Raw genomic sequence first — 71,607 nt, forward strand, 5'->3', positions numbered from 1 at the left:
TACTTGAAGCAATAAAATAACTTTTTTTTACTTACAAATAAGGTATTATTTGATTTTTTTAATAGATTCTTGATATTTATCCAAGCAGATGTCTTCTTTTAATTTTTTATTCAAGAAAGCTATGTTTACATCTATTTAATGCATTTCCAAACTCATCATTTTTTTAATCATCATAATAGTTCTAATAGTGGTGAATTTGGCTATAGAAGCTTATTTCTTATTGAAATCGATACCAAAAACTTTTGAATAGCCTTTATCAATTATTTTTGCCTTATATTTGATAATATTTTTTATTGCATCTTTTTTATTTTAAATACCTATTTACAATCAATTAAAGATTCTATAAAATAGAAGTTGATTCAATTTTTATGTTCTATTATCAATAAATAATTTGTATATTTTTTTATAGCTTTTCTATTTATAGAATATATGGACTTTACTCCATCAGATAAATTAAATGGAACTATAAGAAGTGTAATACTGATATATTCTTTATTCACTTGAAAAAAGATGTAGTTCTGCTATTATTCATAAAATGGTTTTTGTTCTTTCAAAAGATATCTCCTTTATTTAAAAGAAGATTTATCTTTATACACTTTATTGTCTCTTCTAAGCTTCTTCACTCTTGAAGATTGTATTTCTTATTCATAGATTGGTATTCTTCAATATCATCATCTTTAACATCTTAATTGTTAGTCCTAAGAAATATATAGGTATTTTTCTTTATTTTTTAATTCTTCATTCGAATTTACACTTCTATCATCTTTATTATCCTTGTCTTCTTATTCTTTTTGAAAAATTTAAAGATATATTTATAAACAAACTATTACTGTGACTTAAACATATTTTTAAGTACTCACAAACATTCTTATTTCCAAAAATTTCAATATTACAACTTTTCATTATCTTCTTGGTATTCAAGCACATTAGCCTATATACCTTCATATCTTCACAATATCTAAGAAATCTATAATTTGTATCTTTTATAATAAATTTGGATCTCATATACTTTGATATCTCTGTATAAACAATGCATCCAAAAATCTTCATGTGTAAAATACAAGTTATTTTCTTATATAGTGCACATTCTTTGTATAAATTATATTTACCATTGTTTTTGTCCAAAATTTATATTCAAAGTGTTGAACATGAAGTATACTTCTTACCATGTCTACAAAAAAATATATATATTCTTTTAGAAATCCTATTTTGTTAAGAAATATAAAGAATTTAGGTTTCTCTTGCAATACCTTGAATCATCAAAAAATCACCAAAATACTTGGACAAGTACTCGCTTCTATTTTATGTACACAAAACTTTCATTTTAGACTCACATTGCTTCTCTATAAGTACTTTAAATACCTTAAACCTTCAAAAATATTCATTTATAGCTTTAAGGATAAAAATCCACATATTATTTAAAAAATTATCAATAAATATGGTAAAATATCTTAATCTTTCCATTGATGGCCTCCTCATAGATTAAAAAATATCCAAATACATAATCTCCAATAACTTGCTTTTATATCTTATAACTTTAATTAAAAATTAAGTTTTTTTTATTTTAAATATAATTTTTAATAGCAAGATCTATAGCATTGTTATATGATTCAGTAAGATTCAAGCCACTTACTATAGATTAGAAATTCTTTTTAATTTTGGCATTAAAATGATCAAGGTGTTGATATCAAATGCTAAATTTGTCTTGATCTTATAGAAATCCAATAAATGCCATTACTTTAGCTCCATTCATTTATATCAAATTATACCTTACAACCATATGAAATAATTTTGCTCATTAAAAGAAATTTTTTCTTCATCTTAGATACATGTAGGACCTCTTTGAATTTGATTTTCTTGGTTTTGTTTTTCATAATAATTTCTACTATAATAGATCCAATTCTAATAGCTTATACCATGCCATTATTTTCTATAAAAATTCTTCTTAATAGAATCTCTTCATAAATGTCAAATAACCACTTGTATAGTGCCATCAAAAATCCACTTAGACATGGCAATTATAGATATGTCTTCACTTGCAATGAATGCAAAATAATCACTCTCTTATTTGTCTCATATAATATTAGTATTTTTTCCATCTCCTTCCTTAACTTTGTAGCAATTTTAGATAAAGTGTCTTGATTTTCTATAAATGAAGTAAGTTCTTATATTTCTTATTACAAATGGTTTTTATTTAGCATATTATAAATTTCAAAAAGATAAAAAAAAAATAAGAACAAAGATTCATAAAACTTCCAAATTCACACTCAAATGTAAGTGATCTCATAATCTATTGAAGAAATAGAAATTAGAAGATCCAACACTTATGATCAATAAGATTATACTCAAAGAAAGTGTGGTATAAAGTAACTCTCACTTATACCCTTTTTTTACTTATAAGTGGTAGTTGATGCCCTAATAGATAAATTTCATCTTTTCACTTTTATATTTATCAAATGATATACCTAAAATATCCTTCAATATCTCATCTACTATAAAGATATTTTATTGAGTACATTTTATGATCTTATCTACCTAATATTTCCTTTACTATCTCACCTACTCCAATGATATGCCATGACACACATTTCATACTCTTATCTACCATTTGGATATTTCTTAATAAATCCATTATTCTTTTGACACTGTCTCTTAGCCCTTGACCTTGTAGCTAATCCTTTAACTACTAGCAACTTATTTAAGATAATATCCTTTAGATGATAAGTTATTCTAAATTTAATTTAATTTTTTATTTAAAAAATAATAATAGATATATTAAAAAAATTATATTTTTTATTGAAAATAAAATTCTTTTCTTTTTCTATGCTTAAGTTTTGATGTAATTTATATATTTTTTAATTTTAAATGTGCAATACAAGCTTTTGTATGGAATCAAGTATCTATTGATATGAATTTATTAAATATAAAAATATAAAATTATTATATATATAATTATTATTAAATTATTTTTTGATTTAAAATTATATAATAAGTATAAATATATGAAAATAAATATAATAATAGATCTTCTTTATATTTTAAAAAATAAAAACATAATAAAACTGTTTGGGTAGCATATCTAATAATTCTAATATGAAAATAGATTTGCAAAGAAAATTGCATGTCTTTTAAGAAGAATATTGAAATAAAATAATACATAAATTAAATTAGAACTATAAAAATTGAGTGTTAAGTAGGCACCTGGTATCTCAATGTTTTCATATCTCCTTGTAAACAAAGTATGATTTTTGTTTGTACGAATTGTGATGTAAACAAAGTTGTACAGGGTTTATTAGCAGTGATGCCTTTTGGTTGGTTATTTTTTTGCTTGTTTTACTATTCTATTCAGCACCTCATGTTGTTCACGACAAATTATATTTCTATATGATGGAATCACATATGCAATTTCTGTGACCATTTAATACAGTGCCATGAGAGGCAACTTCTATAGATTCTTAAGCTTCGTCATTGTGCATGAATAAAAACGATGAAACCAATCAATTAGCAAAGAAACACAAGCAAATTCCACAGTGGATCACCCACACCCTCAAGTACTCATATAGACAAACAAGTTCACCCCACTTTCAGATCACAAAGAAATCCATCAAAACAATGTATTCACAAGGGCAAATGGGATTGCAGAGTGAGGCTACAACACTACGGAAAACCTGTACATGTTTGCAAATGGCACCATCCCTCAGAAATTTTCTTCAGGAAAGCTGTCTGTGAAGATGAATACCAGGGGGAGATAACCAGCTTCAACTCCTTATTAGGACGTTGGATACTGTAACCGCTACGCTGTAGACATGAAAACTGCTTCCAGTGCATAGCAGCAGAAACTATCCCGTTGAGAATATAGTGTATACAATTATATAAGCCCGAAACAATTTCGAGTTAATTTAACAAGTATTTAGAAATTAAGATGTGTGGATTTAGCTGTGTCCATTTTCGACTAAAGTCTTAGAAAAACCCTGGCTGCGAGTGGAGGCCATTTCACTTTTTCTGATAAGTGAATTCAGGACGGCTGACATACAACATTCAATTTTTATGTGCTCAAGTATACAAGACCTAAAAACTCCGATGGAATGTCTGTGGCAAGGTCAGAAAGAAGATACATTGTCTATGAGTGTATCCGGCAAGATCTCGCAGTAAACAGCAAGACAATGTCCTTCAGCGTCCTGTTTCAGCTTGCTAAAGATGTGCAACGCAATGCACACCAATAAGAACATCGTTCCAGTAAATTCCAAGCACCATGCCAATCTGTGGCATTCAAAAAGTCTTAAACGCTGCACCACAGCGACTCTCTACTAGCTCCAAGTGGGTGCCATTTGTCCAGTTTACCTTAGACGTACTTAAAACTAAACGATCAGGCCATAGTGTACACCAGCCACAGAGAAAGGAATTACTGTCAGGATCAAAGATCTGTTTCTAGATCTAATGCTACCATGCAGGTGAAGTACCAAAATAGGACTCCGCTGACATTTTCGGGACCTAAGATGTCAGGAATCAAGATTGAGTGCCTTTTTTGGATATTGGTACCGTCATAAACCGTTCTTGTAGAAATCACTGACGTGACGCCATAAGAATACAAAAGAGTGACTGTTATATGCGATGGTCTAGTTGCATAACAGTTGGTAGTAAGAATTCACAATCGTTCACATTAAACAAGGAGATCACTCAAATGTCAGTGAAACATCCTCAGATGTAGAGAAACTTCCTACATTATCCAAATTTGAAGATAGCTGGAAAAAAAATTCCGCTAACCACTCATAATCTAAACACTATTTAGATCCTCAACCGCCCGACTTACAGCTATGCGATGTATGATATATCCTAAGAGTAGAATCCGACTACCAACAGGCAGAACCCTTGATGAAATCATGAGCAGAGGTGAACAAAACATGCTCTTTCGGTTGAACATTTTGCCTTCGCCATCGCCCCACTGCAGCTTCTTCAAGCATCCTCACCTATAATTCGTGACAAATAGGAGAAAAGAATTGCTGTTAGGTGACTGCAAGACCGTAGCTATTGTCCACTAGCAACGATAACCAGTCTGAAAAAAGAAAAAAAGGCAGATATATGTATAAATATATATATATAGATAGATAGATAGATAGATAGATAGAGAGAGAGAGAGAGAGAGAGAGAGTTGCACAACGTGACGTAAGTGCCAATTTGAGATGGCAGCCAACTCAAATGAAATGCGTGTTATTAATACTAAGAAATTGAAGTAAATGTACTGTCAGCGGTACCATAAATGTGCAAGTTTTATGCATGCTGGATGAACATCATTTCACATACATAGGATGATGCTATACCTTCTGCACAACAAAAGGCTCTCCAATAGAAGTGAGTGGAGCGGGTCTGATGGTGAGCAAGCCATTATTATTCCCAAACACAACATCTGTGAAGTAGCGATCTCCGACCTGCCCATTTTCAACAAAAGAGGGTAATCAGAACAAGGATTGCTAGAGTCACTCTTGGTCCATGACACATAAAGCAAACAGTGGGTCAATCTTTGCGGATCCTATCGTATGATTTTAAAGCAGCAAGTCTTCTTCCTGCAAGTACGGGCTGAAAGGCCATACACTTAGACGTAGCCATTTAATCATATCACAGTGTCTGCTTTGATAGGTAGCTGTGATGCATGGAAAAAAAAAAAAAAAAAAAAAAAAAAAGACAAATACCATAATAATCCTTGACGGGTCACATCCGAAGTGCTTTACAAGATCTTCAGCTGTTCCTGCTGGTTTTTTCGTCCCTGCGACATGCCACACACTCAAACACTACCTATACTCCATTTGAACCAAATTACGAGTAATCTACTCATGTGGAGTAGGTGCCAAAATAAGGTATAACCACTTGGCACAATCACGCTTTAGAAAAGTGAATATTTTCATACTGACAAACTTCAAACTCCCCCCATCTTGAACTGCACTTGTGACCAAAAATAATACCTGACACCTAGGCCATTGTAAACACATGCACAAAGCACCAGATATTACATGAAAAACACTGCGAGTAATCTAAGTAATAGGACAATCCAAAAGCAGGAAAACATACCATGGCGAATAACAGGAATTCCTAGTCTCTCCTCTAAAGCTTTAGCCTCCACTCCATCAGGATCGAATTGATATAATCCTGTTTTGGACGCAACTCTCATTCTCTTAGGATAGACACTAATCAAGATCCAATGACAATTAACTTGTAGGATTCTATATTCTTTTTACACCCATTATAATTGAGCCAGTTTATGCATTATCAAACTGTTGGCAATAGGATTCAAATATGTTTCTTATACTAAAATCTGCATCACGGCAGTATCCACAGTGACGAGCAGCGAAGCGACCAACGTACCAGCTGAGTTACTTAACAAGGCAATTCGACCCTCAAAAACTGATTGGCATTCTTGCAGGGATGTCGAAAGGGCTGGCCATAGAGCAAACGCATAAGGTGCGGTGAGAGTGTTATCCTTATCGAACACCACACCTTCAAAACCATGATCATGTAAAGCCTTCCAGTCTATCCACCTGCCAAAATCAACTGCGTACTTTTCATTGTTGGCGTCATCTCCAAAAACGGGTTTCTATGTAACAACAATGCCTTAATGGTCACACGTTGATTAAGTTCGAAAACAAATAAAAACTACAACTTGACTACTTGTTAATCCAGACGCTGTTGATAAACTCCATCAGAGTAATTTAATCCACACTGTTCAGGGACTTCGTTTATAAGAGACTTAGACATCAAAAAAGTTGCACTTCTGATAAGTTATGAGCGTCAACAAAGAACATGGTTTGTTCCATGACATTCAACATACCACATCTCTCGTTCAATCGTTGCATTGCACATGAGCGACTGGTTCCAAACGTGAATTTAGAAATTACCGTATGTCTGGGACACTAATATGTGGGATAGCGAGATGTTGATCGTGTAACATTACTCTAGATGCGAATTGAATCCCCGCAATGTTGACCCTCTGCCCCAATTTCGACCAAATCGACTTCTTCACGTTCACGCCATCTTTTACATCGCGGTCTGGACCCTGTGGCTCGAGCTGCCCCATGTCCTCTGAAACCCTGATTGTGGCTGGCACTTCTAGGGACTCCAAGGAATTAGCTTCTTCAGCTACTCCTGAGTCTGGACTCTGCTTGTCTGCACCAAATCTCGCATTTACACGAAACAAATTCAAAATCGGCCGCCAAAACATTTTCCCACTTAATTTGGACTACTTTTCATCAACCCCATACCCCAAACTTCAAACAAGAAAACAGAAATAACGCAGCCTGCGAATCCAAAGCTGCATAAAACTCTCAAGCATGAAATTTTAGAAAGCATCACTAACCCATCCCACTTGCATCCACGACGGCGTCCACAGCTCCCCTAGCCTCAACTCGAAACCCAGACAGATGTCCAACCCTCAATTGCACTAATTGTGGTCTACAAACCCAGTTGTGCTTATTGAACCAACATCTCAGACCAACAGGAGCATTGTCGCGAACCGGTATGCGAGCACTGTAGCTCAGAATCCGTAGGGAATCCGCGGAGGATGGAAGGGAAGAGCGCAGCAAGTGGGTGCCAAAAGAAGATCGCATGGCTGAACTGGGTGCATCACAGATTCACCGTCAGAAACTGTAATCCTAGAAATGCGACCAAGAAATGAAAAAGCTGATCACCGTCCAGCTGCAGCGGTAAGAGAACCAAACATCACAACTGATCCTGGCGACCGAATTGAATGATCCTCAAGACAACCCGAGCCCAAACAATGAAAGCATGAGATCAGGGAAAATGAGGACTAATACTTGCGTTCTGCTAAATCAGTTCACCTGCCTGAATCACAAAACACTACACAATTGCTCAAGACAAAACCCAACCCAACACATTTGCCACCACCATCGTCACAGGCTTCAAAGTAAACATACCAGGAAGTCACGAGGGAGGGCGCAAACGCGGTGGAATTGGCAGAGCTCCAGAAAGCCCGTTGGTATGTGAGAGTTCTCTGGGTTACAAGAGGCAGAAGACTCAAAATGTTTCAAGCACAAGACGAATGTGGGGGTACTTTGCCTTTGAAAGCTTCATGCATGGCTGAAGAGGCCTTGTAAACCCTTCTTTTTGTAAGTGCCATGGAGACCGTTCCTATGGGAAAAATCCTCTACTCTAGTGGTCTCTTCTTAATAACCCATTCAAAAGTTTCACAAACCTCCATTTTTTCACAAACAAAGCCATTCCTTGTCCTGATTCTTGCTTCAAGGATTCCATTTTGTTTGCTCACAAATCTGAATCTAAATCTTTTTTTGCTATCACATGTATATGTTCAACACATCTCTATATAACCCTTTTTATGGTTTTCTGAACCTTAGTCCCCCAATTCAATATTGGATATCTTTCTTCTTACATGCAACATTTCACCTAATAAAATTTTCTTTCACAATCCACATAAATTTTTACATCCTTAGTTTAGCAAATGAGAGTACTAACAAATATTTGCTAAGATTGGAGTTAGCCTTGCAAGAATGTCCAAAGTCATGTATACAAATGGCTTTTATTGCTAAGTTATAACCATAGGCTTCAATTGGCAACATTTGGTTTTACTCTACCAAAAGCTTAGTTTTTTAATATATTTTTATAACAAAATTGATCCAATGAAGAAGGAACAAACAAACCAACCATTTGTATTTGTATTTTTTTGGATAATTCTTTTATTTAAAATTGATAATTTTTCTCTTTGTTCGTAGGACATATATTTGTTAAGCGTACAAGTAAACACAAATCTGATCAAATTTGGAGCTTGTAGTTATACAAAAGTGTTTCAAGTAGCATCAGGAACTTGAAGAATGCAGTTTCATAAAAACATTAACCTCCATTATTGTGTGCAATATCTTTTTGTAGAATAGTCTTATTTTTTAATTTTTTAATTTTTTTTTAATTGGATATCCTCCATAATTTTTTTAAAAAGTGGTTGTTCAAGAAAATTTTACTCATGCATCATCATCTTCTTTGCAATTTATTTTTAATTAACTATAAAAAGTTTATATCCATCTTTTATCACATACTTTTGTACACACAACAATTTTTCTTTTCTCGAGTAAGATTTAAAATTTTAAAATTGCTTCAGCAGCAAAAGCGTATCTGTTTCGTTTTTAGTTCTTATTGTTTCTGGTGAAAATTAATCTATTGTAATCAACCCAACTAGAGAGAGGATATGAATGGTATAAAATACACTTTTCTGGTTTTCACCAAGAGACGCGGTTCGGATGAATGACGCTCATGGATGAAGTATATGGACGTATAGGACGGATGGATGACGAAGCTGAAGGCTTCTCGCGGGCTGGGCTTGGGAATTCACGGTGGCAATGGAGAATTCTCAACCAAGCTGACCTGGCTGATCCCCAAACCCTAATTCTGCACAATCCCCGCCAATTACGTATTGCACAGAGCGTCCCTGGCTATGGCGGACATGGCAACTGCAGGTTCTTTCTCGCGCTTGGGCTCGCTCTCGACCCTCCGCCTCTGGACGCTTCGCCGCTCGCTCAAGGTCGCTGCGTCGACGACTCCTCGCGTGAGGAGGGAATTCGCCCGGGATCAGGGGGCGTGTGCGCTCGATTTGCCCCTGCGTAAGGGATTTTCGTTGCGGGAGCCTTGGCAGGGGTTAGTTGGAAGAGGACAACGAGTGGTAGGATTCGACGCAGGAAGAGAAACCTGGGAGGGAGGGCGATTGCGGAGAGCGCTGTGTGTGGTGATGGAGAATATAATGGGGTTGGAGGAGGAGGAGGAGGTAGAGGGGTTGGACACCGTTAGGCTGACGGAACTGGAGGAGAAGATTTTCGATGTTCTTATTGCAACATTGAAACACTTTGGGCTGAGCACGGAGCTGCGGGTGGCCGGAGGATGGGTTCGTGATAAGGTGAATTCGTAGTTGCATTCTTGTTCGTGAGACCAGATGATTTCGCCAAATTGTGCGCGTGAATGTTGGGGGTCGGGAGATGTAATTGGGATTGCTTGGCGCTCTTCGCGCTTTTTATGAAATACGTGAATTTGGAAAAGGATTCATGTGCAACCTGGTGCCATGGAGAGTCCGACATTGAGTCGGTCGAGGTCATTTTCTCTGCATTTTTTATTTATTTTCGTATCGCTGTTGGAGATCAGCCTGAGTAGAGTCGGGGGTTTTGGGTTGAAGAGAGTAAATTATGGTTATTCCAGTAGGTATATAGTAATATAGTTGATGATAGCAGTAGAGATTCCAGTACACCGAAAAATCAAGGGTACCAGAAATTCGGAGGCCTTCCGATCGCAGTGGACTTATTGCATCAATTTTAGTTTCTAGCACGTTGATGTTTTCTTTCGTGTTCAATTTGGCAGCTCCTTGGGAAAGATTCAGCTGATATTGACATCGCGCTAGACAACATGTTAGGCAAGGACTTTTGTGAGAAAGTTAACGACTATCTGAAAAGCATTGGAGAGTCTACCACAGGGGTTGGGGTCATTCAGAGGTACATACTTTCCTGTCCGGTTTCTCTGTCGTTGTCGCTGGATGTTTGCTTTCAGTAATGAACCAACCCTTGCAAATCATGTACAAGCCGGTTAAACTTATACGCATTATGAAACTTGTCACTTAATTTTCAATAATTCTGTCCCTGCAGCAATCCTGAGCAGTCAAAGCATTTGGAGACGGCCACCATGAAAGTGAAGGGTGTTTTCGTGGATTTCGTAAACTTACGAGCAGAGACGTACGCGAATAACAGCCGTATTCCAACTATGGTGCGTGTGTATTGGGCCAGAATACCAATGCATTGAAGATTTCCGTAATTCTGTCGTCTTCCATCTACCATCGTGTCAACATTGCCTGGGGATTTGTTTTGACTTGCAAATGAAACTTCCACTTCGGAGTATTTTAGTGGTCTGAAGGATATTTACGCTAGTGACCCGTGTTATAGATTCTGACTTCGATGGGTTCCCCAGGAATTCGGAACTGCCGAACAAGATGCTTTTCGGCGGGACCTGACTATAAACAGGTTTCGACGCCATTCCTGGATATATGCTGGATATTTAAAACTGCTCCTGGAATCATATTGACGACGTATTTTGTAAATTAGATACTCAGTTGTACTTCGATTGTGTTGGGCAGTTTGTTTTACAACATCAACAAACGTTCCGTGGAGGACCTGACGTCACAAGGTATGCAACTCTTAATCTGTTCAAGCTACCATACATGTGTGCAGCTCAATCTGAACGCAAGTAGTTTTTGGGTGTCGTTTCGTTGCTTGTAATTGTTCCACTGGGCACATTTTTCACGTAGTTACGAATTCTGTTTATACAGTAAAATAATAGTTCTGTTTAAAAAAGGAATGCCTGGTAGTTCACCGTTGGTTCATTGCTGCATCAACTTTATATTCCAGTTTATGGCGGTCTCGACAATGACGGCATCCTCTCTTTTCTAACAGGAATCAAAGACTTGAAAGCGGGAATTATCCGCACTCCCCTTCCTCCGAAAGAAACGTTTCTAGATGATCCATTACGCGTGATGCGGGCTGTGCGCTTTGGTGGGTCTTTGATGGCACATCTTTCGAACTTTTTCATCATTCCGCATACAATTATTTCAATTGTTCCATAATTTACAACATTATCTTGGCTTTCATTTCACCAGGTGCACGGTTTGGATTTAAGCTGGATGACGAGCTTAAAAAGGCGGCTTCATGTGATGAAGTTAAGTCAGCGCTCGGCCACAAAGTGAGCCGTGAACGTATTGGCAAAGAGGTAAACGACCATTCTCGCAGAAATGAGCTTCATGCGTTCCTGCTTTTCGGAAGGGGTCGCTACAACTTGGCTTCTCGCTGCCTTCATTAATAGGACTTCTACTCTGCTCCAGATTGCTCTGATGTTGAATGGAAAGAAGCCAAATACAGCTATGCGGTGTCTGGAACAGCTACAACTTTTTCCAGTTATTTTCACGAGTATACTTTGCAACATTAAGCCGCCACTTGAGGAAAATACTGGGAGGTAACCATTGTGTTTTTGCTGTTGCTCTGAATTAACATAGAACGGAGTCAACTTCAGCTGTACATTGTGGTTTGCCTGAGCAATTTCTGGATGTGTAGGTTGTGTGTTGATTATATGGAAGCAGCTGGAGATGTCTTTGAGGCCTTCGAGGCTGAACTCGAGGTTGTTCCAAGTACAGTAGGGGCACCAAGAAAATTTACGGTATGGGCGCATGTTGGATATCTCTTCAAAAATATTTGTAAACGATTTCAAGTCGTCCTGAATTGCTGACATTGGAAGTTGTATATATTGATTACATGTCAAACAATTTCTCGCAATGTATAGGGTGAGGAAAGGAGATTGTTTTATCTATCTAGCTTACTTCTTCCACTACGAAATGTTACAGCTTCAAATTTAGGGAAGAAAGGCGTGGTGAGTTCCACTCTAATGCTTTGTTTTCTTGCCATTGGTGTCATTCTCTGCAGCTCAAGTCCCGTGAGTTTCAAATATTGTAATATCTTCAAGTAGGCAACTGTCTTTTGACTTTGCTCGTCCTTTAAGACTTTTACCCATACCATGGATATCCTTACTCACTCTTACCTGAGTTTTGATGGCTTGTTTACGTACATTGTGAGCTACCAGGAAGTGTCTATATCGGAGCTCATTATCAAGGAATCCTTGAAGCTGAAATCGGACGACGCCAAAAAGGTTTGTATAGGGTGCTCACTGCTGGTGTATGTATAGTGCACCTTTTGAAGCTGCTTTTGTAGATGAACAACATAGAATTATTTTCTCATGCTGGAGACTTTTATTGTTTTAGCTTCGTGAAAGCGATCATTGATTTGCTTTCATGTGATTCTTCAGATATTTATGTTAGACAAGAATGTTTCTTGGCAGGTATTACAGCTTCATAGTGCTGCTGAGCAATTTGTGGAACTTACGGAAATGTTACTCGTTGATGCACCTGAAAGGACTGACGAAGGTTTTCAATCAGAGAAGAGAGTACGAGCAGGTTTGCGTTTCACTCTTAATTATGCACTCGCTGGTTTGATAACGTAACCAATCTTTGGGTCGTCCAGCCTCCTGGTTTTGATGAACATTTAGCTGCTAAATCATATTATGATTCGATTCATGTATAGGTTTGCTGCTGGGAGAAATCAAGGGCATGTGGCGCCTGGCTTTGGTTCTTTCGTCAGTTCTTTCTATTCCACTTGATGAAACCAGTTCAAGCCACTTGACGGAGAGGACAAATAGCTGCCTAATCGTTGAAGCTACTCTACTGAGATTAGGTGAGAAGCTCTAAGACGGGAATTAATAAATTAAGAAATCGTGTGGAATTGGTGCTGCAGTGTTCGTTGTGGGTTTGAATCACCGAGTCCGCGATCTAACTTGTAATTATGAGAATTATCCTGCAGGACTTGAAAAAGTGTGGGACAAAAAACCATTATTTGATGGGAAGAAAGTAATGAGCCTTCTGGGACTAACTAAAGGTGGCCCTCAAGTGAAAGAATGGGTACCCTTCCTCAGCCATTTTTATATTCATTTATTTCTTTGTTTCTCTTTTAGTATTCTCTCGCATACATTAATCAGTATGGTGTATGTTTATTTCTCTTCATCTTTGTAACGTTTGTCGTAATTATATAACATTGTAGGTGGGCTTAACCTGTTTCATTTAAGATCCTGGATTCGCAGATGACCAGGTTTCACAAGTGGGAGCTTGCTCATCCAGAAGGTACTGAGGAGCAGTGCTTAGAATGGTTTCAAGGGGAGCATGTAAAGCGCCTGAAGTCAAGCTAACGTTCTGACGATGCCTCAACTGGATGACACTTCTTATTTCGGCGGCTAATTCTTTCTTGAGTCATGTAAATCTGCGCATTCGTAATCACCGCATTTGCAATCGCGAATTGTTTTGGGAGCTATGTAAAGGTGGAATACCAATTTGAATCGTATGGAGAGACTAAAAAAATGTCACCAAGTGTGCGCTGGTTGTACCACAATGCCCATTTCAAAAAGATTTTGGCTAGTGCATTAATTACCGTGAAATCCAAGTAGCAGTACTATTTGTAACTAAGCTCATAATATGAATCAAGCACTTACTTATTTTTGTTTTGTGGCATCATTTTGATGTCTGAAATTGAACTTACTGGCATCATGTGTTAGCATTTTCGCCTCAGTTGCCCACAGAATTTATAATTGTGTTCATTGTCAATTATTAATATTTTCTTAATTTAATACAATAATAATCTAAGACATACTTAGTTATTTGTGTTTTAAAAATTCAGATTTTAATTGAATCCTCAATTTTTCCACAAAGAACACACTGCAAAAGAAAAACATGATATTTCTATACAAGCAATAACATAAAATGATTGTATCATATTAGTATTCATCTAAAAAGGAAGTATAGATTACATCATTTTTAAATTCCAAGTTTTGAAGGGAGAATTAATTGGACAAAAGTAATGATATTTTGTGACTTTGCAATAATAGATAACCCTCTTAGTGTTGGTAGTGTAATTGATGTTGAGCCATAAAATAGAGAAGTTTAGACTATTGGTTGTTGTGTTAGTGATATTAAAAAAATACACTAAGTGTAAGAGATTGAAAAATATTTTGACTAGTATTTTGTTATGTTTTATTTTTTTATTTTTTATTTAAATTAAATAGTCACAAACAAAATAGAAGATATTATACTTAGATTAGGATAAGAATGTCATTGTACTTAGGAAGTATATGAAGTGATAAATCTAGAAGAGACAAGAGTAATCTCCCATTTGGAGGCATATACACCTAATTGAACATACATGAAGAACATGATTTTTACTAGCAATTAGAATCTATAAATAATTAAGTTGCCTATGTCCAGAATGAAGTATACCTACTAAGATTCTTATTTCTAATTTTTTTAAAGTATTACTTTGATTTCTTAATGCAAAAAAATTCTAAAAAGTTCAAATGAAGATAAATATAAATAAATAAATGTATGAAATAACCTTCACAAGAAAATAAAAAATTGTAGTACTTTTATTTATATTTGGCATGTTTGTGCATGTTTTAGACTATGATCTAAAAAGGGATTTTATAACTATATAAGAACTTAACAATCTTAATTACTTAAATATTATAAAAGTCTCAACTTTGGTAACATGAAGGAACTACCAAACAGATTTTTAAAAATTGCACAATATGTGGTTGGCATCATAGGACTTGTTTTTAAAATAAGCTCAAACTATCATATTTTAGATGAGCTTTATTTTTGAAAAAGCTTAAATTGAGGTGTAAATTGAAGTATAAAAGTTTCAATTTTTTAATTCTATAATATTTAAGAGTGAAATAATAACCTATAAACTCTTTCTTTTATTTAGTAACATCTTATAGTAACAAAGAATGTAAGGCCCTTGTATTAGCAAAATCAAAATCAATTTCAACTTTAAGCATGAAAATAAATTTATATAATATTACATTAAAACTTGAAGACATTTAAGTAAGATTATTATGGAGGAATTTTAGAGGATCTAGTAGAAGACATACAATGTAAAGATTTAAAAAATTAATATAGAAGGCTTTATGCAAGTTCAAAATTAAAGAAGACCCAAAACCAAGCACCAAGAAAATAATATTAAGATCTGAATTGATAATTGTATTTCATATTTATAAGAGTAAATCTTTAAAAAAACTCTTTAAGGAAATCATGGTGTCTTAAATATATAAATGAAGACATTCCAATGTCTATCAAACTTAACTCGAAGTACCTTATTTTAAATCTAAAAGAGATTTTTGACAAGAGAATTAGCATGTTTGTAAGTTACACTCACCATAGACAAGGCCTCAAAGAATACTAGAAAATCTTTTAAATATCTAAATAATTAACCTTAAAGTAATCTCTTGCAGGTCATTGAAGTTATAAAGAACATTCAAAAAGTGAATTTGACAATTTCAAAAAATAATAATATGTTGTTTACATAAGTAAAAGAGATATAAAAAGAGATTGGAGAAAAGATATATATAAAAAAAAAAAAAAAAAAAAAAAAAAAAAAAACTTTGATAAAGATAAAGAGATCTATTTTTAGTTATTGAAATAGATGCATCTAATAGACAAATCATTAGAATTGGATATACATTTGAACATAAAGTTAAGTAATACACGAATTCAGCTAAAACATTTAATAATATAGTTGTTATACTACAACCAACTACTTTTAGAAATATCAAAAGTTTGGAGTAAATATGCAATACATTTAAATAAGAAAAAACATAATGCTTTGGCTATAATTTAAAGATAACCAATTAAATATAATATAAGTATTATTTAAAAGCATATTTGTTTTTGCACACTAAAAGAAAAACTTATATTCTATATTTTTAACTATGTCTTTCATATTATTTGAATCTTTGGAAAAAAATTATATTAGTGAAATAAGCATAAGAAATATTATTCTTCAATCTTGTCACTTTCTTTATTCTAAAAATTAATTGTTTTTTATAATCAAAAAATTACTTCCAATAGATTTAGTAAATCATACGAAATAATTAATTTCTGGAATATAAAAAGAAACCTAAAAAAACACACATATACAAAATTTAAGGTTTTTATTTTAAAACTTCTACATTCAAAGTTAATCTAAAATAATAATTAAATATTGTGAATATATATGCATCTAATAAATACCATAAAATAATTAAATTATGCATTAATTTGACAAAAATATTATCTGAGGAAAATCCAAAATAAATTATAATACAAAGAAGAATCTAATAAATAAATATTCTACTTATAGAAGAATATTATTACTTGATGAGACTAATACTTAGCATCTATCTAAATCAAATTTAAATTTAGAGGATTCTCTATGTAATTTAAAGACATTTTTCATGTAAAATGATTTTTTTTTTATTATTTTATGATCTAAAGACTCTAACTTAAGTTAATAAAATTTGAACTATAAAAAAATGCAAGAATTATTTTTACAATAGACTTAGAAATTTATCAACTTTTACAAGGTTAATTCAAGCTCAATTCATTCTTTAAAACACTCTATAAATTCAATTTTTCTACAAAGTCTTTAATAAATAGAAAAAAAATGTTAATTTAATTTAAAGAATAGAAGTAAGAAGATATTAATTAAAAAGAAAAAAAAGAAAGTTCTATTGCATTTTTAAAATTTATCAAAAAAATAACATTAAGCATTATTTATTTCAAAGCTTTGTAATAATCAAAGAAATAAGATCAATGGCAAACAATATACAGATGACATATGCTTAATCTTCTTTGCTGATTAATAAAAATATCTTCCAAACTTCCTACATATGATTACTACTTTAGAATCTTTGATGGATAAGTTCTTTTTTTAATAGTTATTATTAGAATAGTAATATATGAATTCATATTAGATTAAACCTTTATCAATAATAATATTAAATATCTTTGAAAAAGACATGGAAAGTTATAAGACCTTATAATTAGATAGCATAAGAATAGAACTCTTGAAAAGGTTATAAGACAATGTAAACAATGATAATTAAGAAGTATTAGCTCAATATTAAAATTTTCTTGGTTGATAAATCCTCAAAATTTGGATATGGTACTATCAACTTTTTCCTAAAGAACAATTGTTGGTTGCCTATATAGTGTAATTTTTTTTATTTGAATCTCTTAAATTTATAAAAATGTTAAAGAAACTCTTGTTATCTATGTGTCTTATTGATTTGTCAATTCTAATATTGGTTAAGGTGGTAAATAAAATTGATGCATAAAAATGATAAAATTTCTAAATTTTACTTACATTTATGCTATAAAATTCTTTATTTGTATTAAATTTTTTTATAATTATAATAAAATCATAATTGCTATGTAAAAAAAAACACAAAGAAAGTAGTGTTACAAAAATAATATTAATTTGGAAGATAGTTATTTATAAGCTCCAATTTTTTTTTTCTCTATCTTTTTGTCTCTTTATTTATATATACGTATATATAACTTATTCTTCACAAAAAAAAAAAAAAAAAAAAAAAAAAACATTAAATTTTGATGTTTTATATATTAATCTTATTGAATTATCAAGAACATGAAATTAAATATAACTTTGAAAAGATAATATATTTGTATATTGCTACATAGAGACAAAAATAAATAAATAAATAAATAAAAATAAATAAAAATAACTACAATAAATTTTGCCTAATACAAAGAAATTAAATAATCTTGAATTAAAATTAGAACATAAGAAAAGCATTGACAAGATTAAATATGTCTACAATCTTGCCTCTATATATAATAGTTGTCAAGAAGGCTTTGTGGAAGCTTTCTACAATCCACAAGGCTTGTGGCCAAAACATCCAAATTGTAGATTGCTTTCATAGTAGCTTCCTAAAAGTACAGAACTTATATCACAAATTTTAACAACCATATAATATATCAAGAAGAATCTTAAGATATGATCCATATATAAAAAGATTCTTTGAAGTTTCCTAAAGAAGATGTTATCTACCTAACATATTTCTACCTACATTCATTTACTTCTATCTGCTCATGTGAATAAACATTCATTATGATGAATTATTTAGATTTAAAGAAATATATTTTTATTTAATGAAGAAAAATGGAACAATGTACAAACTAAGCAAATGATCTATTTTGATTTCCTTAAGTATAGTTGTATGCTGTCAAAAATCACACATGGCAAAAATGAAAAAAAAAAAAAAAACAAAACAAAACAAAACAAAAACAAAAAATAATATATATATATTGATGAAATAGAATGTACATGCTGATAACTATGACATGAATTCACGGAGATATAAAAATCGGATACAATTCAGTAATTGCAAATAATTACTTGATATCTCATAACAAATAAATAAAACTTAACTTTCCATTCTAGAATTTAAAAAATTGTGTGTGTATATGTCATAAAACTCCCAAGTATGTCCTATCGTTGAGGTTTAAGACTAAGAACACCTTGAATCTCCTTTGTCTCCCCATGCATTACATATGTCTCATCACGTCACACAAAGAGATAAAATAAACTAAAAACAAAACGGACATTAATTCTCAAAAGTGAGAAATCGATTCTTAACTTCTCACTAATCAAATCACCTCCTTTCGAGACCAGTCCACCAGAACCTCGACTCCTCCTCGTTTTTCCTGCTTCGAAGCTCAAGTGTCGGTGGCGATGGCGACGATCTAAGATGAAGCGTCCGAAACAATCGTGGATAGTGTGGACAGGAATGATGGAGTAGCTTCAGTATCTCGACAATGGTGAACAATTTCTGTGGGTGTGGTGAGGAATAGCGGATTAGGGTTTAGGGTTCAAGTGAGGATGGAGTCGGAGGAGTTGGGCTGGGAAAGTGGGCCATGGGTGTTTGGCGTCCAAATGCTCGCTTGTGCTGGCATGTTGGGTTACAGAAGCCTGGTGGTCCCCAAATCGCTAGCGATTGATAAGGCTGTTATTGTTCGATTCTCGGGTTCCTTCGTTACCTTCCAGCGCACTTTCCTTGCAGTGTTCATTCTTGCGTCAGGTTTGGGCTCTTTACACTCTGCCTGACACCATGGCTGTTCAATGCTGTAATGAAGTGCAATTCAGAACTTGGGCTTGTTTGTTCTTGCTCTTGTTGCATCTTTACTATGCAAAAGAGGATTTTTGTAGTTTTATGTCTTGTGATACTTAGCTCAATACAAGTTGTTTCTACCAATGCACTCTCGAGGATGTGTTTGGTTCTGTTTCGGTTTTGCAGCTGCTTTCCAACTTTTATGAAGTGTTTCTTGAGGAGAATTGTGAAGTATTTTGATTGGGTAGGAGGCACCTGTGGGGAATGCAGTGGCTGATGCATTGCAGGTTGTTTACACCGAAGCCTTATACGAGAGCTATGGTTTTAAAAGAAAAGAGATAGCTATATTGCTCGCTGTTGGATACGGAAGCTCGCTTTCCCTTGGCACGATTATTGCAGCTTCTGCTGACTACATGTGAGTTTATCGTGCGCGCCATACTCTACATTGTCAGTGTATTCGATTTAAAGAATTTATTCGTGTTGTATTGTTTAGCATTGTTTAGAATTGTTTAGCTAGGACAGTCCCTAGCTGCTGTCTTTCTCTCAAGAATTCAGACTCCATGAGGATCCTGCAGTACATGGATACAAAACACGTGTTCGATATTTGCTTTTACAGTTTCGATTGAAGGTTACCTGGACCAGAGGACTGACGTGATGCTTGAATTTTAAATTACTCCTGTTTTTCCTTGACGTTCAGAGGTCGCAAACGAGCTTGCATGTTATTCGGATTCTTCCAAGCTCTAGGATGTTTTGCCAAACAGTACCCTGAATTCCGCATACTGTGCTTTGCTCATGTCTCTCTGGGCATCGCAACGTCTCTTCTATATTCTTCTTTTGAGTCTTGGATGGTCGTGGAGCACGAAAAGGTACGTCTTTCCTCTAGCACGTTGGTCCCTGGGCATTCTCTTATCTTCTGCATATGTTTGAGGAAGTGGCTCTCTGTCTGTTGAGCCTGACATATCTTATTCATGAATCTTATTCATGGATCTGACCTAGAGTTGCGCAACCTAGGTTTCATGACAACCAATATTTACGGGCTGTACGATGCTCACAGACGATGACGTAATTCAGTAGATTTTCGCGCCTGTGCAGATGGGCTTCAGACAAGAATGGCTGAATGAAACTTTTTGGTTAATGGTATTTAGTAATGGGGTTGTTGCAACAGGTATTTGATACGAGTATCTCATTTAGATCACCCTTGCATATTATATGACTATTTTATATTTCTGCACCCTCTAAGCGCAACTGTACAGCATGGTCGATCCATGTCTAAGCTCAATATTACGACACACAGTCCTTCGATTGGTTTATGGTTGTCCCGCATTCAAATCCACCTCCTGTGATTTTGAACTCTGAAGTTATTTTCAACTTAACAGGTTGTGGAGCTCTAGCTAACGTGGTTGCAAACTGGCGGGGCTTCATCGGGTCTGCTCCATTAATTTCAGCAATAGTGACCGCTCTTCTCAGTATTCTAGCTGTCAAAAGAACATTTACTGAAAATGTGGGAACGTCTCCCAGCTTATGGCGTTCTATCGGCCATGCAGTGCAGTGTCTTAGCGGTATGTTGATTTTCCCATTTTCCACTTTCAGAATGTCCTGTGAATTTCCAACAGATTCGCTCTCGAAGGATGTCTTGTTCAGTAATTCCAGTAAATGCAGATATTTTGTTCATCAGCTGCGGCGTGGATATGGTCCAGTGCAGATAGGAAGGTGCTTCTTTTAGGATGGACTCAAGCGTGCTTTGACTTCTCAGTCGTTGTTTTTTGGTACCTGTGGACGCCTACTTTGGTGGTAAGTTAATTCTTCACAGCCATTTGTTTGGGTAGTGAGAATGGACTTTGTTAGTAGCTCCCGAGTTGGTTGGACATGCACTGTTATTGGAATTTGATCTCTGTGGATTCCTGGAGGTTTGTTCTTTATTGAATCTTTACTGCCAGAGGCTTGAACTTCAGGACTTTCATGAACTCTGTAGTATTTAATTAAAGCTTAGTTTGTTCAGTATTTATTAATGTTTTAGTTCATTTCTTTTCGACATGTTCTGTTTCCTGTCCTGGGTTTTCATTGCAGTCTTGAATTAAATCTGGTGGCATTGGTATTTCACAGGCAGATGGTCGAGAAGTCCACAGTGCTGTGATCTTTACAAGATTAATAGCATCCATGGTGCTTGGCAGTATAATTACTGCATGTTTGCTTCAGGGCCCTTACTTCTTCCGCCCCGAAAGCTTTCTTCCGATAGTTCTCTTTGTGGGAGGTATCTCTTTGTTCTTTCCAGCTTATAACCATCAGGTAAAGAACCATTTCATCTGCTTGAAGCTTTTTCGTCTCTTTTTTCTTCTTTTTTAGTTTTCTTTTACGTTTTTTAAATGCTAATTGGTAATTTTTTTCCCTTGCTTAGAAGAATGTACGGGTTAATGGTATAAACAAGTGAAGCTTTTATAATCTTTGGAGTCATTGTGGAATTATAATCATGCGCAGGAGGTGAAGGTGCTCTTGTGGTGCTTTTGTGTATTTCATACATGTGTTGGGATTGCATTGCCCTCTCTAGCTCGCCTTCGAAGCTTGTAGGTGCTCTCCTTGCATTTAGTGTACTTTTTATCAGTACACGGAATGCTTAACCTGTGCACTTTTTATGTACAGAATGTGATGATAATATAGCAATACTACCCACCTGTTATTTTCTGTTTTTGTGATTTTGAATGTGTATTTTAGTTTTGATCACATTGCAACCTCACTTTGTTCAACTGGGTTCTCGCTTCCCTTCAATCTTGCAGGTACATCCCAAACGACCGGCGAGCTGCAGTCATGAGCATATTTCGTATTCCTGTTTATTTTGCGGTTCTCGTTGTTTTAATACAGGTACCTGTTTTTAAATTACTGCGATTTAAATGCTTGCAGAAATGTAATTTATAATGTTCAATTCTGTAACCTTTTTTTGTATTTTTGTATGGTTTTCAAAATAACATGTGTTAGGTTTTGGAGTCAGGCAGCTGATGTGCTTTTAAAATTCATTTTATCGGTTATACAGGGAGGTTTGCATGAGAAACTGGACAATAGCACTATCTTCGGTACTGCTATTGCTGGGCTACTATCAGGAGCAGGATGTATACATTACATAGAACGTACGCGTGGATTGCCTCAAGGTAAGTGTTCGCAGCTCTGAAATATGCGTTCTTCCTGACCAGATATTGAATATCATATAATAAATTTGTTCAATATGTTCTTTTTCCTACTGATACCTGGTTTGACGATTTTGAACTTTTATTCTCGTGTTTTGCAGAACTTCCCCTTTCTGAAAGACCTTGAAAGCGTATCATTAGATACAATATCGGTATCAGTGGGAGATTAGAATCCCACACTTAATTTAGTAAACCAGAAACAGTTTGTCTTTGAAGCGGACTGGTTTAGCCTTCGCAACTGTGCATGATCGCAGCTGACGGTCGCTGGAGGTATGCACTGGGATTTGCAGAATATTGTAGAGAATGTGTGGCTAGCAGGGTGGTGCTTGTTACAACCAATCAGTGAGGCCAGGATTTAACATGATGCTGACATAGCATCAGTTGTCAAATTCATCACTGGCAATGTTTGTGTCTTCATTAGCATATCCATGTCTCAAATATGCAGTGATTTGACGGCACTTATTTACTCCCCACTTCAGGATTGATTTCAAGTTTAGAATACTGTCCTGAAGTCCAAAAGTCGAAGAGATGACTTCATGTTTAGCATTTCATGTTTTAAAGCACGGATGCTGTAAACAATGATACAAAATAATGTTCGTGTTCTCCACAAGATGTTGTGTTATGACATAACTGCTGGGTTCATTACAATATCGTCCTGTTGTTAGGTGAGTGTTTTTGCACACAACCAGGGTACAACGTGTGCATGCGGACACCTGGATCATCTTTAGTGCCTCCAGCCATGCCATTGCTCTATTCGCAATAAACAGCTGCGACTTTTTATGACGTTTCTGAACAAAACCTGGTGACTTTCCAGCTGAGGAGAAAGACCACCCTCCCTCATGTCAAGGTGAAGAATGCAGGTGGGCTCGTTGTCATATTTTAGTCTAAAGTAGTCCTCTGTAGATTAATGGCTTTTATGGCAATCATAACTTCCTCCTCTTCAGGGAAATCCTAGCAACAGCAGTAGCATAGAGCCCAAACTCACTTGTTATGATATGTTTAATGCAATTGGACACTTAAAACTGAAGGTAGCATACACTCATCCTTGAAGTGATCAATTTTGAGTAAATTTTATTTAGCTTACTCTTCTTTCATGTATGTGTATACTGTGTTGAGATTATATTATTTTCCGTTATTTTAGAATTAGAAACTTCTAGTTTAAGTGAAAATTAACATTTCACAATTTGTACATCTGAAAAGTTTCTAACATATGGTGATAAATAAATCATATTAAACTTACTGTATGTTGAAGTTAATTCAAACTAGTTAATAAAAATTATTGGATTGATTACTTATTATTTTTGTGTACATATGTACATGTTAGACTTTTGTAAATCTTTGCATAGAATCCTTTACGCTCAAATTAACAACATAAGATCCTAACATTGTTTAAAGCATGAGAATTTGTTCCATATAATTCTCAAAGATATTAGATTTAATGGTTGCCTTTGGAAACTAAGTAGATGTTGAGCTTAGTTATTGCCAACAACCCACCAAACGAGTAGGAACCACACTAGGAACCACACTGGGGCTGAGGCGGCCATTTGTGTTGGTACCAACAAATGGCGATGCTCTTGTATTTTATATGGTTGTATGTAGAGTATTTGTAAAATATCTAAATATATTAAAATATATTTGTTTAACAAAGTATATAAAAATATCAATCTTTTACCATAATATTCTATAATATTAAAATTTGCTCAATGTAATTTATTTGTATAAGTGCCAATATTGGTCTATGGGATTGGAAAAACTATGCCAACATAATTCTTGTAAGTGATTTATTGTGATTTTTAATATTTATTAATTTAAATAAGTTGCTAATAAAAAGAATTTCTTTTGTCATTTAGATTTTCTACATAAAAAAAAAAAGAAATGGTGTTTTTTTTTTTTTTTTTTTTTTTTTTTTCTAATTTATAGTTTATATGATATGATTGATTTATAAGCAAGATGAAAGACTTATTTTTCTTGTATATTTTATTATTTACATTCTCTACTAAGTCAGCACCAAAATTATTTATAAATTGTTGTAAAATATTGAAATGAAAAATAAATTGATGATTGAAGATGTTTTTATTTATGACCATGATTTTATAAATTAATATACACATCTATAATATTATTAACTCTATATTGTTTCTTATTAAATATTATTTAGTAATGGTCAAATGTTTCAAATGATTTTGCTTTTATGTAAAAGTTTAAATTTAAATACAAAAACATTCAATAATAATTATCATGCAACTCTTCATAATCAATCATAATATATATTTATTAATTAATATTTAAATAATTATTATATAATTTTTAATTAATATATTCAAGTAAAAATTATGAGAGAAAAAATAATATATATCATTTGAATATTTCGTTGTTTGCTTTATAAAAGATACTAAAGTAATTTTAAATGTCTACTTATCTTAGTGTTGTATTATCATCATTGATACATTAGTTTAGTAATGTGCAAATTCTAAAAACAATGTTGAAGTTCAAGAAACAATATGAAGTCAAGTTTGGCATGACAATTTAATTAAGTGTAAAGTGGTATTATTTGCTTGTTGAATTTGCATTATTTTTTATTAGAATGAGAGAGTTGGTGCAAAGCAAAAAAATAACTAAGTATTGCAAGTAAAATTGGTTTGTAAAAGATTATTACCTATAATACCTTATGTAAAAATATTTTTTCACATGGAAAAAATATGAAAAATTAAAGACAACTAAAGAAAAAGAATTATCTTTTAAAGAAATTAATATATTGTTTGTCAATTATATTTGGAGTTATTTTGAAAGCAATGGTAGAGCTTTGAGATTTAGTCTCAACAAATTAATTATTAATGACATTATTGGTAGATTATTGTTTCACCTTGATAAATTTAAAGGTGTTATAATATCTTGGGTATTGAGTTTGTTTAAGAAAAATGAACCTTTGCTTAAAGCTTTTGCTAATGAATTTGATCTCACAACTTTTAACAAATATGTTACTAAAATCAACATTTCAAAAAGGTCCTATCTTGTTATTGGTTGTGTTGCTTTGAAAACAATACTTTGTATGGCATCTCAACTAGTTTAGTTGACTTGCAATGAAAGTGATTTTAAGCAATACAAATTACGCAAAAAATTAATTGCTGCAAATTATAATTGTATTGCATCTTTCACTAATTTTCAACTCATTGTTGAGATTCTTCATAATATTTGTGGTTTTTTGATTGCATTCAATTCATCTATCATATATAATATTTTGTATTTAAATATTGTCATGTTGTGATTTGGTTACCATGTAAAAATAATGCACAAATATATTAAATATATAATTTATTATAAAATGTAGTGAAAGCTATATTATTAGATTTTAGTTGGTTATAAAATATGGTTAGATTGCTACTTTAAAGTAGTTAGTTGATAAGGGCTATTCTTGAGGTTGATTTTATGTTGATAATATATATATATATATATATAGAGCCACCTTTATTAGACATTGTCAAGAACAAGAACTCAATGAAAAAACAATCCAGACAAGTGAGCCTTTACTCAATGAAAGGTAACAAAATATAAATAAATAAGTATGTATATTGAAAGAGAAACTAGAATGGCTATTGCCAAAAGACAAGAAAACTAAAGACCCTTGAAACTAGACTAGAAGCAAGAAAGGAGTTGACAAGATTGAAAAAGGCTTCACTCTTGTCTCTATACATACTATCTAACTAGGGGCTATGTGGCGACGTTCTATAGGACCTCCAATATGTGTTGACTTTGTAGGACACATGCCTTGACTTACAAGGCAAGTTTTTCTATGTGTGGGCCACATAGTTAGCTTGATCTTCAAGCTAACAACATGTGTGGCACATGGCCAACTTGTTGACCACATTTCTAATCCAAAAAGTCAATTAAAGACATCTATGAAGTCAAAGCAGTGTCTATGAAGCTTCTAGGAAGCTTTCATATTAAATACTATAGAATTAACTTATTTTTACTTACTTTTACTTACTTCTACCTATTTGTATATATAATTACTAGCTTACATGAGTATGTGTGACATTACCCCCCCTTTTAGGGACGAGTTCCACAAGGAGTGGTCATCATATGTTGAAGAAATCTATGATGTGACAAATTATATTCGCCACATACTCTGATCTTTGTTCTCTTCGAAGATGATTGCTAGGGCCTCTCAATCATCGGTAGTGTCTCATACCAGGGCGGGAAGACCACCAGTTATTTGATCATTGTTGAGGCCTTCATAACTTCCTTCGAATAGAACATTTGGAACACCATCAGGAGTTGTTCCTACCTCTAGCAAAATCACCAAACATCGAGAGTCCCTTCCCAAATCGTGATACCAAACGCGTTGTATCTCGCCATGTATTCGAGGAAGAACATGTCATTCTTGAACATCTTCATCTCGATTGCGTCATCTTGAAGGTTGTAACAATCGTAATGTCTCGTTTGGTAGGTCGGCAAATGAAGGCTCTTGAGTCGAATCCACTGGTTGTTGGTTCTCCATCTCCTGAACGTCACAACTACAAAGAAGCTACGAACAAGGATTGAAAGTAGAATGTTATCTTGCCTAGATGTTGTTTCTTTTATAAAGAAGGTTTTCATCTTGATTTTGATGGATGTCGTCAATGAAAAGTCTCCACCGCCTTTGTTGCATTTGCAAGATTTTTTATTGGCTCCCATGTGCGTTCACTAACACCATATCTGCGGCAATGGACAAGATATTCCAATTTATTTTAGCGCCGCCTTGAATCTAAGATTTCTTCTACTTCAAACTCTTCATTATTTTCCACTTCTATAGGAGGAGGTGGAGCTTGTCGTCTTCCTGGTATGTCCACTGTCTTGTATGGTTCAAGAAGAGACACGTGGAATTCTGGATGGATTTTCATTGACTCTGGTAGATGTAAACGATATGCAACTAGATTGATTTGTGCAAAAATAGAAAATGGTTCCAACCTTTGATAGTCCAACTTGTTACAAAGACGTGTGGCCTTGATATTGCGACGAAGTAGCCATACCTTATCATCCAAGAGGAATGGTGGTTGTTCTTTTTGATAGACATCTGCATTGACCTTTTGCTGTTCTTGAGCCTCTTTTAACTACGCTTTCATCGTTGCATGTAGCTCTGATAAATGAATCGCCAAATCTTTCGCAGCAGGATTATCAACTTTTGAAAAGTCAAAAGTATCAAGTCGTGGATGATAACCATAATTAGCAAAGAAAGGTGTTTATTTTGTAGAAAAATGTATCGTATTATTGTAAGCGAACTTTGCCAATGGCAAAAGAGTTGTCCAATCATCTTGTTGGTAGTTAATGGTACATCTTAAATATTGCTCCAAAACTTGATTAACACGCTCCGTTTGTCCATTAGTTTGAGGATGGAATGCCAAAGATAGTTTTATATCCACTTTTAGAATCTTGAAAAGAGTCCGCTAAAATCTTGATACAAATTGAGTTCCTTTATCTGATATAATATCCTTCGGTAATCCATGATAGCGATAGATATTGTCAAGAAAGAGCTTAGCTATTTCTTCACCTGTGATAGATTTTGTACATGGTACAAAATGTACCATCTTGGTAAAATGATCTACTATCACGAATATAGAATCATAAGAACCTGAGATTAGAAGATCCGTGATGAAGTCCATAGAAATAGAAGACCATGGTTGTTCTGGAATGGATAATGGTTGAAGAAGTCCAAAAGGTCGATGACGAGGAGTTTTTGATCTTGAGCAAACATCACATGATTGTACAAAATCTTTGACTGCCTTCCACATTTGAGGCCACCAAAAATCCCTACATATCAGCTCCAAAGTCTTATTATATCCAAAATATTCTACTGCTGGGAAGTCGTGATGAGCTTGAAGAACACGTAAACGCGCTTCTCTTTCTGGAACATATAGGCATCCTTCGAAATAGAGTAGGTTGTTCTTGAATTCAAATTTAGAAGAATCATGAGATTTAGAAGAATTATTCTTGATATCATGAACAAGAGGGTCTGAAGACATACTTAACTGGACTTGCTTAAGAAAAATTAAATCAACAATCAATGTTGATTTTATTGCTCGAAGATGAAATTGCTTTGGCTTCAAGAAAACCATCCTTTGTTGCTCAAAAGCTGCATCTCCTTCTTTTGGTACAAGATAAGAACGTCTAGATAAGGCATCAGACAAACCTTGTTGTTTTTGTAGCCGATAAGTGATGATGAACTCGAATCTTGATAAAGACATGCTCCAACAAGCTTAATGCCAATTTAATATATGTGCTGATATAAAATATTTGAGGTTCTTGTGATCCATGTATACGGTGACTGGATTGGAAGCGCCTTCTAGATAATGACGCCATTCTTGAAAAGAATCCACAATTACAAAAAGTTCTTTGTCGTGGATTTCATAATTGATTTCTGCTGCTGAGAATTTTTTTGAATGAAAGGCTACTGGATGAAGTTTGTCATCTGTTCTCATTTGTGATAAAACCACACCGAGAGCAAAGTCTGATGCATCTATTTCCATAAAGAATGCTTTGGAAAAATCAACACGATACAAGATTGGTACAGAAACAAACGCTGTCTTCAAAGATTCAAAAGCAACTTCCGCTTCTTGATTCCATTGGAGTTTGTCTTTACAAGTCAAACATGTAAGTGGAGCTGCAGCTCGAGAGAAGTCTTTGATGAAGATCCGATAGTAGTTGGCAAATCCCAAAAAACATTGGACATCTTTTACCGTTTTTGAGATCTTCCAATTTATAATAGTTTGAACTTTCTTAGGATCCATCATAAGTCCATCATTTGAAATGATGTAACCTAAGAAATTGACTTGAGTAGTATGGAATACCAACTTTTCTATCTTGGCATAGAGTACTGCATCTCTTAATTTTTGTAACACACGACGAACATGAAGTTCATATTCTTCTGGATTCTTAGAATAAATCAAGATGTCATCTAGATAACAGATGACAAAATCGTCTAAAAACTCTCGAAAAACATCATTCATTAGATGTTGAAAAGCTGCTGGTGCATTTGTAAGTCCAAAAGGCATGACGTTGTATTCAAAATGTCCATACTTAATTCGAAACGCAGTCTTCCATTCATCTCCTTCTTTGATGCGTACTGGATTGTATGCTCCCTAGAGATCTATTTTTGTATAGATCTTAGTTTGATTCAGCTGATCAAAAAGTCCAAATATTAAAGGTAGTGGATACCTGTTCTTGATGGTAATCTTGTTGAATCCTCGATAATCAACTTACATCTGTAATGATCCATCTTTTTTCTTCACAAATAGAATTAGAGCTCCTGCCGAAGATTTATAATGGCATATGAAATTCTTGGCTAGATTTTCTTCAATATACTCCTTGAGTTCAGTTAACTTATTTTGTGATAAACTGTAGATTGGTCCGAATGGTGGTTGTGCTCCTTCTTGAAGGTCAATTGAACAATCATAGGGACGATGTTCCGGGAGTGTATCCGCATTCTTTTTTTCGAATACATCTTGAAATTCTTGATATTGACTTGGAATGTCACTTGAAGTCTTTTCACCAATAAGAACAGGTGTGGCATAAATAATATATGGTGATTCTTTCATAGCAGCATGTAAGAAAGCTTTTGCACCTATAAATACGGGTTTAATTGAACTGGACTTATGACTCTCTACTCGATTAACTACACTGTTAGTTATACTTTTAGACAAAGTAAGAGTTCGGGAAATCCAATCTATTTGAGGGTTGTATTTTTCTAACCACGATAAACCTAAAATAACTGGATTAGAAGGAGATCTAATGATATTAAATACTACAAAACTATTATGACCATTGATTATTACTTCTATAGGAAGGATTTTGTGAGTAATATCTCCAGAAGATAATGGACGACTATCTATGACTTCTATATGAACAGGTTTAGTTTTCTTTACTAAAGATATGCTATGTCTTTTAGTAAATTCTTCATCTAAAAAACACGCTGAGGCTCCTGAATCTAACAAGGCAGAGACTTTGTAATGTTCAGGTCCTAAAATAATATTTAATTTAAAACAAGGAGAGGACTCTGAGGAGAGAATAGGACCTTTACTAGATGTTGTGCAAGGTTCCAGCCGCACGGTCCCTATTGTAGTTGAACAAACTCATTTTCTGATATGTTATCTTCTTTCACAACCATACTCCTCATTTTGTGATTGCGTCATTTCTTTGGACAATATTGAGCAGTGTGCTTTAGTTCTCTACAATATAAACATAATCCTTCTTAACAACGACGAGTCTTTTCTTGCTTAATAAGAGGTTTGAAACGTATTGCATCAATTTGCATATCTTCTACTTCCGAATGTATGTGTTGAAGAGGTGTTGGTATTGCCATTGAATTATAGTAACGTTGAAGTCTACTTGTACGGTTCTCAGATCGAAATTCAAAAAGGCGATTGTCGCACTTTACAGCAAAGTCAATTGCTTGACTCAATGTTTGAGGATCAGATAAGTTGAGCATTAATTTTTTTACCTCATATTGTAATCCATAGAAAAATTGGCTAATAAGTGCAGCATCATCCTACTTGATATTAGTTACAAGTTGTCAAAATTGTAAAGCATACAACGTTACTGATCGATTGCTTTGTCGTAAAATACGAATCTTATTGGTTGCAACACGAATTATATCATGTTCACCATACATGGATCGAAACTCCGCCAAAAAAGCCTCTAGATTATCCAATATTGGATCTTGTCATTCAAGAAAAGATGAAAACCATGATAGTGCTGAACCTAAAAGAAGCATACCAATGAATCTAACTTGCGATCTTGGAGTTGGATAGCTTTGGAGTTGAAGTTCAATCACAAGTTGCACTTGATTGATAAATCCTCAAAACTTGGATTTGGTGCCATCAAACTTCTCGGGTAGGACAATTCTTGGTTCTCTAACACTGGAAGGGCGTTCCACCATAGGAAAAAGGACATGATTTGGTGCAAATGTTGAAGCAGCTCCAACCATTTCTATATCTTCACTTCTTGCCAATCTTATTGCTCCTTGTGGTGGTAAATTGAGTTGATGCATCGCAAGCATTAACTCCCTCAATTGCTCTTGCATTTGTGCCATTGCATTCTTCATTTCAACAAGTTCTGCTATGATAACACTTAGAAAAGAAAAGATGTCTAATATCGCTCAAGACAAATAGAAGAGAGGATTTGAGAACAAAGAAAATATTAAGGACAATATCAGTTTAAAAGAGGGTAATCTGTAACTTCTAATATGCTTATATCTTATCAAGAAAAAGGGGTAATCCACTCTTAATCAAAATTAGACAAAGCTCTCATATTGTAGGTGTACTCTTGTCAATCTGTCAAGAACAAGAACTCGATGAAAAAACAATCCAGACAAGTGAGCCTTTACTCAATGAAAGGTAACAAAATATAAATAAATAAGTATGTATATTGAAAGAGAAACTAGAATGGCTATTGCCAAAAGACAAGAAAACTAGAGACCCTTGAAACTAGACTAGAAGCAACAAAGGAGTTGACAAGATTGAAGAAGGCTTCACTCTTGTCTCTATACATACTATCTAACTAGGGGCTATGTGGCGACGTTCTATAGGACCTCCAATATGTGTTGACTTTGTAGGACACATGCCTTGACTTACAAGGCAAGTTTTTCTATGTGTGGGCCACATAGTTAGCTTGATCTTCAAGCTAACAACATGTGTGGCACATGGCCAACTTGTCGACCACGTTTCTAATCCAAAAAGTCAATTAAAGACATCTATGAAGTCAAAGCAGTGTCTATGAAGCTTCTAGGAAGCTTTCATATTAAATACTATAGAATTAACTTATTTTTACTTACTTTTACTTACTTCTACCTATTTATATATATAATTACTAGCTTACATGAGTATGTCTGTGACAGACATTGGTAATTCTTAGAATCTTGTTTTTTTCTTTTTTCTTTTTTCTTTTTTCTTTTCTTTTATTTGGTTTTTAGGACACATACTATATAAAAATTATTAGAAAAAGAATTAGAGAAGGATATTTGTGTATAAAAGGGTAGTTAAGCCAACCATATGGACAAATAGAGATGGATGATGAAAATCTCCATTCCTATTGACCATGATTTTGTACCTATTGTCAATCTTTGGGACATAACGTATGTATATTAAAGTCTTTTCAAGATCCTATTGTGTGGTTGAAAAATTGGTTTAAAGGGCTATATTTTGCATATAAAAAAAAAAGGTTTACAGTGGATTTAGAAGAGCAAAAATAACTTGAAGATAGTGCTTTTAAATTGAGGTTTTTGAATGAATCAATTTTATGAGGGATTTAGATCTAAATATGGGTATTTGGATGAATCTTTGGCTAAAATTTTCTACCAATGTGTACTACTATGTTGTAAAGCTATATTACAAATTTTATGACATTTAAGTTTTTGATTTTTGAGATATAAAGAAAATAGTACTAGAATTCTTATAAATTAGGATTTATAGTATTTGACAGGATTTTTAAGATGTTAGATGATCTGTAGTAAATTTGTAGTTTTTTTTTTTTATAATAAAGCGAAAAGATAAATATTAAATTATTTAGAAATTTGAGAAAAATTGAATAGTTAGATCAAGAGATATGATATTGTAAAGTTTGGAGAGAGAAAAAAAACCTTTTGTGGAAAAAAAAAGTTTTTTGAAAGGATTTTGCTACAATTTGAGCATTTTAGGCAAAATAAAGGGATTTTTGGAAGCCAAGACTCTATATATATGATAAATATAGAGATATAGAGCTATGATAAAATTATTATATAAAGATGGATTTTTAAAAGGAGATTATGGATTTTCTTTGGAATTATTGAAAATCTAACTTATCGGCAAATGATTAGTTATAATTTGGTATAACAAAGGATATTAAGAAATTTATAGATGCTCTAAAAAATATTATATACAAACTTCATTAAATATAATTTTTTTTATTAATAGGATATCTTTTGATATTGTTACATTTATTTGTCCTCTATTATAAGAATATATCACTTATTGGAGCTTGGCTACTAAATTAAATCTAAATTCTCTACAACTATGTATCTTATATACTCTTAGATTAGAAATCATGCCATACGACACTGTACATGCTCACTTTTTAATCAAAGATTCTATTTATAATTTCTATTTATTGATAATCTTTCTTTTTAAATACTATATTAATGAAATTATATTTAAATCACTACTCAAGATTCTTAATGTACTTCATTATTCTATACAAAATATCTTGATTATATGTTCTACAAATGGTGCTTATTTTATTACTAAAAATATTTGTGAGTTAGCTACTCAATTTTAGGAGTGTACATTGACTAGATTCATTTATAGTTGGTGTAGACTACATTAGATCTATTAAGTGATGTAGAGCATTTTCAAGAATGTACTTGATAATGATTTTACTGAAAATTGATGGCAATAATTGAACAAATACAGCACTCACAAAATCTAATCTTAAGTATGTATTTGACTTGCTCCAAAGTTTTTGATGTTTGTTATGTTTTGATAGATTTTTATTTTACTTAATTCTCCAAAAATATTAGGCTTATTCAATATTACTTCAATGTAAAGAGATCTTCTTGCATTGCAAAGCATACTTGGTAGATAATTCTATTTGCAATATATATCTTAGCTTATGAATCAAACATTGTATTTGACTCGCTTTAAAGATCAACTACATTTCCATCATAATAGTGTGTAAAATAATTTGATCTAATTAATATATATATATATATATATATATATATATATATATATTATAAAATAATCAAGATAAGTGGACCATTGTTGAATACAAATGTTGCCAAGATTGACATATAGAACACCATATTTTGTGGTTTGTTTATTCTATCGCACACTAATGGTTGCTAATTCATAGGTGCCCTTGACATATGTTCAAACAACATTATATTTAGAGGAAGATATTAAGTCTTTGATTGTTGTTATTAATGTTAAGATATTTCTATAGGCAACATATATCATTCATGAGGTTATTGTAGAATAAGACTTAGATATCAATCTTAGTGATGAATTAGTACTAATAATGTCGTTGTAGCTTGTTAAGATGGATTTATTCAATTTTATTAGTATCCTAACTATTCATGTATCTTTGCTACAAAAAAACTTGTCAATGACATAGATTTATCAAAGCAATAAATATTTTTTCAATCTTTGTTATGTATCTTGAAAAGAATTCAAATTCAAGTTAAGACTTAATATATGCAATGATGCTTAAATTATTTTTTATAGAAGTTTGCAAGTAGCTCTTACTTGCTTTAGTGATCTTTGTTGATTTTGTAGTAATATGCTATTACTATTTTTAAAAGATATTATAATTCAATCTTATTTCTCTATGAACATATAGAAAAAATAAAAATATTGTATAAACCTTACAAATTTTGTTTAAAAAACATTCTTCATTGAAAATAATTTGCTACCATGCATACTCCTAAGATAAGTATTTGTTACAATTCAAAATGACATCTTTCATGTTTTTTGGATAAATCTCAACTTTGACCACTAAATTGGCTATTAAAAGCATTTGAGAAAAAAATTCTATTTACAAAGACCTATTAATGACCAATTTTGACATGTTATTGATGTTAAGAGCAACAATAGCTCTAATTATTTTTATTTATGTAATTTTTAAAGTTTTAACAATTGAGCTAAACTATCCTTTATTACGATGACTCAAATTTAATAAAAGAATCTAAATATTTTTAAATTATAAAAATTATAATCATATATATATATATATATATGTACTTAGGCATACCTTGTAATTATGATCATAAAATAAAATTATTAAAGAATAAAAAAATACAAGTCTTCAACTGTTTATGTTGGAGCTCTATTTGAACAATCAAACTAATTTCCAATAATAGAACCATAAGAACTCAATATCTCTTTATTAAACGAAGAACCATTTAAAACTCTATGTATGGAAATCCAGGTCACATATCCACATCGATAGCAACATTGAATATTATTGCCAACGGAAAACCAGACAAGCAAAAACATGAGAAAAGGCAACATGTGAGGAACTTGAAATTTGAAATTGATGGGTTGCACACATTTGCACACATCGGTGAAGCCCTGCAGCGCAGAAGCTGCTACGAATTAACGTCAACGTTGACCAATACCAAACTTGTCGGTATAAGCTCTGGTTCTCCATGCATGGGAACGGAGGTGCGCAACGCTGAATCGACGAGATAACTCCGATGGATGATATCTGCCCATCAGAAATTTTGAAGCAGACTCACGGCCCTGTGTAGACTTTTTGGTTGCCTTTTCTTCAGCTTTCGTCGCTTCGCATCGCATCGCGGTGAGTTTGACGAACACGTTGGAGCACTGAATCTTTCGCCTCACGTTTCAATCACCAGCGCGCGTGCCGAGACTCATCGATCCTCTTGCACGGGCGCCATATCGGCCAGGTAAGCATTTGTTTTGATTTTTAATTTTTGGTTTTTTTTTGGTTTTTTTTGCGAAATGCAACATTTTACGTGTGAGTACATGCGGGGTGGGGTCGCGGTGGCGGAGTGGAGGGGGAGGTTTTGAGCGGAGAAGGAGAAGCGAAGTTGCGAGGGCGTTGGTTCTGGACAAGGCGGGCCTGTGCGGCGTGCATGGCGTGGGAAAGAGGGGTCTAGGGTTGGGCTGCTATGCTTCTGGTGTGAGCAGATTAGGTTTCCTTGCGTGGTTTCGAGTGGTGGCTATCGTGACGTGGTTGGAGAGAGTGCGTTTGGGATGGATGTGGCAGATAGAGGTTGAGCGTTCTTACGGAAGAGGAATCGCAGGGGAGTCCGAGACCGAGAAGTCGTTGCCTCGTGCGCAGGACGGTTGGTGAGTTGAAGGATACATTGGTTGTGTGTGTAGAAGCAGTTTGTTGAAAACAGCGCAGGTTCGACGCAGGCAGTCAGGTAGGAGAGGGTAGAAGAGAAGAGGAGAGGGTGCGTGGGGACCTACTCCAACGCCGCGCCTGCTGCTGCTACTGCTCGACGGGAGGTATGGAAGCTAGGGGCGATGAGGAGAGGATGCAAGAAGTGGCGCCCGATTTGAATGGGACCCTGGAGAATAATGATGTTGACGACGAGGAGCAGCAGCAGCAGCAGGACGTGGTCGAGGACGATGAGCCCCAGCACGGTGACGAAGAGGAACATATCAACGGCTTCCAGAACGGAGGGTCTGCTAATGATGCCTTGGTAGAGAGTGATTCCAAGGATTCTCCCCACGGCTCGCAAGGAAAAGCGTCCGGTACAGGGTTAGTTGCCAGTGGCCCTAGCTCTAGTTCTAGTCGTAGTCCTGCCGTTAGTCTGACCTCCAGATGTAGGTTTCCTCGCGATGAGTGTGTTGTGGTTGAGATTCCGGAGGGTTTGCATGTAGGAGGTTAGTTTGGTCACTGGCCATGGCATGTATGATAGCTAACGCAGTACCCGTTCGCTTGATAGAGGGAAGATTTTCATCGGCGGCCTGTCATGGGACACTTCCACAGGTATGCGTCGCTGCCTTCCTTCCACATCATTGTATGCGTTGTAGTGTACAAGTCTCTGTCAATCTCTGCTTCTTCTCGGACTTGGCTTTGACGCGAAGGCCATGGTGAATGTGACGTGCGCAATCGAGGAATACAGGGGAGCTTTGATATGTGGTAGTGTGCGGCATGTCTGATGGACACTGAGAGATATGCTTGATTTGGAGGGCAGGCATTCTGACTTGATTTGTATTGTCCTGCTCTTGCATGTATGTTTATATTCTGTTTTCTTAGTCTATGGTAAGATATTATGGCATAGTGATTTGAGTTGGTACCCATGTGAGGTTGAGACGAATGGGAATGAAGATGGATATGACCTGCACGTGCTGGGATGCCGAGTCTCAAGTTTGGTGTGGATCTTGGGGTGTCGGTCAGCAAGTAGGGGTAATAGTAGTCCATATTTGTTGTCTCTCTTATTTTGTTGGTTTCTACAGACAATTTGCAGAGCCACTTCAAGAAGTATGGCGAGATCATCGATGCGGTGATCATGAAGGATCGATCCACCGGACATCCGCGCGGGTTTGGCTTCGTGACATTCGCCGATCCAGCTGTGTGCGATAACGTCGTGCTGGACAAGCATGTGATAGACGGTAGAACGGTAAGCTCCGAGTCGGGTGTTACGCGTCCGTGTAGGTTGTCGACCACTCTTAGCCTGTTCTTTTAGCGCAGAGACTGCGGCCATAAGTTCTGACAGGTGGCACTGACGTAGGGTGAATTAGGGTGATTGGGAGCACTAGTGGTGTATGGGGATCTCACTAGATGTAGCTGCAGGTGGAGGCCAAAAAGTCAGTTCCTCGTGAAAACATGGCAGCAAGTAAAGGACCGAAGACTAAGAAGATCTTTGTCGGAGGCATTCCTCCTTCTATTACAGATGGTATGCAGAAGTGCTTGCGAGCATTAGCCTTCCCTACCCTTTGACAATGCAGATTAGAGTTGAGTAGGTGTGAGCCCGACTGTTAGGTCATGGTCGCTTGTTAGGTGCAGAAGGTGGAGGTCACGTGGGGATATGTTGAGTGAGTGGAATGTGGTGGATCCTGTACAGAGGAGTTCAAGAGCTACTTCGGCGGCTTCGGGAGCGTAGTGGAGCACCAGATCATGCAAGACCACAGCACCGGACGGTCGCGTGGATTCGGGTTTGTGACGTTTGACAATGAGCAGGTGGTGGAGGACATCCTGGCTCACGGAAAGATGCACGAGCTTGGAGGAAAGCAGGTGAGTCAGTGCGACTGGCATTCGTCGTCTGGTTATCATCGAAGACATGGGTAGTGCTCGGAGGCTTGGGAGTGGTTTGAGGAGGTGCATTCCAACAACAGTTGCGTACGTGACATTATGTTGGGTGGCGCGAGGTACTGTGGGTGGTGGGTGGAGTCTTAGAAGGTGTTGTGCTGAAGGGGGTTGACGTGAGTTGTGCAGGTGGAGATCAAGAAAGCGGAACCAAAACGGGCGATTCAAGACAGTCCTGGCGGGGGGTACATGGGCGGCAGGGGTGGCGGGTATGGCGCAGGTGCAGGGGGGGGGTATGGGGGATACGAGGGAGGTTATGGTGCATCGGGGAGCGGTGGATATGGCGGGTCATACAGGACAGGGTATGGGGGAAGAAGCGGTACGTACGGTGGCGGGTATGGAGGATACGGCGGAGGATACGCGTACGGAGGAGGGTACGGAGGAGGTTTGGGTGTGGGAGGCTACGGGTCGGGTGTGAGTGGTGGATACGGGAGCAGTTTGGGGTATGGATCAAGTGGTGGGTACGGTGCAGGGATGATGGGTGGGTATGGCGATGGGTCCGATGGATATGGGTCGATGGGATACGGCGGATACAGCGGCACGGGGGGATACGGGGCCGGGTACAGCTCAAGCGGTGGCTATGGAGGAAGTTATGGTAGCAGTCGTGGTTACAGCGGCAGCGGTGGCAGCAGTCATGGACGGTACCACCCGTATGGGAGGAGCTAGGGTTGTGTAGATGGCGTGGTAGAGGGGCAGTGTTGTAAAGCAGTGGAGAACACAGGAAGGCTGTTAAATTATTAGTCACCGAGGCAGGTTGTGTCGAATGACGAGGTCTAGCGAAGGGGTTCTTTACTCTAGATGGGATTTCTTTTTCTTTTAAAATTTTGGGAACATAACGCGGCACGCTCACGCTGTCAGAAGAGTGCTTATGAACCTACTTTAGGTTTGATTTTGTACTTCTGAGTTATGAAGAGAACAATCCCAATTACACTCTTTGCTTGGTTTAATTTGTTAATAGGTTCTAGGATCTGGGTGCCAGGATTCGCTTTTTGACATATGCATATCTCTGCAACAACCGATTTTGGTGCTACGTTATTTGCATTGTGCCCACGATCGTCCTTGTCGCAGGTTTGTGCTTAAATTCCTGTTTTGTTGTTGATTATGGATCTACATTGCCAGAGGGTTTGTGTTAAGTGAATGAAGTGGCATGTGTTGAGTATGTGAAGTAAATTGTTCAGCAGTGGAGCTGCTTGTACTTCGAACTTAGGTAGAATTTCAATTGGAGTCTGAAAATCAAATAATTTTGATGTTAGTCACATATTTGGCACTACACAGGAATTTGTGCGCTTACCACCGTTGGAATATGTCGATGCGCACAAGAGTTGTAGCTTAAGTACAAGATTTCTTGAATGAAACTAATAAGTTAATTGAAGGGAATGTAAGAACGACATGAAATATATTATGAAATCTTCTTATATTTATTTAAAATAAGTGTCATAAACCAATATGCATAAATTTTCTATTTTACATACTCTAAAAACATTCAGTGCAAATAAGAGTTTTATTACATGTATGTCAGTATGTGTTGCATAGGGGAGGTGCCCACCAAGCAATCCCTTATATTTCTATGCATTAGAAAATTTACTTTGTTTCTAATGCTTTTGAAAACTATTTATAGTAATAAAAACATCATCTCTCTTCTATGATCATATGAAAATTATAATTTGGAAGATACTACACCAAAGTAGTATGTCACTATGTGCAAAGAATACAAAGCATGCAATTCTTATAAAATGGAATGATGCCTTGAATTTTTTATAAAATGCATATAATTCTTATAAAATAGAATGGTGCTTTAATAAATAAATAAAACAAATTATATGTTTTTTGTCCTTTGTAGTAGAAATATTGTCAAGTTTGATTGAACAAACTATTTGAAGCTCTAATAATCTAAGTTACAAAATAATTAATAGTCCTTGTTAATCTATAAAATAGTAGCTAAATGACAAAGTCATTATACATCTATTGGACACCAATATTGCATCTAAATGTAGCATTAGCGCATGTAATTTTTAGATATTTTAATAAATTCAACTTTTTTTATAGTCACTTATTGTAATTGTTACAATTAACATTAAAAGAATTTAAGTAATTTAATTGATTAATTTTAAATTTTAAATGTATAATATTTATATATTTATATATTTATATATTTATATATTTATATCTACAAACATACATACATACATTACACAATAGATTAATACTATTTTAGTAAAAAAATTGTTAATTTTTAATTAAATAATAAGTATATTAAGTATATTAATTTGTTAATAGAAAACCTAATAAAATATGAACTAAAATTTTGTATAATTGTTTATTAATACTACAAATACAAAGTAGATATTTTATTTTATTATATTATATTGTAAAATTTCAAATACTTAATATATCAACAATTCAAATGCAAATCTTATACTATTATTGATAGTATAAATTTTTTATATAGGTATTATTATTATTATTATTATTATTATAGATAATATTAAATACCAATGTTTCAGTTTTTTCAAGAGCCATAGATGATAGTTATTGCATAGTGAAAATATAATATAAAGTATTTCATTTTATTTAGTTTTTTATATTTTTTTTTAAACTAAAAATAATGATATTTTATCTAAGCTATTATAATAGTCAAAAGCAAGAGACAATGAATTGAATAGACAACACTACGCTTATAGTAATAGTAGAAAGAAATTATAAATTAAGGTTAAGACTACAAGCACACCCTAAGTTGATATACACACTTCATATTACTATAAACACACCTAAAAAATGTAGAGGCTTGTGATTGGTTATATATTTTTATGTGGAGGTTAGGAGGAACAATAAACTTCCCTGCATTGGTTTTATTGATAGGTCAACAACCAAGATCAAGGGGCAGTACTCCTTGTAGGGGCCTCTAACGATAGAGTCTCCAAAAGAAAATTTGAAATCTACACTTTGTACTAGTGGTACCTTGTGAAACCAAAGAACTCTATCTCCTCAATAACTTCACCAAAAAAAGATCCTTGCTTTATATTCACTTCAATTATCTTCAATATTATGCCAATTCTCATGGTAGTGTCAATAAACAACTTCAAGCACATATCTTTAGCCATTGAGGACCAATACTTGGACCTTAAGTAGAATCCAACCAACTAACAATTGCCGATGATATCAAAACCATGTAGAGGGATTCCTATGTGCAAAGCATTAGGGATTTCATCGACTTCAAAACCAAAAAAAAATCAATTCATCATTTATTTGTAAATCTCATTATATCATTTTATTTGTCATAATGAGGATGGATAAAATATTAATTATCAACAATGGCCAAAGAGGCCATCCATCACCAGACACATAATTCATACTAAATTAGAAGTGACTTCTTGTGTATCACTTGTTGTCTCACAAGTGATTGTCATTGCTCTTCGAACATGTTAGAGATAGAATTTTAGTGCTTGAGTAGAATAACATCTTGATAGAAAGTCTACACTTTTTTAGTATACAAAACTCATTTGTGCTAAAAAGTGTAAACAACAAATAGATTATGTCACTATTCAATATATACATTTGTATCTACAAGAATTGAACTTTATATATATATATATATATATATGTAGTTATATTTTTTGTGCTTTAGGTTGATATTGTTAAAAATTCACCAAGTCAATAAGAAATAAATACAAAGCTTTAAACCAATAAGTAGATTATATTGCTTAAAATTGTTCATTGATACTGCCATGAGAATTAGAAAGATGTTGCAGATTATTGAAGTGAATACATAGCAAGGATCCTTTCTTGGTGAAGTTATCCATGAAGGAGAGATCTTTGCTTTTACAAGGTATTACCAATACAAGGTATAGATTTCAATTTTTTTTTGAGGATTCTGTCTTTGGAGGCCTTTGCAAAGAGTGATGCTCAATCTTGCCCACCGACTAGTCCATGGGACCATGGGAGGGAGGGTTGTCACCCCTCCAAATCTCCTTGTAGTTCTCCGAAGTGGCAAGGTCTATATTAAAATATTTACGAATCACAAGCCTTCACGTTCTTTAGATTTGTATATAGCAATATGAAGTGTGTATAGCAACTTAGAATGTGTTTGTAATATAAGCAATAAATAAAAGAATGTATACACATAAATTATTCTTTTGCACGATTTGTCATATTAAGTAACAATTTGCTACACAAAATTTTAAAAATAATATATAATAATAGATTAATTTTAACTATATTTCAATATTACACTATTATAAAATATTATTTTTTATATATTATTTATATTATCTTCACAAATCTTATAAAAAAAAAATTAATATAAATTTGTTCCTATAAGACTCTTAATTTAAAATTTTAAGTATTTAGCTAAATTAAATATTTTAGTATATTTTGAAAAAATATTAATATACATAATATGATGCATGAATTTAGTAGATTAAATAGATATAGTTCTTATAGGTTTTTTTTTAATATTCTTTAATCATTTTTTTTCTTCTTATTATCTTTTTTTTACAATAAGCAATAGAGTATATAATTGTGATACTATATTACTAAAAAAAACATTTAGTCATTGTTTGTATTGTATTACAAGATACAATAATATAAATAAAAGAGTTCTTCAATGATACAAAAGATGCATAAATACTCAACTATCTAAGAATGTTAATTTAAGGCACAACTTTGCTAAATAACTTCTAAATTAATTGAAGTCTAATTACATATTTAATCTAATAAAAATAAAATGTAATAGAGAAGCAACAAATATATTGTTGTTTATTGATAAATTTAACAATATATATAAAGATGAAGAAATCAAGATAATAGAATAATTATATTATTAAAAAAATTGAAGAAATAAAATAATTGAAATAGAAGAAAGTAGAAAAAAGTAGAAACACATTAAATTGCCTCTTACAGTAAAGAATTAGATGTTACAAGATTTAAATTATATACAAAGTTATTTATCCTATAAATCAAGATGCATTAACAAAGATCCTTTTAATGAAATAGTATGTGATATATATATATATATATATATATATATATATTACATGTTTTTTAAAAATAAAACATGCCCTTGTAACAAAGGATAAATTTTATTACAGCAATCATAAATTTAAGATTCATAAAATTTATTTGTTTAGTTACAAAACTTTGATTTGCATTGTATTCTTTGCTTCAAGATTTAATAGAAACATTTTATAATTTCTTTGTACCTTTGTATATATAATTGTAAGTACAATACACCAATTACATGACAGAGTTAATAACACATGTACATCTTCACCTACAAGTACCAGCAATATCTGTGAATTTCAAAATACTGTATAATACACATGTGCCCAAATGTCTCTATCAAGAAAAACCTGTACACATTTGAATTATGGTTAATGATTATGGTATTCCTAGACCAAATAGTTCAGAAATTTATGCTTGTATCTACAATGATCTACTTTTTTGTTATTTATGCAACCAAAAATGTGATCCAGAAGCATTTGCAGTTCTATCATCATTAATACACCTGTAAGGGTTTTCCATGTTATTTATTTTTTCAATTTATTATTTGTAAATAAACGTGTAAAAGAATGCAACTAATTTATATCCATAGCACTGCATGTACAAAGTCTGTAATTCTTCAAATATATACTCACAAACAAATAAATACCCTGTAAATGTTTCTCATACATGTTGACAAAATTTTCTATATATATATATATATATATATATATATTTTAGGTGTAAAATATTACCCTCCATCTCCGTTTTACTACATTAATGTTTAGTTGAAGGATTGTTTAATAGCTCAAAGAGTTGTATCATTGCCAAAATCTAATAGGTATAATGTGTGTAAATACCATCCATTTGAGTCCAACCAAATAGAATGATTACAGAACGCAAACGAATTCGCGCACATCGGAAACCATCGCTTGCCATTTACACGTCTGGTTTTTTTGATGTGCGATGTCATAGAATTAGACATTCATTACATGAAGAACTGGTAGGAGTTATATTTCACTTGGAGGATGCAGGTTAAAACCCTTTCGCCCCAAGTTAGATGTGAATGAAGTCGTGAATGGAGGAGCAGCAGAAACATGAAGTATGGCAGCATATGTCATCTTTCCTATTTCCATATGAGCAGAAATGTATAATTAAATATGTTTTAAAATTCACTTTTAAAATCCAAAAGTTCAGTCATAAATTATCCCGCAATCAATGTTTTCCTCTGAAGCTAGGAGATTTAGGCAGTGTGAACATACGCTGGTGGTTATAATGCCTGGACTATGGGTATCATGGATCTGATCGTTGAGAAATTTGTATTATATAACCTTTCTGAATGTCGCGGGCTCATGAAAAGCCCTTCTGCCTGATGGGCACACGACATATACAACCGGATGGTGTGAACCTCGTGCCATATGTTTCTAAAAATCCAAGGTGTTTGCCAACCTCCGGGGTCGAGCAGACACCAAATCATGTTAAAAAGTGAGCTCAGAGCTCCCACTCTTTTGTAATGTTGCGGAGGTTGCAACCAATCGTCGTGTTGCAGAATCCACTGAGACCATCGGATGTTCATGACTAGGTTTGTAAGGAAGGAACCTGCAATCATTACGCCAGGTGAACTTGTCGCGGAAGTAGCTAAATTGAATAGCCATTAGGAATAGCTGCAGGGAATAGAGCTGCTGAAGAGGCCTAGTTGATGGTGGTGAGGGGAGTGCGAGAGTCTCGGAAGGAGGCTTCAACGGATTGGAATACTTTGCTAAGTCTATCAGATCCTCCAGCGGCAGTCTTAGCTCGGAATTCATCTAGCAGTACATCAAGAGGCGGAGTGCAGTAAGCGTTAATTGAAGACTGAGTAGGAACTTGAATAGGCCTTCTCCGAGGAGTTGAACATGTGGGTTCATCCACCTGCGTAACCGAGGTTTACCATTCACCAACGTCAGTGAAAACAGATCCGACATGTGACACAGCAGACACAGACGTACGTAATCAACACACAGCGATTCTCCTACACATATGGCATAAAGGAATGAAACAATGAAGCTCAAAGCAGAAGCATACCAAATACTCTTCTCTCAGATAATGGTCTGTGTGCGTTTGAACAGCAGCCACACTTGAGTTATGACTGCTACATAATTCTGTAGCTGCGTTAACCTGTGATGCCATCGTTGAGTGCATTTTTTCTGCTGCTTCATGCTCTCCAGCAGAGGTTCCTGTCAATGAACGGAGTGTATCATCAATTAATAGGTCACTAGTTTATTGTCCTACACAACTACAAAGAATGGAATAGAAGAGGAGTCTATTAAAATTCATCTGCACATTGCATTTGTCACCGTGACAAGCGCTGTACCATTCGAAAAAAACTATGAGTGGATAAAATAGTGGATTTAAGGAGGGATTAGATACCTTGAACGAAAGCCAGTGTGCTGTTGTTTCGGGTCTCGATCTCCAATCGTCCAGCATCTTCAAGTGCTTGAATCTTGATCAAGAGATTTGTATTCGCATCAAGGCCCTCCCTGACGATCAAGAATTTTTTCAAAAAATTAACGAGTATTACAGAAGGGAAGTGGATCACGTTCAAACGCTAGAAACAATTCTCTAAGATTCGAATCGCTGAGAATTTGCTAACCCGAGAATTGAAGTGACGGCAGTCGTGTGGGAATTCTGAAGCGCTTGGATTTCTTTGCAAGTAAAATCCCATTTTCTGCCGGAAGTTGTGGTATAGTCGGAACTGATGAGAAACAAAAATGCCGTCAGGCTTAGAATTAGCTCAAGTCAACACAAAAATGCTTCACGATTAGAACACACGAACTGAGAACCAAAATACGAGATGAAGAACTAATTACCAGGATTGCAGAATCGCCTCCATTCGAGAAACCCTATTAGCTAACAAAGCTGAATCTTCAACAGAAGATACGTCTGTGGAGGTGATGAAGGCATTAACTTGCCCATTCGCAGTGACAGCTTCGTGCTGAATCTTTTGCAGCCCTTGCTGCACCAAAATAGCATCTTGGCTTGCATTCTCCCTAAGCTTCTTAACACTCGTTTGAACCTAATCTCACATGGTCTCGATGATTAGAAGATATCAAAGTGCAGCGTGATATAGGAGTCACGCATATATCTCGTGCCACAAGCAAGCTCGGTTACCAGATTCGAAAAAAACGTACATCCCGATCACACTTTCCAGCATAACAACTGAAACGCAAGAGTAATTGAAATTCATTACTTACAAGCTGAGTTCGCTTTGACAAGGAACTGGCCAGCATTGCTGTAATGCTTTCTAGTAGTTGAGTGTATTCGTTTCGTGCATGTTCCTGTATACCGACACACGTCACTTCAGCAAACGTACGTGTAACTGCATTAATGTGTATATTGCATAGAATGCTTCCAGAGAAGATAGTAAATTACTTAAATTAAAGAGTGCATATTCAGTGACTAAAGATGTCTGTTGTAAGGTTTCCCGAAAACAGGACGGTGTAATCATTAGCAGCCTGAGGATTACAGCACTGTATCCTGCAAGATAACTACGAGAAAGGTTAACGACCTCATAAGCTTCTGCAAGCTCAAGGAGTCCTTGGTCATGATCCACGCTACTCGAGTTCACGTGCTCTTGGAAGCTAGCAGCATCAGTCTCCATGGTTGACAAAGAAGTGAAGAGAGTCTGTGCTATATTCCGCGCCATCTCCAGACTCCTTTGGGCTACCTGAATATAGAAGATGGATCTCTATTGATCAAGGAATACTTGTAATGCTGCAATACAGTCCGAGGTAAAATGCGAATCACGAATATAATGCTCAACACATAGGACTGAAGTCGACATACCTCGCGTTGTTGTTGAGCAAAGAGGGCCACTTCATGACCTTGAGCAGTGATACATTGCTGCAAGTCACTGAGCACCGCCTGCGAATCTGCTACAGCGCTCACCAAAAGCTGTCGGGATAGAGATAAACATCGCAAGTTAGAGCATCCTGAAGTTACTCATGATCGAAATATTGATACGGACAACGATCATGATTCTTACCAGCAATTGACCTTCAAATAAATACTTTATAAGATAGGAATACCTGCTCAAGAGCTCCAGGATGAGCAGTCACTGTGGAATCTAAGGTCTTGAAAGTGGAGGTCGAGACAACCTCATGTGCATGCACAGCTGAATGGACTGACTGCAATTGAGATAAATAAAGGTCCTTCAGACATTGAAGTTTCTTTATCAGCTCTTCCGCGGCCTGTTGGTGGAATACAGCCTGTCAATAATCACTGTGACCACGACAAAGGAATACATTTTAATCGTACTTACAAAACAGATTATCTTGCAGCCCGAATAAAGTACCTGGTCCTTGGAATTCAGGAAGGACTGCAGTTGTTCTTCCAGGGTCTGCAGTTGCTGCTGCTGGACACCAACTCCTGAAACCACGAGAGTACGGAGTTCCTCCATTTGATCTGTGAGTCCAGTTTGAAAGACGTTTACGAGTTCCTGGTTTTTCATTTCCATCTCCTCTTTCCTCTCTGCGCAAGGGTGAAAGTCAATATGAGAACTGAATAAGTAAGCTTCAACTTCGAGAGCATTTCATTTGGTTCCTCCATGCGAAGCTGTTATTTTAACCCAGTATTCTTAAGTATCGGTAATTACGAACAGTGCACAATAGACCGTACCGATCTTTGCGAACAACCCTGCAACATCCTGGGCAGCAGCCTCCAGCTCCTTCCTTAACTCTGCAGCCCGGTTGACAAGGGATTTCTCTGAAATGTAACAAGTCATTAATTTAGTTGATACGATTACTATCGAAGCTTTTTCCAGACATATTTTCTGACAGAGGAGATCTTGGAAGAGAGACTTGCCTGCTTCTCTCTGATTTGTAATTACAAAGTCACGCTCCCTAATAGCAAAGTTGGCTTGCTTCAAGTTCTCCAATGTTTCGTTCAAGTTCTCTTGTGTGTACTCAAGTGTTTTCTGGACAATGAAAGCATATAAGTGTCATGGACAGGTCAGGGACAACGTACAAACCCATTGGTGAAAACGAAGTGATCAATGATTCTCACTTGTGTACGATCAAGCTTGGCAAGAAGATCCGAATACTGCTGCTGCTGGATTTCGATCGCTCGCTCCGACTCCTCAATTTTCTGCAGCGGAACACAAGATATAATATTCCTTTGATTGATATCTCAACAATGGAACGATCGTCCAACGTCGAGGAAAAAACACGATACCTTGTCTCTGGCCTCCAAATCGAACTCCATGCGCTCTATCTTATCCACCATAGCCTGCGACATGGCAGAATCCAACATAGACCTCTACTTAGTTCCAGAGAGAGTCGGATGACTCAAGCGTAAATTAAAAGCTGGCAACGAAATCCAAATATGCTGATGGCCAAGGGAAATGAAGAAGACTGACCTTTTTCTCAGCTTCCTCTTCAAAGTAACGATCACGTGGAATGTATATACCATTTCTTTCACGAGCAGAATAGACCTCTGTTACGTCTAGAAGACATTAAGTCAGAAAAGTCACATTCCCAGTATAATGCTGCTTGAGAGACGATACCGTATTCAATGAAAGAATCTGATGCATATGGTCCTAAGAGAAAATTTGACCTGATTTGAGGCGCTCTATCTCGCTGTAGAGATCTTTGATATGAGCAGATTTCATCGTTTTCTGGTTCACCTGCACACAAAAGCAAGTCAGTCAGACGAACCAAGTATGCTACACGACAACAAAGCTAGAACCACATAATTGGCAGCCACGAGAATGAGATTTACCTCTGGCTTGTTTTTAATATTCTTAGCGCGATGGGCGTAGTCTAAGGTGCTTAGTGTTTCTTCAAGGCAATGAACGGAGGGCGAAACGGTGGCAATAATGCAGGTCTTTGTCTTTCCTCCCAAAGAATCCCTTAACAATCTTGTCAGCTTGCTATCTCTGTATCCATACGAAGTCAAGAGAAACATTAGGCATACAGTTGAAAATAGAAATAGAAACAATTATAATCAACACAAAACTGGGAAGGAATTTGTCACTCCAGCAAATAGTCACAACAGAGGACAAATTACCTGTAGGGGATATGACCCAAGTGTTCGACCAGAGCTGTGATCACACGTCCGAGAGTAAGAAGACTTTTATTGATTTCTCCAGCTTCCCGTGCCCGATTCTGTGAAGCACATGAGGTAGTTAGTAAAGAAGCTACAAATTTGCTAACCTCTACACTTCGCTCAGGTCATGGCGGCAGGGTCCGATGAAACTTGCTTACATCTTTAGCACCAGAGCGAGATATATTTTCGGATCCAGCCAAATCCACTAAATTCAATTTTCCACACTTCATCAGCTCCTCGCCCTCAGGAGTGGTTTCCTTCATATGGATGGTGATCGAAAAAATGGAGTGAGATCGACTGCAGAAGAAACCCCAAAACTAATTAGGATAACAAATCTCTATTTTCTACCATACATTTAGAACGATTGATATGCATACAGTGTCCTTTCCTCGTGTGAGTATAATCCAGATGTTCCATAATCGGTCTTTACCACACTCCAAGTGCTACTTCAGGGAAGAGTAAGTTAATAACCCCCAATGTAATGACTTCAAACCACTTCTCTATATGCGAATTCTTTCGCAGGACCGCTCAGTTCGAAAAGCTTCAATGAAAAGATTTTGTCCATGATTACAATAAATGTAAAAAACCGCATACCTGGATTGTTTATTCAACAATGTTTCAGCAGTTTGACGCTTGGCCGAACCTCTATCAAGTAGAGTATAAATTTGATTGGCACTCGTCACAATTTCCTCCTCTAGGCCCCTAACAAGAACTCCGCCTTTTCCATCTTCCATAAGAGCCAGTGGCTTCTTGATCTTCTCATCAATTACTACTTTCGAGTACTCTTCAGGTGCCAACAAGTCAGTGAGCTCTTCATTGTAGAGCTCCAGGTAGGTGACCTTGACACTGTACTCTTGATCGTCTCTGTCAAGTGTCTCAAAAATTTGCTGAATGGCACGGGGAATGACACCAGCATCGGGAGGAAGTTCTCCATTCTACAATGGTGACTTGTCGTGAGAGATGGAAAATTTGTCATTTAAGAACTCAAAAAAATATATCCAATCGACAAAAGATTTGTAGGGAAAGGAAGCGACTGAATATTTCTAGAGGTAAAAATAATACTCACAAACATTTAGGACGGCCTACCTTGGACTTCCTTCCTGACCCCTCCATTGTATAAGTTTTTCCAGTTCCAGTCTGTCCATACGCGAAGATAGTGCAGTTGTAACCATCCAAGACCTCGTTAACAATAGGAACGATTGCTTGCTCATACAGGTCTAATTGCCTTGATTGCGGTCCGAAAACCTGAATGGCAGGAAAGATGCAACAAGTAGTGAGAGTCTTCAGACAACCTGGTCGTTGTTTCACAATGGATGATGACACAATCTAAACTCATTTGTTGAAATCGGCGTCAGATTTATTTCTTGCAGATGCAGAGAGCGGTGAAAAACGAGCTATTCAGTCATAGTTGCTAGAGCAATTGTTCCAATTGAAACGCTTTGGCAGAGAATTAAACATGTCAACACTGCCCAGGATTTCAACGGCAGCCAAAGCAAGGGGGTAACTACAAGGAAAAGCTAGAAAATCACGGATACAGTGATTGAAGGGGCTGTGGTGGATATATTAAATTGACGGCACTACAAAATAGCGCCGCCAGACCTATTCCATGGTCGCGTCAATTCACAATGAAGTTTGACTACGCTGGGGGCGAAAACTTTTGGAAAGAACAGACTTACAAAGGTGAAAAGAGTGAAAATTCACACAACCCGGTTGGAGTACGACCGTTCCAAATGCGTAACGTTACGAAGAAGACTCTTCGATTAAATTCAAATTTTCGACGTGAGTTGCATTTGCACATTGAGGGAGTAATTCTGCCCCGTACCAAAACCAAACAAACGGATGCAGGTCGTCAACTGACCTTGTCAAAGGTGAATGTTCGATCGATTTGTTTGCTAGCAATATTTTGAAATACTGTGACCTCTCGACGCTGATCATGGCATGAAATGACTTGAGGAGATTTAGTTCTTTTCTCATCTTCGCTGAAAGGCCTGTACAAAATTGAGACGAGACATAGAAGCATTAGAACGTTGCATAAACAGCGGAAGAGAACTGTGTTGGAACAATGTTATTGAAAATTGCGTAGTACCTGCAACGAAGTAAAACTTGGACGGCTACCCCTTTCTCTTTTTCCGCTCGAGCAGCCATGGCTTCGACCGGATACTTGGACACGGTCCGAGTTGTCCGTGGAGAAAACAGGATAAGATCGCGCGCCAGCTTTAGACAAGCTTGCGAAGCAGTTACCCGGGGTTCGGATTTTAATGAGAAGTTGGAGGTGCCAATTCCATTACCTAGTAGGAGTGGGAAACTTATACGTTGATGTGGAAGGATAGGACAGAAAATGAGGGGTAGCAGCAAATCTAGGATTTAATGTGTGTGTTGAACTCTTGTGTTTGAAGGATCACTTGGAAAGATTTAAATGAAAAGAAAGATATGGTGGACAGAGGCAATGCAAGCTTTCAGAGAACGCAATGTGGATCAGAGCCGTAGTTAACTTCACCGGAACCGGACAGATCATCAAAACCATCAAGTACAAGAATCCTCTTTCCTCGTTTCCGAAACCTTCCTACTCATCAAACCCGAATAATCTCCGGGAACCTGGCACACGGTGATCGAAAACCCTGTTCAAACATGCATGTCTCGGATAGGACATCACTCAGACTCCAACGAAGCCGCAATGACGAACTAGCAATATACACCCCAATAGGCAGCTCCTTAAACCTCCAAAACAACTCGAGCTGCTGAACAAATCTAACGGAAACAACTCGTTGAAAACTAGTCCACATTCAGAGCGTGGTGCTGGATCTCAGGGAGCGTGTTTACAAGCATTGAAACTCTCAGAAAATCCACCACGCTAAGCACCGCACACACTCTCTCTCTCTCTCTCTCTCTCTCTCTCTCTTGGCAACTGGCTACACGACCAGACGGGAAGGCAATCTTAATAGCGAAACCAGGATGACATTGGTACATGGAGCAAGAAGAACATATGGAACGCAAGAGAAAAAAGATGGTAGGATTGAGGGAGAGCGAGAATGAAGCCAGAGACACTGCCGAGTGAGGAGAAAGGGAGGGAGCTGCAACCCGCTTCTCACGCACCTACAAGCCCCAGTTTTCATGCATTCACTGCCTTTCAAAAACCCCAGCACTGCTACTCACTGCATTACCCCGGTCCAGCCCCATTTCCCACCCACCCGGCCCGATCCGACCCCGCCTGACCCGTTCTTTCCATTTCCCTCGTCTCCTCAAAACCAACACTGGTTGCCTCTTCCTAGAGTGTAGATCTGACGACAGGTGGGTTATAAATGGGTGCTAGGCGGACATCGCCTCTTTGTCTTGTGGTCTTGATGATACCTGTCCCGCCTGGATCCTGGTTTGTAGCCGTTGGGTTTTGAATGCCCTCAGGTTCCATCCACATTTTATGGATGGATGACATGCTCCCATTTAGATGAAAACGTTTCAGTCCATTCAGGATTTGCAAAGCTATTGTGCATTACAATTAATAATTTTTTTAATTGAAGGGGCTGCCGTACTACAGTGTTGAGTGTTCGTATATATATATATATATACATATTAAGTGATGTTAAATAGTGCCATCAAATCGATGTAACAGTAATATAATATACATATATATATATATATATATAAAGTGAGTATTCTCCTTAGATTAATTGATAGTGTAATTTTCAATTATCCGGTGAAATTGTGTGTTGCGATTAAATCCAATGACATTTAAAAGAAGTCAAACGTGAAAGTAGGACATGTTCCCAATTACGTATTTCTCCAGCAATATCCAACAATAACAATGGCAATCAATGAATTTTAGCATTGCACTGATTTGTCATATTTTAGTTCTGAGGAGATCCTAATATCTACCAACAAGTGAAATAAGAAAGTGAGATGATATGTGCTGAAATCATTTGACTTCCATGTGTGGAAACTAAGAATCAAGCAAATTTTTTATTTCAATATTATCATGAGTCTCAAGCTTAAATCCATTGTTTATACATCCAATAAAAGGCAATAGAATCAAACTATGATAATTTAGTGCGAATCACACATAAAAAGTTTCTTGTGGCCTTCAAAAACGACCCGTGATTGCACCACTCTAGCCATTTAGTATAGTAGTAATAAATGAATACGTAAACAGCTACTATGCTTTCGATTTAGCATCTACAGGGATATATATTTTATTATTTATGTTTATTCATATAAACTTGCACCCGAAACAATGGTTAATTTTTCATGATCGGTTCAAAATCATTTAAAATGCACCGAATTGGAAATTAGCCCTCTATTTCTCTCTCCCTCAGTGTAACCATGCATGCTTATTTTCAACACAATTTGTTGATAGTGTACTTGCAAGTAGCAATCGTTGGTGAAGAACAAGATAAAGGAAAACAAAACTGAGATGGTACTAAGGATCAACTTTTGATCACTTTCTATCGACAAATACATGAAGCCCCAGCCAAGTGAAACATTCTCAACAATACAACAAGACGATCTTCCACATTTTAGTCATTCCAGGGATTTCACCCACGGAAGTATCCTTCAATGCTGCCTAAGATCATTTGCCACACCATCCCGTCGAAACGACTGCGTGTCGAAGTCGCTGCGGAGCAGCACTTCACCAAAATTGAAACTTGAGCCTCGTACAATTCCAGAAACCTCGAAGGTTGCGTTGTCCTGGCTTTCGATCCAACTCAAGGCAAAGATGAACTTTTGAGCACATTTGCAAGCAATTGGTGCTGATTCTCGACAGCCATTGCAAGGAGTTACACACACGGGAAGAGTTGCGGTGCCACAGTTATAGCCACCCAGGCTCCTACAGAAACGGCCTCGCCTTTCATGAGAACACACCTCCCGAGTTATCAGATTGGCTGGCAGGGGAATATGCAGTCTCCGAGCTCTGGACGCAAAAGCAGGGCAAAACAAGGCTCAGCACGAGCTGAAATTAGAGCTCCAATCACAACACACAATAGGATTCGGAACCAGAGCCACCTGTTGAACATGGGATGCTGCGTATTAAAAGCCAGTCCAGAGAGGTCGAGTGCAGGAGAAAAGGGGGGGCCCAGTGTGGTGCGGCAACTGGAATAGCGGCGTTGCAACAGGGCCTCCTCATCACTCCAGACATACCTCCACGTGAGGGGCGATCCCTTTGTGTCTGAGCCAGCTTTCCGGAAGAGAGCGAGGTATGAGATCCAGCATGAGTCCAATTTGGAACAGACCTGGTGCCGCTCTGCGCAGATCCAGTGAGCCCACTCGTGCCGCTCAACCCCAGTTGCTAGATTATGAAAGCGGGTTCGGGGATTTAGGACACATAACGCTTTTGCTATCACCACCTTAGAACTCTTGATATTTGGTGGTATTATTAGAGGTAGAAACCATTCATGCTGGTTTATACTTTAAATGTTTTATTTTAAAGAAGTTATAGGGACCTCAAAAATGAACAAAAAAATATAATAGATTTTTTTCTTTTCTTTTCTTGTATAGAATACCATTAATGATTGAAAAGACCTATTAACTACCTCCAAAGTAAATAAATATTAGACTATGTGGCAAATACAATTTGTTGTAGGTTTGACTTCTTCATTATGTGATCCCGACTTATTGTAGAACTTGTATTTAGAAGAAGGAATAATATCACATACATATATGTCAACACTAACAATTACTAAAAAAAGAGAATAGTTAAATAGAAATAAATAAATGTAGGTAAATTATATAATACTTATAAATGTGTTGGATGGTCTAAAGAACATTTTTACATTACTTCTTAGTTAGATAATATATATAAAGGCAAAAATGAGGCATCATCACTCTTATCAGTACCTTTTTTTTTTTTAATTAAATTTTTTAAATTCTTAGCCTGGCTTTAAGAATCTCTTGTCTTCTTGACTTTGGAAATTATCATTCTATTTTTAATATTACAACTATCTTTGAGTGAATATTTATTCTTGTTTAGCAACACAAGAGTATATTGACTTTATGGTTATTTTGTGATTTATGTGCTTAAAAATGCAACATGATATTTAAAAAAAACTTTAAAGATATCTTTATAAATTATTGTACATAAGATGATACATAATCATGTGAAAAAAACCAATATAAAGATTTTACTTTTGTGCCTTAAATCAATGAAAGTTGTACATACTATATTTATATCTATTCTTAATAATATATATATATATATATATATCCTTTATTTATAAAAAATATTATTAATAATCTATTTAGCAAAAGAAAATATCTTAGTTCCTAAAATTTTATAATATAATATTTTACATATTTGAATTATCTCCAAATATTTATATTTATTAAAAACATATAAAATATTGAATAATAAATAAAAAATATTGTTCACCTTTTATACTACAATATTAACCTAAAAAATTCTAATCATTTATATAAATATAAATAATATCTACCATCTCAACTATCTCATTTTATTATTATTATTATTATTATTACTATTATTGTGATTTTATTGTTAAAATATAATTAATTATAAATAATTCGGTTATTATTTTTTAATTTTTATTTTTATATAATTTTCTAATACTTTGATGTATTCAGACTATGACTACTTCAAAATTAATTTTATGAAATTTAGAAATTATTTTGTATGAATTAGATAAAATATAATTTAACTTAATATATATTTATTTCTAAATATATATAATAAATATCAAATAAATATTCACTAATTAATAGATTAAATTTAGATAATTACTGAATTCAAGCTAATAGATAATACTTGAAGATCCACAAAAAAATACCTTCTTCTTTGTTTTACTCTATGCAATGATAATTTCTTAATTATGATTTATTTTACTTAGAAAATCAAACTTTAAATCAATGACCTTGTCAAATAAATAGTAGTGGCATGAATGTGAAGTAGAAGTAAACCAAGTGTATTATGTTGTGAAAAAAAACATCCAACCAATGTATTTACTAAGTCAATCAAATGCCAATATACAAGATTTGTCAATAATTATTTATAAACATAATCTTTGGTTTTAGTTTTAAAGATAAAAACTTTGAATTACAACATATAAACACTTATTAAACTTAGTTACATGCTCGAACTTAAAACATACTTTGCAAAAAACCAAAACAAAACAAAACAAAAATATTTTATAATGATTATCAACTTACTTGTTTCTTAATATTAGTAAATTTTTATTATGATTTAAACAGAATTAGCCAAATTATAAAAAAAATTGATCCACAAGTATATCTATTAATGCTTATACAATGCCATTTACATTTTTTAAGATTAAATATATTTTATTCATGCTCCAAATTTTTAATGCAACAACATCGTGTTAATTTTTTAAAAACTAATTATTTAGAATGTGCTTTAGAAATTCTTGAATTAATTTTTAATCTTCTAATTGAAGCTATTTTAAAAATAAAATATTTATCATATCACAAATTTTTATATAATATCATGTATAATCAAAAAAATAATAATATATATATTATACTTATAACACAGTAATGCTAGTCCTTGTCGTACAAAGTAGACTTAGATTACTTATAACGAAAAAACATATTAAAAGAAATGGTTTTTTGACCATGTCAATTCATATTGATTTGAATCCTATAAGAGATTTACTTTTGACATATAATTACTAAATTTAAAGCACATTGTAAGTATTATTAGATCTTATTATAGTTTTGGTTTAATTTGATTTAATTAAGTGAAAGAAATTATGAAATATGTAGTAAAAAAACTTACTTAATAAAATGATTATTATTTAAAGTGATCATTTTTATTACTACTATTTTGATTTACAAATAAATTGTCTTTTTTTTAAATGTATGTTATTATATAAATTAAACTATAATTTTATTTTTGCCACAATAGCATATATTATTCAGATGATTATAGATAGATAGAAAAATATAGCATATTTTCTTCAAAACGTGTGTAGGATTCCTTGCACATTCAAATCAAGTCTACAATTGTGTCATATGATCACAATAACTTTTTTATTATTATTATTTATTTATTTATTTTGAATATTACAGTAGAAGCATAATACAATGAAAACATCAAATCTACAAATCTAATGGATTTTAGAAAGCTTTCTCATGACTTACTTGTAACCTAATATACATGATGTCAAAATTGGGATTAATATATTTCTTATATTTTAGTCTTGATCTAATACATATTAGTCTTTTTAATCTAATAATAGCTTATTTAAAACATTATATACATAAATATACATATACACATTATATTTGTTTTAGAAGTTATAAATAAATAAATATTCTTTTAACAAATATATTAAGATTGATGTTTTATGATTAAAAATATATATATATATATATATATATATATTAATTATTTCAAAAATTATCTAAGAGATTTAAATTTAGAATTTTATATAAAGAATTTTTTTTATAACTATTAGAAATAAAATAGTATTAGTTATTAATTAATTAAAATATTTTCTTATCATTTATTTCATCATAATTAAATACATTGGTTACAAAAAAATATTATAGTTATTGCATTGCCTATAAAAAAAATCTGGTTTGTTAAATTATTTGATTAATTTTTATTCTATTGATAATTTGATTTTGAATTATGTTTTTCTTTTTTTTTTCAAAAATTTAAAAGTAATATAATTTATATGATATAATATCTATTGTTAAATTTATGGTTGAATAATACAAATATATCTAAAATGAAATTATAAAATATTAATTAATAAAATATAAATTTATAAAAAATTCTTATTTAAACTTCATAAATTAAGAATATTTTTTAAAAAAATTTCGTAAACTATTTTTAAAAGTTTTAAATTAAATCTTTAATCTGATAAAATTATAAGTTTTTGTTCAAAAAAAATTATTTTTAAAGATGAAATCTTTAATGGTTTCTTGAAAGATAATGGTTTTTTTAAAATACACGTGATTCATTTTGTTTTCCTATAAGATTATTATTTGATCTTTTATTTTGACTATAAGTGTTCAATAATTCAAAATCCCAACAACTTACATGCATGATGAATATTTGCTATAAAAAATGACTTGTAAGATATTGAAAATTCTATCTTTTGAACTAAACAAGCAAATAAGAAATATTGCAACCAAGGTTGTGCAAGATATGTGGTTTGAAAATCTAAGTTAAAAGTAATATCACTTTGATTGTACATATTTATAAATTTATACCAATTTTTTTGTTAGAATTCTTCTGTAGTGAATATTTGATTGATTTTTATACTTAAAACCTCAAATTGTGTTAGTATTAATTTAATATCCTTACAAATTGTCATTTTGATATTAACATTATAAAATATGAAGTTGACAAAGCTACACCCTCTTTTACCATGTTGTTATTAAATCCGTCCATTCTTTATTTGTGTCCCATATTCCTATTTCCCTCCCTTGTCGTCCATCCTAAATCCCGTCTTCCACTTTATTTTGATAGCCAAGGATAGACCCAATTTCATACTCCTTTTCTCATCCTCTTCCACTTTGCAATCCCTTATTGATCCATAGTAGTTAATGCCTAGTAATAATTACCATTATTATTATTATTAGAATAACTTATTATTGTATTAAGAAAAAAAAATTATAATACATCTACCTCCACCACCTCCTCTTAAGGCAAGCACCATTGAAAGTTTGTTCACAAGGGTGGAGGGATGTGACCTCCATGTAGGACTATGCCACATAGGCTCAAGCACTAATTTAATGACTATTCTAAACTAAGAACAAGGGATGAGGGGAAGGAGAAGATGAATAAGAAACTAGAAATAGAAAACAATGACATGGGACTAGAAAAGAGGGACGGAGACGAGGGATGGATGGAATCAATGATAAGATGGCAAGGAAAGGTGTGGCTTTAATAACATTGGAATGTGGCTTTATCAACTCCCTCTCAAATATTACACTACACAAAAATTCCAATATTATATTCTTTAATTAAATTATTTTTCTTGTGTGTCCAATTAAACATTTTTAATGTCTAGATATTTTCATACTTCTGAAATTTCATATCTTACACCACAAAAGCAATATTCTTTGATTATAGATGGCAAATAATCAATTTGAAACTAATTAATTGTAAAACTAGATTTTGATTATTTTTAAAGAATCACCAGCTCAAATTTAGCTTTCTAATAAAAATAAGAAACAAGAATTTATGTTTGAACTTAAAATTCAAATAGTATCAGTTTTGATGTGTGTATACACACACATATATATATATATATATATATATAACACAAACCAATGCACGAACCAAATAAAGCCCAAACAGATATATTGCAAAAAGAATTCCGAAAAGATTAGAGACTGGTTGTAAAAGTTATACTTTTTATTTCAAATAGTGCTGTCGAAAGGCATCCAATGTTTTATCTTTAGAAACAAATGATTTTAACATTTAAAAAAAGAAATACTGTTGTATGCATGTGTGCCTTTTCCTAGAAGTGAAGTAATATAATAATTGTATGCTTCACATTTTATATGTGTAGAGGTTCTTGCTCCAATCTACTTTCTATTGACCCAATCAAACATTCTATCAAGTTGATATGAGGTGGCCCAAGTTCTTTTTTATCTCCTTTGTTTTGAAATTTCAATGATTGGTAATTCATTATTTATTTATTTATTTTGTAGTTGTTATCACTTTGAATAATATATTGCCTAAGGTATGTTAGAAAAAATTGCCATGCACGTAACAGTTGATTGAAGTGGGCCTTCTATCTTGAATCACTATTGCTTGGGAAATCTGTCACGTGTCCTAAAGATCCACTAGACCTACATCCTATCCATTAACAGTTGTTTAAACCAAAATAAAAAGTGCCTTGTAGTATAATAAGGTGATTTTGGGAAGAAATTAAAGTAAAAAATAAAAATAACTCTGTTATTTTAGAAGTCACTTCAGGCCAAAACTTTTACCTAAGATTTTGGGGTTTGTTTTGTTCATTTATTATGGAAATCATAGAAACCAAGAAGTATTATAACATTTCAAATTAAGGATTTTAATATTCTCTATATTATGGTATATCCACAGGCTTTTAAAGCATAATATAATGATTGTGTATTGAATAAAATAATTAAAGCTTTCATTGTGTTAAATGTTATTTTAGTTTATATTCGTTTTAAAATTAGCTATGTTCAATTTAATTTTAAAATTCAGAAGCAAATCTAAACGAATGATTATAATAAAACTTCCTTGTCACCCCAATCAAATTATGTTATCAGACATCTTGTGTGTTTTATTAAGTCATCAAAGAAAATTAAAAATTAATATTATGTGTTATTATACAATTCTAATTGTGTATAAAGAACAAATTTGTTCTTTTAGAATTTTTATTCTTTACTTAAATTCTCTTCTTATGAATCCTTACTTATTCTTAAATAATGGTATTGGCATTTTAGAATTAGATTTGAGGTAATGTTACAAAATTTTATGTAAACTTAGAAATTTGATTGTAAATGTATTCAAGTAAGCTATTGAGATGATTGATTTATTTTGCAAAACTCCAAATTATTATATTATTAATTTAATGAATATTTATAAAATAATAAATAAATAGTAAAAAAATAATAGAAGAAAGAAATACATGTTTATATATAAGCATGTTTTATTTCCAAATGTAGTTTAATATAGTGTTTGAATATGCTATATTTTAAATTCTTATATAAATAAATAAATATATTTTTAAAAAGATATTAATTTGACTTATCCATCATTATAATCACCAAAAAATACATAATTATTGGATTATGCCAATATGCATACAAATAAAAAATTAAATAATATATTTTTAAATTATACTTTGTTACTAAAAATATTATTAGAAGATTAATTAGAACAATCATGATTAATATATATGTAAAAATAAGAAAATTACATAAATATGATTAATATAATACTTCAAAATTGATAGCTATAATAAGAATAACAATTCAATGCTATATATTTATATTGTTTATGTTGCTTACTTTATGGCAACTTTGAATTTATACAATTATCTTCATTTTTTTTTATTTTTTTTATTTTTTTTTACTTTAATTCTATAACACTATCTTTTATCTAGGAAGTGGTAATAGCTACTTTGAGATTGTTCTATTTAAAAATAGAAAATCCATTCAATATGGACTTTCCATTGAAAGAGACATTTGACACATTCAAAGATTTAAAGAGAAATTTAAATCAATTTACGCATGTCCATGATTATGATGTTTGTTAATGTTGCTTTGATAAAAGCCATACTATCTTTAAGTGTAACCAAGGTTGTACTTATAGTGAGCATGATGAAAATTTAGTTTGCCATTGTAGCTCAATTACATGACTAATAAATTGTTCATTTGAGTTGTATGTACATTGCTAGTGTATAAACAAACATTAATACTTATTGATTCTAAATGGAAGTCATGGTCATAAACCATTAGCACTATTAGCACATCATTCAATTGCTTGTTATTTCCAACTTGCACAAAAGACATTAATTACTTGGATGCTTATTGTTAAGATAGTTCCAAAGAATATTATTATTGCAATGTATCAAGATGATTCTATAAGTTATGTAATTGTATGTATTATTTACAATAAGCACTAATAGCTTTATAAAATTAATCTTCATGGTTGTTTGTATATTTTCAACTTAATCAAAAATCTTTGCAATGTTGCATACCAAAATACATACAAATATGATAAAACAAAGAAGGTTGGTTGTCTATCTTACTTTTTCAAAAATACAATGAGAATAATTAAGGTACAAGAAAACTTTGAGTGTATGTGTATATGCCATTATCACAACATCAATTTTTTTAAGGATGTTACTATAAAGATATCAATCTATGAAGTTAATCTTATATTTAAATAATTTTAATTAAATATAATTTTTCTACATACCAATAATAGTCCATATTTAGGCATATTTATTACAACATTAGAACTTCTTTATCAATATCAAATTAAGAGAATGTTGGATTATAATAAAGTGGTGATAATCAATGATTTCCATATTCAATATCACTTGGTAAATTTACTACTTTTGATGGTTCAATCTACTCCAAAGAGAATTGTTCTTGCTATCAAATTAGATTCTTTCTTTAAAGAAGTTGGTTAGACATAGGAGCTTATTGTATTCTACGAACAACAAAAAGGATACAAGAGGCTCTTAGAACTAGCAATAATAACCATGGGTTTAGAAAATCTAATAATAAGTCATTTAAAAGGTTATCTAAGTGGCTAAATAAATAGATTAAATCTAAATTCTATACAATATTTTACTTTAAAATTTGAAAATCTCAAAAGAACAAATGCAAATGTATACCATTTTTAAAAACTATAAAAGAATTGGCCATAATATTTGTATTTTCCATTCTTACAATGCTCATTCTTCATGAACTCTTATAACTACATTATCAATTAATTTGAGTTTATTGCCAATTGACTTAGATTAATAGTTAGATTTTATATCCATTTGATTATATTTTGAATTTATAACAATGTGCTTATTAAATAATTTTAATATAAGTTGAAGTTAAAATGCTATTCTAATAAATTAGTATAATTTAATTTATACTTATGAGTTAATAGAAGCTTATATGTTTATGCAAACTAATATGATTTGTACTTATGCAAGCTATTCTAACTTCTTCATATCAATACTAGATTGCTTAATATTCGTAACCATTAACAAAAACCTCTTGGAAATTATAAAACATTGACAATCGCATTTGTATCACCTTCTATATCTATGCCTTCAATTATTACATCCAATTCTACAAGTACATGCACTTTGTTATCCAAAAGATTTGCTAGATCTTTCTTGTAGTACATCAAAGAAATCTTATAATACAATGTTTGATTGATAGTTTGTAACATTTAATAACACAAGACATTACCAACTATATAAGTCATTTTTATCTTAATTTTCTTAATTTTCTATGAATATAATATATATATATATATATATATATATTTAAAAGAGATAAAAATGTAAAAACTTTTAAGAGATGCTAATTGCCTTAATAGAGAGTTTGGATGTCTTGGCATTATAAACTTTATATTGTTCAATTTATAAGAAAATTATAGCATATATTGAATAAATTATTAAAATAAAATTAAATATATTTAATAAAAGACAATTAAGAATAAAAAACTTGATTAAAATGATAAAAAAGAATCTCTTTAAACTTACAAATGTGATCATTAGAACAAAATTTTATACATAATAATAGGTCGTTTTTACTTATAGAGCTATACAAACCATGCTAAATAGGTCCACACTTGATTCCACTTGTACTATTGCATGCTGTCACTACATTATTTATTTGACTAATGTTCACAAGCCTACTTGTTGGAGCCATTTTATGTACTATCACTCTATATATCAATGGAAAAATTAATGTCTTGTAATCACTTATAAGAAAAATGTGCACATACTTGCTAAGTTAGTATAGTCCTTTCCATGTAGATGCTTTGTTGAATTCCATCTTCAAACTTGTCAATTGTGCTAGCATCAAATTTTATATCATCTACCATAGTAGTGCATAAGGCCAAGATTCCACTATTGCTTTGCAACTAAAAATCATAAAGATTATAAATATAAAAGAAATAACTTTAAGATTTGCAACGACACACTTTTGAATAAGCTCATATTGTGATATGGCAAATAGCAAGAACAATAATTAAAATCTTGAGAAAGATCTTGAAATCTTGTGCCTTACATTGATCATATCATTTCTATACAAAGATATTAGAAATAGTTATTTTTATTATTTTTTATATCTAAAATTAATATTTAAATTAAAAATATAAGAAAAAAAAGAGAAGAATAAAAGCTCTTAAATTTGTACCACTCATCTTCAATTATTTCATTTTTTATGTCAAAATTATCCATTGAAGAAGAATCACTCAAAGTTTAGAGTCATATATATTTTTCTACCTTATTCCAAGACAAATCTATTCATTTTAAATTTGGTCACAAAATTAGTCACAACTTTGATAAAAATATCTAAAGATAAATACCTATAATCATTTCAATTGATGTTTTAATATTATTATAGTGACAAAATACACTTTAAAAATCTATTTTTGAAATTTTTATATTGAAGAAAAAGAACTTTAAAGTCACAATACATAGCATCACTAAAGTTGCATACAAAGAGAGTATGAAATAAGATAACTTTTACTTCTTTAATCCGTTACTCATAGGTGGTGGCTTCTATCTTAATGGACAATTTCCATCTTTTGATGAATATATCCATCCAACATTCTATCAAGACTTTCTAATGATATCTTATCTATTTGAAGAATTTATCTTTAATATGTCTTTTTTATCTTTAAGATTCTTTGTTTGTTCATCTACCTTGTTTCTTAGTCCTCTTGCATATCATGAGCCAATCCTTTGACCAATAGCAACTTATCTAAGATAATATCATCTATGAGATAATTTATTTTATTTTATTTTAATTTATTTATTTTAAAACTTCTACTTTACTATTGATCAAATGCTTTCAATTCTAATATCTTTGTCAACAAATTAGTAAACATGTCTATTGTTTGCTTAATATTTCACATTAATTACTTCTATTTTAATCTTTTTTTATATAAAGTAATACTGAATGTAAATATATTTAATCCTTAAATAATATTTTGGATTCTTTGAAAATGCAAGACATCTTTAATTGATACATTCTATTAGAATTACTTCTATTTGAACTACTCTAATGTCATCCAAAAGTTGTTTTAGCCATATTACCTCTATTACCTCATTGCTTGCTTCTATGTACTCTGCTTCTATTATTGATCTTATAATTATTAGTTATTTTTTTCAATTTCATAAAATTATTTTTATTCCAAAAAAAAAATACTCTATTATTGACCTTCTATTATTTACATTTCTAATCCAATCCACATTATAATAACTATATAAAGTAATATTATCTTCTCCAAGATACAATTTGAAATACAAAGTATCTTTTAAATATCTCATAATTATTTTGATGGTTGTCTAATGGATTGATCTAGCTTTTGATATGTATTACCTCACAACATTTATTGCATATGAAAGATCCACCTTGTGCAAATCATTACATACATAAGTGAATTCTTTACTATCTTGTATGGAATATTTTGTATTTGACCTTCAATTTTAGTAAACTCTTCATCCATGAGCTTCATCAACTTCAAATTGGCCTCCAAAGATGTTCTAATAGGCTTATATTCTTCCATATTGAATTATTTCAATATTTCTTCAATGTACTTGCTTTGTCTCATTGTAATAGTCTTTTTAATACAATCTCTCATAAATTCCACTACTAAAAAATAGTGAAGCTCTTTCAAATCACTCATTTCATACTTCTTTTCTAACTTTATCTTCAATCAATCTATCATTTTTAAAATATTAATTAACATTATCAAATCATCAACATAAAAGATAATAATCAATATAAACTTATTTAATTACATCACATATATAGAACGACTAATATTACTTCTTTTAAACACTTCATTCATAAATAATGGGTCAATACATTGATACCATATCCTTAGTGATTGCTTGAGTCTATATAAAGATTTTTTAAACTTACAAACATGATGTCATTTGCCCTCTTTAACAAATCTTTGAAGTTGATCCATATAAATGTCTTCTTTCAACCTTTCCTTTAAGAAAGATATTTTTACATCCATTTGATGCATCTTTAAATTCATTATTGAGACAATTACTAGAATGGTTCTAATGATATTAAATTTAGCCATGGAAGCAAATGTTTCATTAAAATCTATAGATACAGCTTGCAAATAGTCTTTCACAACCAATCTAGCTTTATATCTCATAATATTATCTTTTTCATCCTTCTGATTTTAAATAATCATTTACAACTAATTGAAGATTAATTTGCTAGAAATTAATTCGTCTCCCATGTTCCATTATTTATAAGTGATTTGTATTCTTTTTCTATGGCATTCTCTTACTTTATAGCATCCAAGGACTTTATTGCATCACACAAATTCAATGAATCAATAAAGAATTTAATATTATTATATTCTTTACTTACATGAAGAAAGATATAATTCTTCTATTATTCACCAAGTTGTTTTCTATTTTTCAAAAGATATCTCATTTCATTCAATAAAAATTCACTTTCATACATTCTAAAGTCTCTTAGAAATTTTTCTTTTTATATGCTTGTATCTTCATATTTAATGGTTGATACTCTTCATCATCATCATCTTTAATATCTTAATTGTTGTTTTTGTTGATTCTAATAATTGTAGACAAACTTTGATCTACCTTCATTGATTCTCTGTCTTAATTTATATTTCCACCATCTTCATTGTCATTATCTTCTACTTCTTTCTTTATTAGAATTAAAGATGTGTCTACAAAAATACTATATTCTCTGTCATCTCCTAATGATGTGATTTACTTTTTTAACAATTCTATTTTATTACAGAGTATAAAGAATGGTGCTTTATCTTATAATGCCTTTAATCTTCAAAAACTCATCAAAATGCTTTGACATATATTCACTTGTATTTTTCGTATATAATACTTTGATCTTCTACTCACATTGCTTCTCTATAAGTATCTTAAACCTTAAAAAATACTCATTCTTGGCTTTAAAGATGTAAATCTATAAATTTCTTAAAAAATCATGAATAAATATAATAAAGTATATTTCCTTTCTAATTGATGGTGTCTTCATTGATCCACAAATATTAAAATTCATAATCTCCAATAATTTGCTAGCACATGTTGTAACTCTAATTAAAAATAAAGTCTTTTATTATTTATCTTAGATATAATCTTCACAAGCAAGTGGTTTGATATTGTGGCTAAATTGACTAAGATTCAAGCTACTTACCATAGATTGGAATTCTTTTATGCTTTTGGAATTTAAATGACTAAATCATTGATGCCAAATTCCAAATTTGTCTTGATCTTGTGTAAATTCAACAAATATTACTACTTCTATTCTATTTATTTTCTCAAAAATAATGAAGTAGATGTCGTCATCTCTAAGGCCTTTAGCAACATGTTGTCTACCTAATTTCTTCACAAAATATCTATTCATTTCAAATTAAATCTTTCAACCATGTAATACAAATTTTCTTATCAAAAGAAGGTTCTTCTTCATCTTTGGTATATAGAAGACTTCTTTCAATCTAATCCTCTTAGTTTGGTCTTTTACTACACTTTCCACCACAATAAAGCCAATTCTAAAGGTTTGTAAAATGCCATTGTTTCTCAATCAAACTTTTGTTGCCAAAATCGCTTCATAGGTATCAAATGAATACTAGTATAATGTCATATATTTATTAGCACCTAAATCTATAATCCTCTTAGCTATGGTAGCTATAAAAGCTCTTTTATTTGGCATGAAAGTAAAGTTATCTCTATTAAAATTATTACAAGTATTATTTGCATTCTCTCTATTTCTTTTCTTAGCTTTGTAGTAATTTCTTATAAATTGATTTAATTTTTTGATAAATATAATAATTTTTTATTTTTTTTAAAAATTATCATATTGATTAAAATAGCTTCTTTTTTCTTGTCTTAAAAATAGAGATGAATTATCACTTTGATTTTTTTTTTTTTTTTTTTTTTTTTTTTTTTTTGTTACTTTAAGAGTAAGTCTTGATATTATATAATTCATGGTAAGTTCTTTCATGTTGATAGACTTCAATGCCACAAGCTCATGAATAATGCCAATATAATGTCTTTATTATCAATTGACTTGTTAATAATTGCTAGTTGATTTACAAGTATTTTTATCTTATTGATATGAGCCATGAGGTCATTTCTTTCTTCCATCTTTATTATTAAGAACTTCTTACTTGTCTATAGAATATTAAAAAGGTTTTTATTTTGATTGATGTTACAAAAAGCCTTTCCTGCTTCTGTTGATCCACTGCAAGTAATGATATGTTTAAAAATTGAGAACATTAAGATTTTTTGTAATCAATATAAAAGCCTTCTTTTCACAATATTTGTATTTATTTATTTATTTATTTATTTATACCTTTATATCAACATCATCACTTAGAAGTACTTTACTTTTAAGAATAAAATTTCAAAGGTTCAATGAAGCTAATAAAATTTTTATTTTTTTCTTTCAGTAGCAAAAGTTGTTACCTCTATATTTTTTAATAACTGCTAAGCCTTCATCTTTACTTAAATCTATGTCTAAAAAAATATCAAGGACATGAACTGAAAAAAGATGCATAAACCTAAGAAATCTATATCAAAAGAAAAGTGAAAAAAATAAAAATAAAAAATATGCATATTAAAAAAAAATTAGAATAGTTATTGCCAAAAGACAAAGAAATTAGAGACTCTTGAAACTAGACTAGAAACAAGAAAGGAATTGATAAGAGTGAAGAAGGCTTCATTCTTGTATCTATATACATTATCTACTTAGGATCTATGTAGTGATGTTCTATAGGACCTCCAAAAATGTGTTGACTTTAGATGATATGTATCTTAACTTGCAAGGTAAGTTTCTTATATAGACACCACATAGTTATCTTGTTTTGCAAGCTACTAATACATATAGCATATGTATAGCTTATTGACCAAATTTCTAACTCATTAATCAACTATAAACATATTTAAAGTCAAAATAGCATCTAAGAAGCTTTTAGAAAGCTTTTCTAGAAGATATTATGAAATTAAACTATTTTTATCTAATTCTACCTATTCATATTACCTAAATAATAATTATAGTAGATTTATATCCGTGACAAAAAGAGGTGTATTAAAAAGAATTAAGGAAAGACAAAATAGAGCTTTTGAAATTAAGATAAAGAAATTATTAGCTTTAAAACTTATATTATTTTTTCCTAAATAAACTAGTGATTTCACTCTTTAATCACTTTCAACTCTCACAAAAGTACTTTTAATCTTATAAATACAATATTAGTACACCAATGATATAATTCAGTAAAAAAAATATAATATTAGTATTTTAAAACATCATTCTAAAGTATCTCATAACTTTGAAGACCATGAATGCACTTAACAATAAGTAAGAGCAAAACTACATCAATAAGTAGATGCAAAAGAGAGTTTAGAAGATATCAAATCCTAATAACAATAATAACAATCATAAGATCTACTCTTTACAACAAGAAAGACTTCAAAAAACTTCAAAACTCATAACTAAAGGTAAGTAGGCTCATAACCTATTGAAGAAAAAAAAAAAACTAAAGTCACAATACATAGTATCAATAAGATTGTATATAAAGAAAGTATAAAAGAAAATAACATTTACTTCCATTACTTATTACTTATAGGTGGTGGCTGTTGTCATAATGGATAACTTCTATCCTTTGATAAATACATCCATCCAATATTTTACCAAGACTCTCTATTGTTATCTTATCTACTATAAAAATATGCCTTAAACATATCTTTTATACCCTTAAGATCCTATATTCCTTCATCTACCTTATTTCTTACCCTTCTTAAATACCAAGAGCTAATCCTTTAACTAATAGCAACTTACTTAAGATAATATCTTCTACAAGGTAACTTATTCTACTTTCACTTTTATTTACTTATTTTAATATCTTATTTGTATGTGTACTAATGTATTTTGGTACTAATTTATTTTTTAGTGATTTTGATGAAGGATAGATTGAATTCATGAGTGGAGGAGTTGATTTAACATTCTCTTTTTTTTATTTTGATATTTTTATCCACAAAAGAACTATATTTTAATTTAATTTATTTTAATCAAATAAAAACATAGTTTTTGGAAATAGAAGTCATCATGAAATAAACAGCTCATGTTTCTTGAATGTCACACTTTAAGAAGAGATTACACCCAATCAATAATAAGTAAACAAACAATGAAACAAACAAACAAGATGATGATGAAGAAGAAAGGAGGAGAAGAGACAACGAAGAGAGACGGACAAACAGCAAGTTATACCCAAGTTCGGTTGCACCTCTCTCTCACTCCCACTCCCACTCCATTTCCTTCACAGCTAACCCCCCCCCCCCCTTTCCCTTTCCTTCTTCCACAGCCCCTCTTCTTCCCATCGTCACCACCGCAATGGCAGCAGCAGCCTCGAATCGCATATCGCAATGCCATAGCCATTCATCCCTGCATCAATAAATCAATGCAGTGCAGAGGAGAGCCCCATCACATCCACTCCAAAACCCAACTGGGTCAGCGCGGAATGGATCCGCAGGGGAGCAGTGAGTGAGTGAGTGAGTGAATGATTGACCCGTCTAGTTGACTACTACTGCTGCCTGATGATGGTGTAAGTAAGTAGTCGCAGCACCCGAAGATGCCGTCTCTCCTTCTCAACAGTCCCATCTGACCCCACCTCTCCCCCACTCCATCCAGCAGCAGATTCCTCCTCGTCGCCCCCCTTTGACCGTCGTGAGAAGGGTCATGCAGTCTGATATTCCATGTGGGATTGCGACCAGGAAGTAAGAAAGAAAGACAAGGAGAGCGACCGAGAGAGAAGAGGGAAGAGGAGGATCGTCGTTGGGTCGGGTCGGGTTGGTCAGCAATCCACGCGAAAGACCGTCAGTGGACAAAGAGTCAAAGGCGTCGGCTAAGCCCAGCTGCTTTTGCCAAGCACGCCCTCTCCTTTCCCCCTCGCACTGCTCCTTTTAATTGACGCCGAGGTAGTTGCATTTCATATATGTACGTCTTTCGTGTCACAAGGTTGGACAGTGCTGCTGGGAGTGCCTGCTAGATCTATTTGTGGCTGCTGCTGCTGCTGCACACGGGTGCTGATCAGAGCAGAGTGCAGAAGAATCGTAGAGGAGGGGAGTAAATGCGGGACGCAGCAGCTCATGAGGAGGAGCTCGCCGCCCATCTACCTCTGCCCTCATCCACCTCGTCCCTCACGAACTCTCCTCTTCCCCTTGCTGCTCCTCTCCACGGAGGCCGTCGCGTTCGGCTAGATCGAGTTGGGAGTGTGCGTGGAGACGGAGTGTGCGCTGCACGATAGTTATTGGCCCCTGCGGCGTGAATTGATCTCACTCGGGTGTTGCCTGGTGTCGCAGGCACCGCCCGTTTGGACGGGTAAGTCACATAAACTGGGAGTGTAATTACGTGT

General features: G+C 33.5%; 6 protein-coding genes across 10 annotated transcripts in view; 4 read left to right on the forward strand and 2 right to left on the reverse strand.

Moving 5' to 3' along the window:
- Positions 1-4,631: 4,631 nt before the first annotated feature.
- LOC112280904 (phosphatidylglycerophosphate phosphatase 1, chloroplastic) lies at positions 4,632-8,032 on the reverse strand. The gene is made up of 8 exons (XM_024516839.3): positions 7,831-8,032; positions 7,346-7,597; positions 6,888-7,155; positions 6,358-6,530; positions 6,064-6,141; positions 5,688-5,761; positions 5,319-5,426; positions 4,632-4,967 (listed from the first exon to the last, which is right to left on the reverse strand). Exons 2-8 carry the CDS (start codon positions 7,593-7,595, stop codon positions 4,851-4,853), a joined length of 1,068 nt encoding a protein of 355 aa, XP_024372607.1. The 5' UTR covers positions 7,596-7,597; positions 7,831-8,032; the 3' UTR covers positions 4,632-4,850.
- Positions 8,033-9,415: 1,383 nt separating this feature from the next.
- Positions 9,416-14,076, forward strand: LOC112280773 (tRNA nucleotidyltransferase cca2). Of its 2 annotated transcripts, none has more exons than XM_024516586.3 (15): positions 9,416-9,904; positions 10,360-10,490; positions 10,641-10,758; positions 10,960-11,012; positions 11,126-11,175; positions 11,442-11,540; positions 11,645-11,754; positions 11,867-11,997; positions 12,096-12,198; positions 12,322-12,408; positions 12,619-12,684; positions 12,874-12,988; positions 13,116-13,265; positions 13,392-13,489; positions 13,654-14,076. In XM_024516586.3, the coding sequence occupies exons 1-15, from the start codon at positions 9,449-9,451 to the stop codon at positions 13,771-13,773; spliced, it is 1,887 nt and encodes a 628-aa protein (XP_024372354.1). In that variant the 5' UTR covers positions 9,416-9,448; the 3' UTR covers positions 13,774-14,076. The 2 variants fall into 2 exon arrangements, with proteins under 2 accessions (XP_024372354.1, XP_024372355.1); XM_024516587.3 differs by having other exon boundaries at positions 9,417-9,904; positions 13,669-14,076.
- Positions 14,077-19,074: 4,998 nt separating this feature from the next.
- LOC112280831 (uncharacterized) lies at positions 19,075-23,310 on the forward strand. Of its 4 annotated transcripts, none has more exons than XM_024516702.3 (11): positions 19,075-19,494; positions 19,795-19,939; positions 20,222-20,390; positions 20,617-20,689; positions 20,901-21,083; positions 21,227-21,315; positions 21,628-21,810; positions 22,000-22,085; positions 22,296-22,380; positions 22,550-22,664; positions 22,802-23,310. In XM_024516702.3, the coding sequence occupies exons 1-11, from the start codon at positions 19,296-19,298 to the stop codon at positions 22,825-22,827; spliced, it is 1,353 nt and encodes a 450-aa protein (XP_024372470.1). In that variant the 5' UTR covers positions 19,075-19,295; the 3' UTR covers positions 22,828-23,310. The 4 variants fall into 4 exon arrangements, 2 of the variants coding, with proteins under 2 accessions (XP_024372470.1, XP_073389766.1); XR_016502632.1 differs by having other exon boundaries at positions 19,110-19,494; positions 22,000-22,089; XR_012217398.2 differs by having other exon boundaries at positions 19,150-19,494; positions 20,599-20,689; positions 22,000-22,089.
- Positions 23,311-35,965: 12,655 nt separating this feature from the next.
- LOC112281824 (uncharacterized) lies at positions 35,966-39,424 on the forward strand. The gene is made up of 7 exons (XM_024518740.3): positions 35,966-36,114; positions 36,438-36,938; positions 37,126-37,169; positions 37,640-37,803; positions 37,977-38,079; positions 38,248-38,417; positions 38,619-39,424. Exons 2-7 carry the CDS (start codon positions 36,685-36,687, stop codon positions 39,153-39,155), a joined length of 1,272 nt encoding a protein of 423 aa, XP_024374508.1. The 5' UTR covers positions 35,966-36,114; positions 36,438-36,684; the 3' UTR covers positions 39,156-39,424.
- A 5,191-nt stretch (positions 39,425-44,615) lies between these two features.
- On the reverse strand, positions 44,616-52,714 carry LOC112281910 (kinesin-like protein KIN-5D). Its single transcript, XM_024518936.3, has 23 exons — positions 51,634-52,714; positions 51,406-51,535; positions 50,634-50,792; positions 50,142-50,482; positions 49,706-49,844; positions 49,509-49,606; positions 49,221-49,377; positions 49,056-49,125; positions 48,859-48,935; positions 48,675-48,728; positions 48,507-48,587; positions 48,306-48,417; positions 48,120-48,206; positions 47,797-47,972; positions 47,531-47,692; positions 47,289-47,396; positions 47,011-47,169; positions 46,697-46,780; positions 46,313-46,518; positions 46,096-46,197; positions 45,873-45,982; positions 45,528-45,679; positions 44,616-45,374 (listed from the first exon to the last, which is right to left on the reverse strand). The coding sequence occupies exons 1-23, from the start codon at positions 51,690-51,692 to the stop codon at positions 45,159-45,161; spliced, it is 3,039 nt and encodes a 1,012-aa protein (XP_024374704.1). The 5' UTR covers positions 51,693-52,714; the 3' UTR covers positions 44,616-45,158.
- Positions 52,715-71,047: 18,333 nt separating this feature from the next.
- The window catches only part of LOC112281694 (acetyl-CoA carboxylase 1), a 12,552-nt gene continuing 11,992 nt past the window's right edge, over positions 71,048-71,607 (forward strand). Inside the window, exon 1 of the mRNA XM_024518508.3 lies at positions 71,048-71,573. The gene's annotated coding sequence lies outside the window, so the exon portion shown is untranslated. The remainder of the gene's footprint in view (positions 71,574-71,607) is intronic.

This window comes from Physcomitrium patens, chromosome 4 (assembly GCF_059467195.1).
Source record: "Physcomitrium patens ecotype Gransden chromosome 4, ASM5946719v1, whole genome shotgun sequence".
NCBI lineage: Eukaryota > Viridiplantae > Streptophyta > Bryopsida > Funariales > Funariaceae > Physcomitrium > Physcomitrium patens.

What these genes read in the sequence shown, in the direction of transcription:
- LOC112280831 (XM_073533665.2), top strand. Translation starts at nt 19,296, where the DNA reads ATGGAGTCGGAGGAGTTGGGCTGGGAAAGTGGGCCATGGGTGTTTGGC. An exon ending in GCAGCTTCTGCTGACTACAT is followed by an intron (nt 19,940 to 20,221) that starts GTGAGTTTATCG and finishes CTTGACGTTCAG; the next exon opens with AGGTCGCAAACGAGCTTGCA. An exon ending in TGGTCGTGGAGCACGAAAAG is followed by an intron (nt 20,391 to 20,598) that starts GTACGTCTTTCC and finishes GTAATTCAGTAG; the next exon opens with ATTTTCGCGCCTGTGCAGAT.
- LOC112280773 (XM_024516586.3), top strand. Translation starts at nt 9,449, where the DNA reads ATGGCGGACATGGCAACTGCAGGTTCTTTCTCGCGCTTGGGCTCGCTC. An exon ending in ATTTAGGGAAGAAAGGCGTG is followed by an intron (nt 12,409 to 12,618) that starts GTGAGTTCCACT and finishes GTGAGCTACCAG; the next exon opens with GAAGTGTCTATATCGGAGCT. An exon ending in GCCCTCAAGTGAAAGAATGG is followed by an intron (nt 13,490 to 13,653) that starts GTACCCTTCCTC and finishes GTTTCATTTAAG; the next exon opens with ATCCTGGATTCGCAGATGAC.
- LOC112280904 (XM_024516839.3), bottom strand. Translation starts at nt 7,595, where the DNA reads ATGCGATCTTCTTTTGGCACCCACTTGCTGCGCTCTTCCCTTCCATCC. An exon ending in CGTGGATGCAAGTGGGATGG is followed by an intron (nt 7,156 to 7,345) that starts GTTAGTGATGCT and finishes GATTTGGTGCAG; the next exon opens with ACAAGCAGAGTCCAGACTCA. An exon ending in AATTCCTGTTATTCGCCATG is followed by an intron (nt 5,762 to 6,063) that starts GTATGTTTTCCT and finishes GGCATGTCGCAG; the next exon opens with GGACGAAAAAACCAGCAGGA.
- LOC112281824 (XM_024518740.3), top strand. Translation starts at nt 36,685, where the DNA reads ATGGAAGCTAGGGGCGATGAGGAGAGGATGCAAGAAGTGGCGCCCGAT. An exon ending in ATGTGATAGACGGTAGAACG is followed by an intron (nt 37,804 to 37,976) that starts GTAAGCTCCGAG and finishes ATGTAGCTGCAG; the next exon opens with GTGGAGGCCAAAAAGTCAGT. An exon ending in ACGAGCTTGGAGGAAAGCAG is followed by an intron (nt 38,418 to 38,618) that starts GTGAGTCAGTGC and finishes TGAGTTGTGCAG; the next exon opens with GTGGAGATCAAGAAAGCGGA.
- LOC112281910 (XM_024518936.3), bottom strand. Translation starts at nt 51,692, where the DNA reads ATGGCTGCTCGAGCGGAAAAAGAGAAAGGGGTAGCCGTCCAAGTTTTA. An exon ending in ATCCTGGAGCTCTTGAGCAG is followed by an intron (nt 47,397 to 47,530) that starts GTATTCCTATCT and finishes CTATCCCGACAG; the next exon opens with CTTTTGGTGAGCGCTGTAGC. An exon ending in TGTCAAAGCGAACTCAGCTT is followed by an intron (nt 46,519 to 46,696) that starts GTAAGTAATGAA and finishes ATGTGAGATTAG; the next exon opens with GTTCAAACGAGTGTTAAGAA.